The 72,089-nt window shown below is 43.8% G+C and overlaps 1 protein-coding gene across 1 annotated transcript; it reads left to right on the top strand.

Moving 5' to 3' along the window:
• The first annotated feature begins 43,199 nt into the window (after nucleotides 1-43,199).
• On the top strand, nucleotides 43,200-50,362 carry LOC126187639 (cuticle protein 76-like). Its single transcript, XM_049929240.1, has 2 exons — nucleotides 43,200-43,211; nucleotides 50,000-50,362. Exons 1-2 carry the CDS (start codon nucleotides 43,200-43,202, stop codon nucleotides 50,360-50,362), a joined length of 375 nt encoding a protein of 124 aa, XP_049785197.1.
• The last annotated feature ends 21,727 nt before the right edge of the window (nucleotides 50,363-72,089 follow it).

Raw genomic sequence — 72,089 nt, 5'->3', positions numbered from 1 at the left:
TGCGGGCGAAGATGGCACCAAGCATCTATCATGTCTAGTCCGTTAGTTAACATCAACAGCTCCTCACAAAAGTTGAAGTTCGGGACTTGATCTTCTGGACGCAATACGCAGTTAAAATCTCCACCCAAAATTATGTGCAGTCGAGGATACGTTATTAATGGGACAATTTCGTCCCGGAACAGGTTTCCCCTTGCTCGTTTTCCGCTGGATCCAGAGGGAGCATATATATTAACAAGAAGCAGATCATATATTTGTGCAGTGATGCCTCGTCCAGATTCAAGAATTGCTTTTGCTGTACATGGTATGCCGTGTTTGAACAATATTCCCGTTCCACATTCATTGCCTATGTTTAAGATCGCCTCATATCCGTACACATCCGCTATTTTGGTCGTAACTACCTCTTGTAACATCGCTATGTCAATGTCGGCGGCATATAAGTAGTCCTTCACAGATTGTAACTTTACTTCCGAAACTATTCTGTTTACATTAAGCGTAGCGATTTGACACGCCTGCTTCATTCGGTAGTCCAACTAAGCGCATTCAGTGTCGTCAGACCATGCTGTCCCCGTATCAGGTCCACAGCGGTCAACAGTGTCCATTGGTTCTTCAATTGGAGGGGCGATGTTCATCTGTACGTCCTCATTCGGGTTGGGGATGTCTGGTTTTCCGATGTCTGCCACGCCTTGCTTTCCGCTTCGATCTGTTTTGAGAATTTTTTTGGTACGGGAGAGTTTTTTTTCCAGTTCTTGAATCTCTTCAGGGCTCTGTTTGCGTGTTTGCCGTTTAGGTTTCACCGGCTGCTGTCTGATGTTGTCTTCCTCAGCATGCTTCACATCTTCTAAGCGGGTGGTGTTTCGAGCCAAATTGTCGACCGTGCTCTTGGTGGATGATGGTGTCAATAGAGAAACCGGTTCACTATGAGATTGCTCTTTCCGGGACGGTTTTTGCATGTCATTCTCAACGGCGGAGGATTCGGAGAATTTGCTGTGGCTCCCAATATCTTTCGGTGTCGGTTGTGTTGAAACCGTTACAGCTGTCACGATTTCCGTAGGTTCGGGTGGTCTAGCTTCTGTTGTGTCAGTAGTGGCAGTCGGGGCTTCTTCTCGGGGTGGATGGTTCTCCGTGTTCACATCAGGGCTTGGGGTCAGGAATTGGCCGCGGGCAGCCGTGGCGTAAGTAGCTGGCAACGCAGTCATAGCAGGCGGTCGCGGCGCCTCTCCAGCCGGCAGCTGCGCCACTCGCCGCTGTAAACACTCCGCGCGGACGTGGCCGGGAGAGTTGCACGCCGCGCACGTCCTCGGCTGGCCGTCGTATATAACGATACCTCGGTATCCACATACGCTGATGTATGACGGTACATGCTTGTGCAAATCGACCTTTAATTGTCTCACTCCGTTGAGAACTTGGAATTTGCGTGCGTTGGACCACCGTTCGGCAACATTGCTGAGAACTTTACCGTACGGCGCTATCGCTGCGTTTATTTGATCCGCCGGTACTTCGAATGGTAGTTCGAATATCCTGATAGTTCGGATTCCAAACCCTGCATGTGTTACGGTGACTTCGCCTACGTTCCCATCGCAATGATTAAACTTCATAATTCCTCCGCAAGACTCAACTATTTTGTCACATAAGTTAGCATTCCTCAATTTCACAAATACAACGCTGCTCACTACCGAAAGATGTATTCCAATGACATCCTCTGAATCAACTTTCACTTCGTATTCCAGCCAATCTTCGAATTCGTGTAGTTTAGGTCGGGCGTAATTACGATCAAACGAGAATTTCAAAGTATCTTGTTTGTTCAAGTGGGCCATCACGAATTCATATTTCAAATTTCAATAGGCGTAGACTTTCTGCAACGATGCAAGGACACTGCGACTTACCACGCCGAAGCACAGCAGACCGCGGCGCACGAAACTCAGCACACGTCCGCACAGCACGGCTGACGCGGCGAGACTGCCTCAAGACTACGGTCGTAGTCAAGCAAAGTGTACTAAGACTGAAGTCAAGACTTCCTCTGGCAAGTGCCGCAGTCTACAATGTTGCCAGATCGAGCATATTGCCGGTCATAGGATTCTGAGAGGAGCACGACTGTATTATCCACCTTACGTGAACGACTCGGAGGTCACTTTTTTGCTCTAAGACTGTATCTACAACGCATGTTGCACGCCGAAGACCCAGAAGAATTAAAAAAGCAAAAGTAGTTTATGAGAGCTACGTTAACTATAGCGTTCGAAGTATTCATAGTATTGTATACGTGTGTGTAAACGCCTTCCAGTGACCACTCAAGAAGACAGGGATACACAGTATAGCTTCAATATTATAAATACGCCTCAGTTTGCGGATGAACTCAGGTTAATAATCATTTTGAATTTTCAGCAGTACAGTACCAATTGATGTTAAACTTGTTTTCAACCAATGATTCACACAGTGACAGGAACACTACTTGTGATACTTCTTAGACAAAATACTTACACAGTGCTATCAGACGAAAAGATCAACCTGATACAAGCTGTGGGAAGTTTGTTTTACAACCTTCGCACCTGGATAATTAGCTTTTTCCTATTTGAGATGTCTCTGAACGTTGCTGCTTAAGACGATTTAAGACGAACCGAAATTCCTTCATGGCTGTGCGGTTCTAGGCGCTTCAGTCCGGAACCGCGATATCCTTACGGTCGCCCGTTCGAATCCTACCTCGGGCATGGATGTGTGTGATGTCCTTAGGTCAGTTAGGTTTAAGTAGTTCTAAGTTCTAGGGGACAGATGACCTCAGATGTTAAGTCCCATAGTGCTCAGAGCCATTTTGAAATTCCTTCAGCTACGACAATGTTTAAATAAATCGTCTTAACGACACTAAATCGTGGTTTGTGAATCGTTTACCGGCCGTACTCTGCCGCATTTCGCGTGGATCGAAGGCAACAAGCTTCCTGACAAATTTCACAGAAGGAAAAGGGGGACGTAATGTCTCCCACAGGAAGGTCACGTTGTTTTATTTAAAAGATTACGAAATTAGGTAAAACTAACAATCAGGTTATCAGTAAAAGCACATTACTGTTGTCAGTATGATGTTGCACTGCCCAGGAACTGTAATGATAAAGGGCCCGTTTAGGTCAGGCATATTGTTTACAGAAGTGGAAGAGAGAGCACCACTAAATTCTACAATCCGTATGCATTGCATACACACAGAAATTACTGTTACAGTGTACTTACGGAGCCAAATGAGTGAACTGCGCATTTTCCAGTTAGAAAGAGCACTGGCAAACAGTCTTCGCTACATTAGGTTACTTAATCTGATGTCACTCTGAGCTAGAATTTTTGGTCAGCGACTAAGTGTAAGGTCAATGGGTCGGATGCGACTTTTGCAGCTGTGAAATACTTTCCTACATTATAGAAGCGAATATCAAATTTGAACTAATATTGCGAAAATTTTGTACTTGGATAGCTTCGAATGAAAATCTTTCTGTTTATTGCAAAGGAAAACAATTGATTTTCTAAAACATTGTCTGTCATACACAACTTGAAACAGGTCATGTCGACCAAATCATATGGAAGAACTGACAGCGACGTATATCGGAAGGCAGTAAGATCTATTGCCTTTTGGTTTGGCAGTACTCGATAGCCATTTCTAGGCGAAAGTAAATGAAGAAAGGCAGCGCGTTTTTGTTATCAAGTAACGTCTTCATCAATTACTTTAGTTTTAATGTAATCTACGAGTAATTGCTGATGTTTGATATTAACATGAAAAGGACTCCGTAGACAGGGAAAGAACCTGTTCTTGGGAAACTACTTCTATAGTGACCAAAAGGCGTCACATGATCTTCAAGTACAGTGTTCCAGCAGCGGTATGAAGAAAATGATAGTAATAATGACGGTAATAATCGAATTATCTGGTAACTTCACACTTCCCAGTGGATTTTCTCGAACTAAGAAATTTGCTGAATTTGTGACAATTTCAAAATGGCTTCACATCGAACCTACGATGCCTAGAAGAGTGTTTACATCCTGCTGACATGAGAACAGCATAATATCCGCATCAGAAGCTTGCTTCTACTTAACCATTTAATAGACTCCCATTTTTTCCACCGTGTCTAATTTTGTAAGCTAAGGACATCATCGATTACAGCACACTCCTGGGGCTGGGAAATGTGGCCACAATGGTCTGGTGGAACGAACTATCACAGGTGCAATGCGTGGGTTCAGGCATTTACTTTTAAGAGGCGAAAACAGATTTACTTTACCTCTGTAACCTCAAGAGAAAGACACTATAATCCAGAATCCACTTTAAACATCACGTTCCTTCATTAACAACTGGGTAGAGCCAATGACATAGCGAAAGTCATGGTAAATAGAAATATAGTTTTATTTTATTCGATAAACCGATAGAGATGTAAAGGAACAGGGCTCTTATTTTACTTGTACTTGATTGAACTAGAGACGTTGAAAGATTTTGTGCTGGACTGTGATTCGAATTCGTATCTCGTCTTTCGAGGATCTGAATCTCTCGGAACAGTATAGTTCAATCATTTCGTTCCTTTTCCCAAGACTGCAATCTTCTCTAGTTCTCCTCCAAAGGTAAGTATGTGGGTCCAAATCCTGATCCAGTACAAAAATATTCATAATTTCATTTCGAGCCCTATCACGTGCACACCAGCCTGCTAGTGAAAATTAACGTGCATTAGTTAACAGGGACGAAATGGTCTTGATAGGAGTCCCGGTTTATTACAAAAATTGTCTTCTCTCATTTTCAAGGTTAGATTTGGTTACTGGTATTGGCAAAAATTTCGGTAATTCATGACTCTTCATGGCTAGTCATCAATATGATATAATTAGATCAGATTAGATTAATTCTTGTTACATAGATCATGAATACGATATTTCGTAATGATGTAGATCGTGTCAATTTAATGAAAAATATCTTTACATACCATGATTCAATTTCTTTACAACAATTTTTTACTCTCTCTCACTCATCCTTTTTAATTTTTATCTCTCTCTCTCTCTCTCTCTCTCTCTCTCTCTCTCTCTCACACACACACACACACACACACACACACACATAGAGACACACATTATTTTTTAATTTTATTTGTTGGTTGTGCTCTACAATAGGCGAGGAACGAAAAGGTCGATAAGGAAATCGCAAGAAAATACTTTCGGCTCGTAGTGCAATGGTGAAAAACTTACAATGCTGCACAGCAAGTAACGCCTCTTGCCGCTGTTGACAAGCAAAGTTTGGGTTTCTAGGAATACATTTGCATACTTCTTGAGTATGCCACAACATACCAATTAAGCACAGACCCAATCAAAATCTAAGTGAGTAGTATTTTACTAATTCGTGTCGATAGAGGCACGCTTGTCTACAGATTCTCAGTTTTATTAAAACAGACTTTCGTCGTGAGGTTATCGTGGGTAGTTTTATTTCATTTCTCATGATACAGTTCACAATTTTTGGCACGATGCGCTCTCCCCACGTATAATACAAAAGTTTCGAGATGCATCTGCTGGCTGGCTGTCTATTAAACCTGAAAAGAACAATATGTCGCAGAAGTTAGCCCTTTTTTCACGTGCGATTATTTTTGGTTGAGAAGTGAGGGGAATTATGTTACAAGTTCTATTAGATTGATAACTTTAGCAGACAGAAGAATTGCGGTTTAAAAAATGTAGCCAAAAATATACTTAAACCTGCGACATCTTATCTACAGTGTGTGATACTTACCTTTATGCTACTAGCTGACACATAGCTACAACAACTCCAGATCTTAAAAACAATTCCTCCAGAAGTTCTGCATGCCACAGCGCCGCGAAATAATGCATATGGCCCGGTCTAGACTTCTGAGAGACAAACAGTTACACCTTTTCTTTTGCACTGCACGATGTTTTCAACAAACAGATAGCGCAATACAGTAGCTCAAGTGGAAAGGAACACTTCCTATATAAATTTCTGCGTCTTACACTGTTGGCAGTTCTGTGTAGGTGGCAGTTACGTCATTTTATTTCTTTGATTACAAAATAGAGTCGAATGTATGCACTGGGTAGCCGAGGCAGCTAGTTCATGGTGATTTGGTCAACCAAGTAAATGAATTTACTGAACATGCTGCAAATTACTATAGGGAGCCTGTGTGACAGATTTCTCATCCAGTGTGGCGCAACGGCGTTACGATAGAAAAACTAGCCCCAGGCGCGAGGATTTGGTGGTCTGTTCGCCTGATGATACGTTCATATTCCTATGGTCTGGGTTCAATCCCAACTTCTGTCAATGATTTTAGATAGGGAGAGACAGATTCTATTCTCTTCTGGCTACACCGAGTGAAGAAGATATAATACCATTGTGGTCTGAAATTCACATTAAAAATGATATTCATTCTCTACCAAGTAGACGTTAGGTTCGACCACAATAAAGTCTGGAGTGGCGGCATGTAGAAACACTATCACCAGTAACCTTTCTTATACTAGTTATTTATTTCTAGTGACGAAACAAATGCTATGTAGTCTCACAGGACACTTATTCCATCTTTTATCTGACCTTCTGTATGTCGATAAATATGGTTCGGAACAGGGAATGCAACTCAGACCGCCCTTAACGCTGAATTTGATCCCTTCGTGACAATACAGCTCGGCTACAATTTGTTGTTTGTTCAAAACTGCAGATTCCTCATGTGGTGTCACCGCCAGACACCACACTTGCTAGGTGGTAGCTTTTAAATCGGCCGCGGACCGCTAGTATACGACGGACCCTCGTGTCGCCACTGTCAATAATTGCAGACCGAGTGCCACCACACGGCAGGTCTAGTGGGACGTACTAGCACTCGCCCCAGTTGTACAGTCGACGTTGCTAGCTATGGTTCACTGAGAATTACGCTCTCATTTGCCGAGACGATAGTTAGCATAGCCTTCAGCTACATTAGCTACGACCTAGCAAGGCGCCGTATTCAATTGATATTGAGATTCTATTAATGTATCATCAAGAGCGATGTTCTACAAATGTGGATTAAAGTTAAGTATTCCAGAAGCTACGTACTTTTCTTTATAGCATTCATTACGTATCCTGTTTCAGACCTCACGCCAGCCTGCGTGAGTTTAAGCGCGTGCCTTTAAGCTTCCTCTCATTGTGTCTAGGCTGTCTTGTCTAGACACAACATATTTGGCGACGAGTCTAAAAAAGGATCTTGTTCTTTGTACTTGCTTTGCCCTACTTTACTTGTGTCATGGCTTCGCCACATTCTCCAGATGTACTGTCCGAATTTTATCGCTTGCAGAATCAGCAGACGCAGGCCTTATTGGATGCCCTTGGACAGCTCATCCTGGGTCAACGTGCACTGCAAAACGATGCGGCCGCCGCCGCTTCATCACTACCGCAGCCACAACACACAGTTGCACCACCGTTTCGTCCATTCGATGCGGAATTGGAAAGCTGGACGGAGTGGTCACGCCAATTTGGATTCCATCTCGCTGCCTACAGAATTCAAGGTAATGAGCGGCAGCCTCATCTCCTTTCTTGTGTCGGTGTGTCCACCTACCATGTGATAGTGAAATTGTTTCCCCGACACGACGTAGCAATTCTGTCCTACGAAGAAATTTTGTCTGCTTTAGATGCCTATTTCAAAGAATCAGTTAATGTGGTTGCAAAAAGGTATACATTCTTTCGTACAAAACGTACAGTCGGTCAGACTAATCGGGCGTGGGTTGCAACTTTGCAAGGCCTTACAAGGGATTGTGCTTTTGAGTGTGAATGTGGACTCCCTTATTCAGATACTATGGTGCGTGATGCAATTGCACAGAACGTTTCTGATCTTCGCATAAGGGAACAGATTTTGAAACTAGTCAATCCCTCCCTTCAACAAGTGATAGACATATTGGATAGGCAAGACACACTTGACATTGCTCAGGAATCATTTGAAACTTCGCCAGCCGTGTGTCACGTTAACCGGCCCACTGGGCGAGCTGCACGGACCTGTAAACAGCCCTCGCGCACGTCCGCACAGCCACGTGTGCCGTGCAAGCAAGCAAATGCAGTGCTAAAATCATGCCCGCGGTGCTACTAGACATTCGCGTGAGAATTGCCCGTCACGCCAGGCTATTTGTTTTTTCTGTAATAAGAAAGGTCATGTTCAAAGTGTTTGCCAGAAAAAGCTTAGAACGGACACTCACAACCATTCCAGGCCCTTTGTTTCGCGCTGAAATCGAACCAAGAATACTTGGGCTCGTGAACCTTCGCCCATGGACATTCATGTAGTTAATTCCACTCCGCCCAGTGCTTCTCTCTCTAACAGTGACTGTGTTCGTCCCACGAAAAGTGTGCATCGACATCGACGGAAATCCCATCAACTCGCAAGTGATTCTGTACCAGTGTCTGTTCACGTTGCTCAAAACAGTCGCTCTTGTCGTCAGCAGGACAATAAACTTTTTGTAGACTTGGAAATTAATGGCAACGTGATACCATTCCAGCTCGATACCGGAGCTGCAGTTTCATTGCTCAATAAAGACACCTACAAACAACTGGGCACACCTCCGTTGCGTGCCGCACATGTTAAGTTACATAGTTATTCCGGACAGCATATCCCTGCAGCCTTCTTGCAACATACAAGGGACAAACAAAACTTGTGTCATTTTACGTTCTTCGTTCTTCTTCTGCGGGGAACTTGTTTGGTTTAGATTTATTTCAGTTGTTTAACTTGTCTATAATCAATCAGGTCCTATCAGTGAACCAGACTGTGCCTTCAGCCAGTGTTTCTCGTCTATGTGAAGAATTTGCAGACATTTTTGCACCGGGCCTTGGTTGCACTAAGAACTATGAAGCACATTTGGAACTGAAAGTAAATGCGCAACCAAAATTTTTCAGAGCGCGCAATGTTCCCCACGCATTGCGTGATGAGGTCGCAAGAACGTTACACGATTTGGAATCACAAGGTGTAATTGAATGTGTGCAGGCTTCTCTCTGGGCATCACCCTTAGTAATTTTGCAAAAGCCTTCCGGAAAGTTGAGACTTTGTGTGGACTTCAAGGCAACAGTGACTGCTACTTTTCCTTTACCCCGCCCGGAAGATCTTTTTGACAAACTGTGCCCGGGTAAATATTTTTCAAAGTTGGACCTAGCAGATGCGTACTTGCAAATACCGGTGGACGAAGAATCCCAGCGCGTATTGGTGGTTAACACGCATCTTGGTTTGTACCGATTCAAAAGACTGCCATTCGGGTGTGCATCCACCCCTGCATTGTTTCAGCAATATTTACAAACTGTTTGTGCGTCGGTCCCTACTGCAGCAAACTATCTGGACGATATTGTGATCTCCGGAAAGACGGAAGACGACCATTTAGCCAACCTCCGAACATTATTTCAGGTCTTGCGACAAAATGGTCTTCGCTTGTGGAAGGACAAATGTGTGTTTTTTGCTCGTGCTTTGCCATATCTGGGACATGTACTCAATGCCCAAGGCATACATTCCAGTCCAGAGCACCTCCGTGCCATACAAGACTTGCCTTCGCCGGAGAATTTGAAACAGCTACAGAGGGTGCTGGGTAAAATAAATTATTACCATCGCTATATCCCCCATGCCTCTTCCATTTCAGCACCGCTTCATCGCTTACGCCGTAAAGGTGTTCCGTTCGTCTGGTCGACGGAATGCGAACGCGCCTTTCGCCAGCTGAAATCGGCGTTGCTTTCTAATACTTGCCTTACGCCATTCGATCCCCAAAGACCCCTTTTTTTGATGGTTGATGCATCAGATTTCGGGATCGGTGCTGTGCTTGCGCACAAAGATGGTTCGCACGATCGCCCTCTTGCCTTTGCGTCCAAATTGCTGTAGTCTGCGCAAAGATATTATTCACAGATCGAGAAAGAAGCGTTGGCTCTCGTATTTGGTGTTACCAAGTTTCATGATTTCTTGTATGGTCGTCACTTTACCATCATCACAGACCACAAACCTTTGACATCGCTTTTTCATCCGAACAAGCCTGTACCTCCACGTACAGCGCAGAAATTCATTCGCTGGTCTATTTTTCTCTCGCAGTACCGCTACGATATCTTGTATCGGTCCACTGCTAAGCACGGAAACGCCGATGCGTTGTCCCGTTTGCCTGTTGCTGAGGATAGAGCATTCGATTCCTCCGAAGTTGCTTGCAAGTTCATTGATTCGGAAACCGATGACGTGGTAGAATCGTTTCCGATTGATTTTCGTCGTGTAGCTACAGCTACGGCTGCCGACCCTGTCCTTGCTCCCGTTTTGCGTTTTGTTGCTACGGAATGGCCCTTATCAAAGTCACGGATCGAGGATCCGTTGGTTCGCCGATTTTTTGCTCACAAGGAGACTTTTTGTACGACGTGGTGTTTTGCTGTTGCGTTCTGATAATGATCAGTCCAGGGTCGTGGTCCCACGTTCGTTACAGTCCTCTGTCTTACGGCTTCTCCATCAAGGACATTTGGGTATAGTGAGAACGAAACAACTTGCTCGGCAGCACTGTACTTGGTTCGGAATCGATGCTGCGATTGCGAATATGTGCTCTTCTTGCATGGCGTGTGCCGAACAACAATCCGCGCCACCGCGGTCATTCTTTGCATGGCCGAAAGCCACTTCCCCTTGGCAACGCTTACACATAGATTTTGCTGGTCCATTCTGGAATGCTCTATGGTTGGTTGTGGTCGATTCATTCAGTAATTTTCCTTTTGTTGTCTGGATGTCTTCCACGACGTCTTCTGCCACCATCCAAGCGTTGTCCGCTATCTTTTGCGTTGAAGGTCTACCACAGCCTATTGTTTCCGACAATGGCCCACAATTCATGTCCGCAGAATTTCAGTCATTCTGAAACGCCAATGGTATTCAACATCTGACATCCGCGCCGTTTTCGCCTCACTCAAACGGTGCCGCAGAACGTTTGGTCCGGACTTTCAAGTCACAGATGTTGAAGTTAAAAGAGTCGCATTCTCGGAAGGACGCGTTATTGCTCTTTTTGTCCTCGTATCGCTCTCAGCTCCGCGATGGTCGCTCGCCGGCTGAGTTGCTCCACGGTCGTCATCATCGAACCTTGATGTCTTTGTTGCATCCGCCGCATCAGGTTCCTGTGCAGCGGCAGACACCTGCTTTTGCTCCCGGCGACGTTGTATACTATCGCAACTATCGCGGTTCACGGCGTTGGCTCGCAGGGCGCATTCTTCGCTGCCTCGGCCGGGCGATGTATCTGGTTTTGGGGGCCTCTGGTGAGGTGCGTCGGCATCTCAATCAGCTGCGCCTCAGGCGTCGCACGGGTTCTGCCGCTCCCCGTCTGCTTTCAGCGACGGTGCCGTCCGGTCAGCGCCCTGGGGACCCATCTACTGACTCGCCTCATCCCCAGGTGTTACCGACGCTGCCTTCCATTTTGCCCCATGGCGACGCGCCGCCGCCGCCGCCGCCTGTTCTCTCGCCGGCGCCGCCCGCAGTGGACGCGTCGCTGCAACGGCCGGGCGCCTCCCTGGGTCACGCGCCGCCGGTCGCTTCCCGTGACCAGTTGTCCTCCGCCATGGAACTCTTGCCCGCTCCGGACCATCTGTCGTCTTCGCCAGTCGGACTCGATGGAGGTCGACCCTTCGGCCCCTCCTGACTATCTACGGGCGCATACACCTCATGTTGGCGTGCACCCTGGACTAGGTCTCCAGGCGTTTCCTAGCTTCCCTCGGACCGAATAGCCGGGTGTGGGTGGCACAGCATCGCCTGTTGTTAGGCTCCCCACCTCGTCGCATACATCAACATGGGGTCCTCCCCACGGCGGGCGGAAGCCTTATAACACAACCGTTCGCCGTTTTGCGGGGTAGGAATGTGGTGTCACCGCCAGACACCACACTTGCTAGGTGGTAGCTTTTAAATCGGCCGCGGTCCGCTAGTATACGACGGACCCGCGTGTCGCCACTGTCAGTAATTGCAGACCGAGCGCCACCACACGGCAGGTCTCGTGAGACGTACTAGCACTCGCCCCAGTTGTACAGCCGACGTTGCTAGCCATGGTTCACTGAGAATTACGCTCTCATTTGCCGAGACGATAGTTAGCATAGCCTTCAGCTACATTTGCTACGACCTAGCAAGGCGCCGTATTCAATTGATATTGAGATTCTATTAATGTATCATCAAGAGCGATGTTCTACAAATGTGGATTAAAGTTAAGTATTCCAGAAGCTACGTACTTTTCTTTATAGCATTCATTACGTATCCTGTTTCAAACCCCACGCTAGCCTGCGTGAGTTTAAGCGCGTGCCTTTCGGCTTCCTCTCATTGTGTCTAGGCTGTCTTGTCTAGACACAACACCTCAACATCTCCACATATTGCGCGTGAATGGGTTCGAATCCTGGCCCGGCACTAAAGATATTTCATTACGTATTATCAAGCTCTAGCATGAAAACACCTATCTGCTGGTGGATAATAAATTTGATTTTTAATGCATTTTCATTCGTTGTCAACACTAACGATATCTGACGTTTTTGACTCCCAGTGAGACACAGAACTATTTGCGAGATCACTGTAAATTCCGAGCTGCTGGTGGAGAAAAACTCGGTAGCTGACGTCTCTTTGTGTGTAGTCAACAATGATATGTGTGGGGCTCTATTCCCAGTCAGCACTGAACTCTTTGTCATATTATTTCTAGTTCAAACATGCTCACATGTCACTGCTAGTGCAACAAACCCATATTTAACGTTCGTTTTCTCTAGAATATAACAGCGATAGGTGCTGGGTTGGAGTCCTGGGAAGGAAAAAATTATTGTTTCGGCTCGTCATTTCAGTTAAAACATCTAGCTACTGCCGAGAAAATCCGAAATGTCACAGTTGATTGTGCTTCAATATCAATCCGATTACGTTCTGGGTTCGAATCCCTGTCCAATACAAAGCTTTACCTCACGGCATTTCAAGTAAGTTACTTGTTAAGAAGGAATATTTAACATATCTCGTAGTTCGTTAACAGGGACATAAGATGCTTGGTAGGAATTCACGTCCTTAAAAAATGTTTATGTTATGTAATTTAAAGTTGATATTTGCTAACTTATACTGTCTAAAATCGAGGTATATCACTCTCTGTATGCCTAATCAGGAATGACTGTTAGTTTCCGTCAGTCACGAAATCTTTCCTTAGTCTGCATGACCTGGGTTTGAATCCATATGCAGAACGGGACGGTTCGTCGGGTCATTTGAAGTTCATACATATTCTCAACAAGCTGCTCATGAATAGCTTAAATTTTTAATGTCATTTTGTGTTAAAAAATAAGTACGGTATGTTACTTTGAAGAGGAAATCATGAATACGACGAACTTACTACTTGCATCACCTATCTGACGTAATAATGAGAGTGGCAACATTTCAGGTATGTCATTTATTGTAATAAGTGTGAGCTTACGAGCCTTAAGGACAGTCTTATCTGCGATAAGGTGTTCCCTGATATTTGTAGTGTCGTGGTATTACATAACATCTTGAGTTATTGCGATACAGAGCAGTGTTTTCTAGTGGTAACTTGTTGGAACTATTTTCAATAGTCAAACGACTGTACCAAGGAGCGATTAGAGGACCTGCTAGACAGCTGCGTTATGTAGGTTGCATGCGAATCAGGCGAAATGCAATTCAGGTCGTTCGGATACTTTTGAGTACGACTGTACATCGACACCAACTGTGACATCATCATGTCCACCAATTCTCGATAAAACTCTAGCGTAATCCCATCTGGCCCTGGTGATTTAGGGGCCTCTCCTTTTGTGAGTGCCACCTTTATATCGTCTTCTGTGAGTGACTCCGTAAGTGCTGCCTAATCCGTCTCTGTCAATGTCGTTTGCAGATGTCGCAGTATGTCTTCCCCCACTCGACGGTCCGTCGGTATACCGGCATACAGGTGGCGGAAATTTGCAATGTCCTGTTGTGTTGTCAGTTGACGGCCATCTAAACCGTGGAGCACTTTTACCAGTGCCCGACGTAACGTTTATGTTCCCGCGACACAAGGTGCATCGAGGTACGTTCCCCAGTGATGGTGTCGAGACATCTTGCCCATATTGGGATGCCACCCAGTCCTCGCCGCGTGATCGATAGGATGTGTGCTTTGACACGATGAACTTCTGCATGATGTTCTGCAGACGGCACCTGGAATGACAGCTCACGAAGCATGTTGTAATAATAATCAAGAGTGTGTCTTTGCCATCTTATCTTATCCCGACCATACTGTATTAGAGCTCTTCTTATTACCGGCTTAGTACACACGAGCCACCATTGAAGCACGGAGGCATATGTTAGTAGACGGCGTTGGCATGTGGCCCATACCTCCTCAACTCTTTGACGCCATCCGGGTTCCGCCAAAAGTGACGAATTGAGCTTCCATGTCCTGCGGCTACTCCACACACTTTGCCGATGGAGTGATATGGTACAAATGTAAGCCAGATGATCAGTAAATGCCGCAGGCCATCTTTCTGCGTCGACCACCTTATCCTGTAGGCCAACCGAAACATATATTCGATCACGTCTGCTCGCCGAGTGACTAGTAAAAAAAGGATATCCGATTCCTACGAATCCTGTCCCAGGTGTCGCATAACTCCAGGCCCGGCATAGCACATGCAATTCACGACAGGTATTGTAATGTGGAGTCTGGTCTTTTTGGGCTAAAACACAATTGAAGTCACCACCTATAATGAAATGATGAAATCTGCCGGTAAATAAGGGCACAATATCTTCCGAATAATATCTCACACGCGCCCGTCTGATGTCTGTGCCGGAAGGGGCATAAACATTGCGAATACAAATTCCAGTAACAGTTGTCGCCAGGTCGCTAATCGTAATCCCGTCCCGGACCAATATCGCCGTTCCACTGTCGTTGTTCGAGTGAGGCGAGGCGTAGGAGATGTATCCACGTACTTCCTGGAACTCAGGAATGTAAATTTCCTGCACCATCAGTATATCCACATCCGACGCGTATATCATTTTCCTAAACAACTGCTGTTTCATGGGCGATCTAATGGTATTTACGTTCACTGTCCCTATTCTGTATGCCTGCGTTCGAGTAGCTGTCATTTCCGCATGATGTTAAAATGACGGCCGGCCGGGGTGGCCGAGCGGTTTTGGGCGCTACAGTCTGGAACCGCGCGACCGCTACGGTCGCAGGTTCGAATCCTGCCTCGGGCATGTATGTGTACTATCCTTAGGATAGTTAGGTTTAAGTAGTTCTAAGTTCTAGGGGACTGATGACCTCAGAAGTTGTCCTATAGTGCTCAGAGCCATTTTTTTTTGTTAAAATGACGAAAATTCACCCTTTGCACATTCGCAGAGGGTCGCCCGACGGACGTGTCCCTGCGGCCTTAGGTTTCTTGAGATGCCGACGGATGCGAGAAGGGTCCGCATTGGTGATTTCGTCGTCCTGCTCATCCCAGCTGGTATTATTGGGGTGCTCCAAATTGCCCTCTGCGGCATTGATGTGTGGCATCCGTGGATCTTTCGCAGCTTTAGACACCGCCGCAGAAGGGGTGTCGAGCCCCTGAGCGGATGCGTCGTCTGAACGACATAATATCTTTTCACTGTCCGAATTCATATGGTCAGCGACGTCCGAAGCTTTTGGTTCAAAATCAGACAGATCCATAGTGTTAGACTCATCTGGGCTCCCAAGAAGAGAAGGGAGCGTCTCCGCAGAGTTTAGTCGGCGCTTCTTGCGGCGCTTTGGCGAGCGTTGTTTGCGGGCCCCAACCTCGGCCTCTGGTATTGGCGAATCTTGTATCTCCTGCTGTCTCGACGCCGCCACAACACCCTGGGGCCGTTCCACTTCAGCTTCCATGCCTAGCGTGATGCTGTCACCCTCTTTCTGCACCACCTGTAGTGTCTGGGATTGGAGGTTGGTCGGAGCCATTCCTTCTTCAGTGGGGCCCGAAGGCGCCTCAATCAACTGTTGCGACGGTTCGATAGTGCGCTCCGACCTCGGCGTCAGCTCCCCGCGAAGCGCCGTCACCTAAGTCAGCGACAGTGACGTTGGTGTAGCCGGATTCTGGAAGTCTCCGCTGGGGTGTTGCACGAGTCTCCCCTGCATACACGCAGATCGCAGATGTCCCGGAGCATGTCCAGGGCTGTCCATTATAGATGACAATAGCTCTACAGCCGCCGATGTTTATGTACGATGGCAATTCGCACCTGTTGGACACACCTGAGCACTGGATACGTGCTAAAACTTACCCAAAGTTCGGCAGTATGGCTAATAACTCTGCCGTATGGCTGGAGTGATTAAGTGACCAATGATTCGGGTTCCTCGAAAGGCAGCTCGAAGGCTCGAATCGTACGCACGCCCAGGCCCGAATGAGTTACTAAAACTTCGCCGATATGACCATCGGAGTGTCGGAATTGGAATCCTCCTTTGGCGGCTTCAGTGATTCTATCGCATGCTGCGTCGTCAATCATCTTCACGTAAAGAGTACTGCTCACGATTCATAAATGAATTCCAATAATCTCCGTCTAATTAAGGTGCACTTCGTCCTTCAAGAAACGTAGGATTTCGAAAGCCTTCGGTCTTGCATACTCGTTACAGAACGTGAACTGTATCGTGGTTTTTCGGAAATTGTGTGCCATTGCGCTCGATTCAAACAGTAACACACCCGAGTAACGACGGTTCCGCGAACCTTTGCAGCCGGGACGTAAACAAGTCCGAGCTGCTCCGCGGCCAAAGGCGGACTGGTGAGCTACCCAAGTACGACTCATGTCCCCTCCTCACAGCTTTAGTTCTGCCAGTACCTTGTCTCCTACCTTTCAAACTTCACAGAAGCTCTCCTGCGAACCTTGCAGAACTAGCACTCCTGGAAGAGAGGATATCTCGGAGACATGGCTTAGCCACAACCGGGCGGATGTTTCCAGAATGAAATTTTCTCTGCAGCGGAGTTTGAGGAGGGGCCGTGAGTCGTGCATGGGTAGCCCAGACGGTAGAGCACTTATCCGAAGAAGGCAAAGGTCCCGCTTTCGAATCTCGATCCGGCACAGAGTTTTAATCTTCCAGGAATTTTCATATTAGCGCACACTCCGCTGCAGAGTTAAAATCTCATTCTGGAAACATCCAGCAGGCTGTGACTAAGCCATGTGTTCGCAATATCCTTTCTTCCAGGAGTGCTATTTCTGCAAGGTTCGCAGGAGAGTTTCTGTGAGGTTTGGAAATTAGGGGACGAGGTACTAACAGAGGTAAAGCTGTGAGGAAGCGCCCTGAGTCGTGTTTGGGTAGCTCAGACGGTAGAGCACTTGCTCACGAAAGGCGAAGATCCCGTGTTCGAGTTTCGGTCCGGCACACAGTTTTAACTTGGCAGGAAGTTTCATATCAGCACACACTCCGCTGCAGAGTGAAAATCTCGTCATAGGGCTATATATCCGACGTCAGTCTGTTGAAGCGTTTTGGAAGGTCTTATGCTTGCGTATTATGACATTTCCGGAGATTTCTGAACACAACGATCATGAGAAACTCAGCTTGTTCTGTTCGTTCGCGAGACTCATAAACCAGTAGATACAGGCGCTCGTGTTGATGCCGTTTTCTTTGACTTCCGGAAAGCGTTCGATACAATTCCACACTGCCACCGAGTGAACAAAATAAGAGTGTACAGAATGTCAACCAGCTGTGTGATTGAACTGAACAATGGATAACGTAGCAACTACCACGAGACCTTTCGCGGATGATGCCGTTATTCATAGAGGTCCCGAAGCTTAAAAATTGTAGCGAAATTTAGGAGGTCCAGCAGAGGATCGACGCCTGGTTCAGGGATCGACAGTTTATCCTCAACATATGCGTCGAGTCCGTAACATATCTAGCAGTACGTGTACGACATGACTGAAGCTGAAACGATCACACGAAACTTATGAAAAGTACAGCAGAAGAATTTGCAGGTAGTGTAGTCCATCGAAAAGGAGGTAGCCTCGTACGACCAAGGCTTAAATACTCCCTGTCAGTCTGGGACCTGTGCCAGATAGGATTGAAAGAAAAAATAGAGAGATTCAAAGAAGAGCAGCGCATTTCAATACATTTTCAGTCAGTAGCCGCGAAATCGTCACAGAGATTCGCAGCCAACACCAGCGGCAGATGCAGCAAAACGTACGTTCTGCATCACTGTGTGGTTTGCTGTAAGAATCCCGCGAGCGCACCCTACTAGAAGAGTTAACCAATGTACTGGTTCCTCCTACATATATCTCGCAAAGAGACCATGACGCGAAATTTGAGAGATCAGAACACGCATGGAGGCTTACCAACGGTCATTCATCCCGCGAAGCATTCATGACTGGAACAGGAAAGAGGGGAAGCGAGAGTGGTGTACAAAGTCACAGGCGATGAAACATGGGTTCATCACTTCGAACGGAAAGAAAACGGCAATCCATGGAGTGGCACGTCACAATCTCTTCTCTGGAGAAAAAGTTCAAAGCCACAACCTCACCCGTCAAAGTTATGGTAGTCTCAAGCAGTTATTCTATTTTATTTTCTTCCTCATGATACAACCATCAACTCTGAAGTGTACTGTGCTACCCCCAGGAACAGAAGAAACGACGTCAGCGTGTTCGTCGCCACAAAAATGCAAACGAACTTCTCCTTCTCCATGACAACGAAAGGCCGCGCACAGTCCTGCGCACATGAGAGGAGCTTCTGAAATTTCATTGGACTGTTCTTCCCCATCCACGATACAGTCCGTATTTCGCACATTCCGACTTCCGTTTGGACCAATGAAGGATTCATTAGCGAGATGTAGATCTTTTCTTAGTGTGGTATCGATAGCTATGATGCCATGGCGTAGGTACAAGTTCTTAAGGGGCTCCGGAAAGGCTCAAAATCATGAAAAGTTCAATTTTTACTTTTTTGCGTTTGCTGAATCTGCAGACTATTACCTTTTATTAGATATATAATTTATTCAATTCCGAAGACTACAACTATTTTTAATTTTTTTTTAAAATGTGTTCTACATGGGCGTGACCCACTGTGGCGCTGTTAAACTGCTGTCAAATGGTGTTATTATTAACGTCCGTGTTCATCAGGTACATTTTAGTGATGTGAGATAAAGTATGTGTTGTGGCTAACCTGTGATGGTTCAATATATATCGCTGGTGTGATTGTCGATTGTTTCATGTTTATTTACTCTGTCGTTATCTCGAAAATATTCGTAATTAATTCTGTTTCTTGAGTCTCTGTTTTGTTGAAGTATAATAATGAGTAAAAGTAAAGTTATTGAAAATCCTCTGAAGGCTTTTAAGAAAAGGAGAAATGTTAGAAAGCCAAAGGTATGTGTTATTACGGTAAACAATAAAGACGATAACCAAGTGAGTGAACCTAACCTCTCAAGTACACCTGCCCATAGCAGTCAAAGTGGGAAAGAAAATACTTCACAGAAGAAGCTTGGTTCAATGAGTGAAAACTATGAATGTTTTATGGGCGAATCGGATGTGAATGAAATATTTGATATGTCGGTTCTCAAAGGAATTTTTTCAAACTGTGTAAGATGTATTCATTATAGTGAAGTTGGTCTGGAACTGTCCATAATAAAGCACGTAGGACTTGCTAGTGAAATACAACTGAAATGTGATAAGTGTTCATACATGACCACCTTTTGGAACAGTGTTGCAGTAACTGCAACTGAAGAAAATGGTAGCAAAATCTACGAACACAACATTAGATTTGTTTATTGGCTCTGAGCACTATGGGACTTAACATCTATGGTCATCAGTCCCCTAGAACTTAGAACTACTTAAACCTAACTAACCTAAGGACAGCACACAACACCCAGCCAACACGAGGCAGAGAAAATCCCTGACCCCCCCGGGAATTGAACCCGGGAACCCGGGCGTGGGAAGCGAGAACGCTACCACACGACCACGAGATGCGGGCCATTTGTTTATTCCTTGCGTTCAGTTGGTAAGAGTGCTACTGCAGGTGCAATTTTCTGTGGCATCATGAATCTTCCAAATCCCCCAACCAAGTTTACGACCTATAATAAATTAATAGGGTCTAAAGTAGAAGATGTCTGTATAGAATCTATGAAGAACGCTGTGGAAGAGGCAGTAATGGAAAGTAATGGTAACAGAGATTTGACTGCAGCGTTCGATGGTGCCTGGCATAAACTTCCTACCTCAAATACTTTGTGAGGAAAGATGTAATTTATAAGCGTTATTTTAACATTGCAAGTATAGGGCGTTCCGGAGCCCCTTAAGTTGGCACTACGAGAGCGGGCGTTCCACACCGACGACAGCGCCCTCTAGCCGGCGCTGTGCAGCTCTACGAGCGCCGCTCCAGATTCTGCCCATTTGATGCCGAGCAGACGACCAACCAACATTGTTTCAGTTTCATAGTGGGCGAGCCACTACAGATTTTGCCTGTGAAACTTCTCTTAGCTTTGATACAGCCGGCTTCGCACCTACGTTCTCCTCAGTACAAAGTTATGTATTCACATTTCTTATTGTGTTGAGATATAGTAAAACTACTTTTACTTTACTTGCAGCACCGAGAGTTCTACCTCACCTGCTTCTACTCGCTCCCTACATTCGGCCTACCCTCTAAATTACAGGAGCAGACCCACGCGCCGCATTCCAGGCGGGATACAAAACTTAGAGCGTGCCAGAAAAATGGTCTTATCCTATTCCTGTATAATATGCATCCTGTTTTGGCAAATGTAGCGACGTAGTACGAAGCACATACTCTGCTGGTATGGTGTCTTCAGCTGGATCACAAGTCGACTTTGAATTGAAAACGTCTGCAACACGGTTCTTTTACAACTGCATTCCTTGAAGAGGTGCCTCAGATGCATGTTTTATGACTCGACATGGTCGTTGTCGTTAATCTGTATGTGTTACACATAGTTTTTACAGACTGTTGAAGGGCTAGGAGAGAAAGGGCTACGGGAACAAAACCTGGCAGGAAAGAGGCAGGTCAGCCTCACCATCTGACTATCCTAGCAATGATGATGTCAAATTAGACAGCTTTCAGCCGTCAGTGTTTATCTAGCAGTCGGCGGGTGATGTTTGAAGTGGTCACGGTGGCAAGTAGATATCTACCAATACCAGTATACCAGCTTCGAACACAAGCGAGGTATGTTATACCTACACGTCGGTCAGAGGCCTGAATATGGTGTAATAAAGCGCCGAAACTGGTTGCCTAATAAAATAAGGTTGAAAATTGACGGCTGAAAAGTGTTTAATCTGACATCATCAATCGAACAGCCGAGTCCCGCTACCATCGCTAAAAGCTGGACATACAGAGATCCTAGCAATTGGCTGGTGTCCAGAGGAGAAACGTGAATATCCTTGCAAACTTCACAATAGAAAGCCGGACAGATCCCAAAAGAAATATTCAAAGAATCACAACGACAAACGATATGGAATCTCGGACATGGTAAAAACAGGAACTTGGTTTGTACGAGGACTGGAAAAAAAGAGCTAAAACTAAACAATAAGATAAAGGCCAGAATCACCAATACGGCAGTAATCACTGAAACTAAAAAGAAACTAAAGGGGTCAAAGGCTTTGGATGATTATGTAGTGGTTTGCAGTGAAGTCAGGCCATCAATTAGAGCGAAGTGTAGTGTTGCAGTCTTAACTGATGAGAACTGGAAGGACGAGATTCACTGCCATACTTTCATAAATGAAAAAAAATTCAGTAAGGCTAAAATAGAGAGGGACTATCACACATTTAAAGGTGTAAGAGGTAACGAGAGAAGAAACTGTAGTGTTCTTTGAAGATCTTCAAAAGCAAGTAGACCAAAACAAGAAAGATTGTTTGACCATAAGTGGACACCCTAAGCTGAAGATGAAGAGATAGAGAAGGTATATGAGGATATTGAAAGGATAATACAGTACGTAAAGGGAGATGAAAATGTAATACTCATGGGGGACTGGAATGCAGTTGTAGGGGAAGGAAAAGCAGAAAAGGTTACAGGAGAATGTGGGCTTGGGATAAGAAATGAGAGAGGAGAAAGACTAATTGAGCTCTGTAGTAAATTTCAGCAAGTAATAGCGAATACTTTGTTCGAGAATCACAAGAGGAGGAGGTATACTTGAAAAAGGCCAGGTGATACTGGAACATTTCAGTTAGCTTACATCATGGTCAGACAGAAATTCCGAGGTCAGATACTGAATTGTAAGGTGTACCTAGGAGCACATATAGACTCGTATCACAATGTAGTAATGATGAAGAGTAGGCTAAAATTTAAGAGATAAGCCAGGAAGAATCGATACACAAAGAAGTGGGATACGGAAGTGCTAAGGAATGACGAGATACGACTGAAGTTCCCTAAGGCTATAGATTCAGCAATAAGGAGTAGCTCAGTAGGCAGTACAGTTGAAGAGAAGTGGACATTTCTAAAAAGCGCAATCACAGAAGTTGGAAAGAAGAACATAGATACAAAGAAACCGTGGGTAACAGAAGAAATACTTCAGCTGATCGATCAAAGAAGGAAGTACAAAAATGTTCCTGGAAACTCAAGAATACGAAAATACAAGTCATTGAAGAATGAAATAAATGCGAAGTACTGGGAAGCTAAGACGAAATGGCTGCATGAACAACGTGAAGAAATCGGAAAAGAAACGGTTATTGGAAGGACAGACTCAGCATACAGGAAAGTCAAAACAACCTTCGGTGACATTAAAAGCTAGGGTAGTAACATTAAGAGTGCAACGGAAAGTCCACTGTTAAATGCAGAGGAGTGAACGAATAGGTTGAAAGAATACATTGAAAACCTCTGCGAGAGGAAAGATTTGTCTGATGTGATAGAAGAAGAAACAGGAGTCGATTTTAGAGAGGTTAGGGAATCCAGTATTAGAAGAAGAATTTAAAAGAGCTTTGGAGGACTTAAGGGCAGGTTTACTATCTTTCGCCCGAAGAAAAGCATGTTCTTTGAGAATTTTTTTCTTGGGATGTCAATGTCAAATTTAGTCAAAATGTTTATTGATATTTCCTCTACAAACTGGAATGTTTTCGACCGGAAATATCGAAGAGCAAAGGAAGAAGGGCCGTCGGAACGAAACAAACTTTCGATGTAGACCTCCACGCGCGGTATCTCACAGGTCAGCCAGCTCGTCTGAAATCAAAATTGAGTTGACGTTCGCGAAGTATATAAGATTCTTTAGGAGTTGTACCTCGCTTAAGTTATTTGCACCATAGGAAACTAAATGGCAGCAAATTGAAAAAAAATGTGGTTTCTTTCATCGATTTCTCCACTTCGTCGGCCAGGTAAAAATATTTATAGTTGCAATAACTCATCCTCCGAAAGAAAAAAACTTGGTGCGTGAAAAAGGCCGATGTCAGGTATGTGCATTTTTTTGTTCAACCGCGAATAACAAACATTTCCGTTCCGTATTCGGGAAAACCGTTTCAGGGGTGAATTCTAAACACTTTTATGGATCCAAAAATGCAATTTAAAAAAAACGAAAGACAGTAAACCTCCCCTTAAGATCAAATAAGGCAGAAGGGACAGATAACATTCCATCAGAATTTCTAAAATCATTGAGGAAAGTGGCAACAAAACGACAATTCGCGTTGGTGTGTAGAATGTAAGAGTCTGGCGACATACCATTCGACTTTCGGAAAAATATAATCCACACAATTCCAAAGACTGCAAGAGCTGACAAGCGCGAGAATTATCGCACGTTCGACTTAACAGCTCATGCATCCAAGTTGCTGACAAGCATAATACACAGAAGAATGGAAAAGAAAATTGAGAACGATCGGTTTGGCTTTAGAAAATTTAAAGGCACCAGAGATCAATGCTGACGCTGCGGTTGATAATCGAAGCAAGACTAAAGAAATATGAAGACACGTTGATAGGATTTGTCGACCTGGAAAAAGCTTGCGACATTGTAAAATGCTGGAAGATGTTCGAAATTCTTAGAAAAACAGGGATAAGCAGTAGGGAGAGATGGATAATATACAATATGTACAAGAGCCAAGACGGAATAATAAGGGTGGACGACCAAGAACGAAGTGCTGGCATTAAAAAGTGTGTAAGGCAGGGATGCAGTCTCTCGCCTCTTGTATTCAATCTGTATACCGAAGAAGCAGTGATGGAAATAAAAGAAAGGTTCAGGAGTGAATTAAAATTCAAGGTGGAAGAATATCAATGATAAGATTCACTGATGACATTGCCATCCTCAGTAAAAAGTGAAAAAGAATTACAGGATGTGTTGCATGGAATGATCAGTCTAATGAGAACAGAATACGGGTTATGAGCAAATCGAAGAAAGTCGAAAGTAATGAGGAGTGGGAGAAATGAGAACAGCGAGAAACTTAACATCCGGATTGGTGACCACAAAGTAGACGAACTTAAGGAATTCTGCTACCTGCGCAGCAAAATAACCATCGATAAAATAAGCAAAAATTCATTTCACAGTTTTCAGTTCATTCGAGTTACGTGAATCGAGTCTATATTGCAATGCAAGTCTCATTCCTTTATGCCAAATAAAAGCCAAAAATATAAAGGAAGAACGATAAACTGAACACCTTTGTATTAGGACATATGTATGAATTTCATCTATGAGGAAGTATTCGATCTTAGCAGTTCTCTTCACTATATTCCTTCAAGGTATTAATTTCAGTTTTCAAAGAACGTTGTTTTGGCGCGTAACATGTTTATGCAGTAAATAGATTTATTCCGAATTTATTACGCCCTGATAATGGGAACAACGAAATCCATAATACTCCAACGTTCTCAAATAGGATGAGATCCGGCAACCTTGCTGGCCAAGGTAGGGTTTGTCAAGCAGTAGAAACTCTCGCCGTGTGCGGATGGGCATTGTCTTGCTGAAATATGAGCCCAGAATTGCTTGCTATGAAGGGCACCAAAGGGGGCCGTAGAATATTGTCGACGTACGGCTGTGCTCTAACTGTGCCGCGGCTAACAACCAAAGGGATCCTGCTACGAAAGGAAATGGCACCCTACAATGTCCTGGTTGTCGAGCGGTATAACGAGTGACAGTCAGGGTGGTATAACACTGCTGTCTGGGGCTCAGTTCGAAGCGGAATTCATCACTGAAGACATTTCTATTCCAGTCTATACAATTCCAGGGCGAAAACGTGTCTGGAGACGCCCCGTTCAGCACTGGGATCCCAAAGTGACTATCACCCACCACAGAGCCTGACAACCAATACTAATGGTCTCGAATACCATTTATTTTCGGAACAGGACCACTTTGGTTGTCATCCGCAGCACCGTTACATCACGGCGGTACGTCAACTATATTCTACGCCCCCTGTTCTTGCCCTTCATGGCAAGCCATCCTGATCTCACTTTTCAGCAAGACAATGCACGCCCGCGCACGTTGAGAGTTTCTACTGCTTGTCTTCGTGCTTACCTAACCCTGCTCTGGCCTACAACGTCGCCGGATCTCTCTCCAAATGAGAACTTCTGGAACACAATGGACAGACCCTCAAATCATCTAGGCATTTTGACTACACAGCGCGGTCCATTGATAGTGACCGGGCCAAATATCTCACGAAATAAGCATCAAACGATAAAACTACAAAGAACCAAACTCGTCTAGCTTGTAGGGGGAAACCAGATGGCGCTATGGTTGGCCCGGTAGATGACGCTGCCATACGTCAAACGGATATCAACTGCGTTTTTTTAAATAGGAACCGCCATTTTTATTACATATTTGTGTAGCGCGTAAAGAAATATGAGTGTTTTAGTTGGACCACTTTTATCGCTTTGTGATAGATGGCGCTGTAATAGTCACAAGCGTATAAGTACGTGGTATCACGTAACATTCCGCCAGTGCGGACGGTATTTGCTTCGTGATACATCACCCGTGTTAAAATGAACCGTTTACCAATTGCGGAAAAGGTCGATATCGTGTTGATGTATGGCTATTGCGATCAAAATGCCCAACGGGCGTGTGCTATGTATGCTGCTCTATATCCTGGATGACATAATCCAAGTGTCCGGACCGTTCGCCGGATACTTACGTTATTTAAGGAAACAGGAAGTGTTCAGCCACGTGTGAAACGTCAACCATGCCCTGCAACAAATGATGTTGCCCAAGCAGGTGTTTTCGCTGTTGTGCGGACATTTTCCACGCCGGACATTTGCCACGATTTTACCTGCTCCGAAGGGTTGGGTCTCTTGTCTCCCCCCTCCCCCCTCCGCCCTCCTCCTCCTCCTCCACATCGCTTACGGAGCCTTTCCACTGGTTTACTTAACATAGAACCAGAATCTCTTCGGATTTTCCGCCACATTTCTAGAGAGAGTTTCGTTGTTGAAACTATTAAATGCATCTGGCATTGAAATACGCACCAAATTTCGAGCCTCAGTAAAACTTCGCCAATCTTGGAGATCTTGCTTTCGTCTAAATTATACTTGCCTTTTTCGGTGCTCCTGCAGCAGCTTTCTGTCGTGTTTTGTGTACCATGGGTGATCAGTTCCGTCTCTTATTCATTTATTTGGTATGAATCTCTCGAGTGCTGTTGATACTATCTCTTAGAACTTAAGCCACATATGGTCTTCACTTACATAGTTTGGAAGAATTGGAGACTGTCTCTTAGAAAGACGTCAACCGAATTTTTAGTTACTTTTATAAATAGATATATTTCGCCTATAGTTTTGGTAAATTTCTTTGTTACGGAATTGAGCCTCGCTACGACTTTGTGTTCACTAATCCCTGTATCCGTTGTGATGCTCAGGATTATTTGTGGCTAAGAGATCAAGTGTGTTTTCGTAACCATTTACAATTTGAATGGCCACGTGAACTAATTGTTCAAAATAATTTAAAAAAAGAACAATTACGGAAGTTGTTTTCTATCCATAATAGGGCTTGAAAATGTATTTTTGTCAACATAGGTAAGTTTTCTTTGAACTGTTTAGCATCTGTTTCATCTGAGACCGGGGGTTGGTAAAATGAGCCAGTTATTAGTTTATTCCGGTTGTCGAATATAGCCTCTGCGTGTACTAAGTCACAGGAACTGTAAGTAGGCTGTTTATATTTTCTTTATGTAAGTAGGCTGTTTACGTTTTCTTATTGGCAACGTTACGTAGCGCTCTATATGAAAATCACTGGCTGTGCTGTGTGCAGTCTGTGGCTAGTTTGCATTGTTGTCTGCCATTGTAGTGTTGGGCAGCGGCAGCTTCATGTGAACAGCGGGTAGCGTTGCGCAGTAGGAGGTGAGCCGCCAGCAGTGGTGGATGTGGAGGAGATTTGAAATTTGTAACACTGGATGCTATATAGATTATGATTATTGAGGTAAATACATTGTTTGTTCTCTATTAAAATCTTTCATTTGCTAACTATGCCGGTAGTAGTTAGTGCCTTCCGTAGTTTGAATCTTTTATTTAGCTGGCAGTAGTGGCGCTCGCTGTATTGCAGTAGTTCGAGTAATGAAGATTTTTGTGAGGTAAGTGATTTCTGAAAGGTATAGGTTAATGTTAGTCAGGGCCATTCCTTTGTAGGGATTTCTGAAAGTCAGATTGCGTTGCGCTAAAAAAATATTGTGTGTCAGTTTAAGCACAGTCGTGTATAAATGTTCTAAGGGGACGTTTCAGAACTATCTGCTTCAATGTCACTTGTGAGCTGGAACACACATTACATTATTTTTCCTGAAGTTGTACTTCTTTTTTCTGGTGTAGTGCAGATCGTTACGATTACGGCTTTTCCCTCCAAAACCTAGGATGCTTATCTGTGATCCTGTAAATACCAGAACTAAACAATGTAGAACAATGTACGTTACAAGCATAGCAATCTTTATTACTTCATTTCCTTATTTCTAATATTTTCAAATTGTACGTCGACTTTAGATGACATGTGAATCATAGATGTCCTTATCTCTATTTAGTGAACGTATTTTCAGTCATGTTTTGAACATTGTCCCGCTATACTTTATTAACTAATGTTTCGCCGCAGGGGATATCGCATTTTAGAGAGTAAATTAATATTGAGTATGTCGTTCTTCTTTTGACACATTCACATGCCCATTTCTTCTTTCCTTACTGTCTTTTGGCCATACAGTTGTAGTAATTAAAGGAGGCACAAATGCAGTGATCAACAAGAAATGATTAGCGTACATTCGCATACTCTCTACATCGTTCCTTTCTTGTTGCTCCCACGGCGATAGACTGTTTCTATCGCAGTCAGTAAGCGTTAAAGGAAGCTACCGTACAGGCAGAGGGATCTATATTTATACTTGGCAGAACTAATTACATACTGACATAATCGTCGGTATTGCTTTCGTTTCCCATAAGTTATAAATATTTCGATTTCGGAAAAGAAGGTCTGTATTTGGCCAAGATGTCGAAGAAGAAGGTCCCTTACGTACTGGTTGTATCGAGTAAGATGTAGAGACGGCGGTTTGAAAGCGGACAGAAGAAGTACGAGGAAGGCCGTCCCTTACCTGAGGGATTGCTACCTGCCGAAGGGGCAAGTGTGGCAAATGTCCGGCGTGGCAAATGTCCGGCGCGGCAAATGTCCGGCATTCGTTTTAGCTGCTGTCGCGGCTAATCCGCACAACAGTAGCAGACAAACTGCACGAGAATTGGGAATCTCAAAAACGTTGGTGTTGAGAACGCTACATGAACATCGATTGCACCCATACCATATTTCTATGCACCAGGAATTGCATGGCGATGACTTTGAACGTCGTGTGCAGTTCTGCCTCTGGGCACAAGAGAAATTACGGGACGATGACAGATTTTTTGCACGCGTTCTATTTAGCGACGAAGCGTCATTCACCAACAGTGGTAACGTAAACCGGCATACATGCACTATTGGGCAACGGAAAATCAACTATGGCTGCGACAAGTGGAACATCAGCGACCTTGGCGGATTAATGTATGGTGCGGCATTATGGGAGGAAGGATAATTTGCCCCCATTTTATCGATGGTAATGTAAATGGTGCAATGTATGCTGATTTCCTTCGTAATGTTCTATCGATGTTACTATAACATGTTTCACTGCATGACAGAATGGCGATGTACTTCCAACATGATGGATGTCCGGCACATAGCTCGCGTGCGGTTCAAGCGGTATTGAATAGCATATTTCATGACAGGTGGATTGGTCGTCGAAGCCCCATACCATGACCCGCAAATTCACCGGATCTGACGTCCCCGGATTTCTATCTGTGGGGAGAGTTGAAGGATATTTGCTATCGTGATCCACCTACAACGCCAGACAACATGCATCAGCGCATTGTTCAAATGGTTCAAATAGCTCTGAGCAGTATGGGACTCAACATCTTAGGTTACAAGTCCCCTAGAACTTAGAACTACTTAAACCTAACTAACCTAAGGACATCACACACACCCATGCCCGAGGCAGGATTCGAACCTGCGACCGTAGCAATCCCGCGGTTCCGGACTGCAGCGCCAGAATCGCTAGACCACCGCGGCCGGCTCAGCGCATTGTCAATGCATGTGCGAACATTATGGAAGGCGAACTACTCGCTGTTGACAGGAATGTCGTTACACGTATTGCCAAATGCATTGAGGTTGACGGACATCATTTTGAGCATTTATCGCATTAATGTGGTATTTACAGGTAATCACGCTGTGTTCAACATGCGTTCTCAGAAATGATAAGTTCACAAAGGTACATGTAACACATTGGAACAACCGAAATAAAATGTTCAAACGTACCTACGTTCTGTATTTTAATTTTAAAAAACCTACCTGTTACCAACTGTTCGTCTAAAATTGTGAGCCATATGTTTGTGACTATTACAGAACCATCTATCACAAAGCGAAAGAAGTGGTCCAACTAAAACATTCATATTTCTTTACGTACTGCACGAATATGTAATAAAAATGGGGGTTCCTATTTAAAAAACGCAGTTGATATCCGTTTGGCCTGTGGCAGCGCCATCTAGCGGGCCAACCATAGCGCCATCTGGTTTCCCCCTTCAAGTTAGACAAGTTTCGTTCTTTGTAGTTTTTTCGTTTGACGCTTATTTCGTGAGATATTTCGACTGGTCACTATCAATGGACCACCCTGTATAATGCGCCAGTTGGACAGAATTTGGTACGATATGCCTCAGGAGGACACCCAACATCTACATCCATGAATGCCAAGCCGAATAACTGCTTGCACAAGGACCAGGGGCTCTTTCTCTTGAATAAATCATCCAATTTTCCATATGATTGGTTTGTCTGTATATGTACGTGATATCTATCGATTTTTGTCCCATTCGGGTAATACCTTCGTGTTGCGTCGATTTTTGGTTTTAGAGCATATTTTGATCATTTACTAAAGAGCTCATAGATCATTCATTAAATCTTACAAGGTTAAAGAAAGTAATATCAACATGCAAAAGAGACCTTTCTTTGAAGGCAATAAAAAAAATTTAAAAATGAGAAAATTTTGTTTTATTCAGAAATTACGTCAATTAAAATCGAAACTAGTAACACAGAAATCAAAATCTAAAACATATAATCGGCATATCACGGATAGAGATGGTAGGTGTTCACCTGAGGGATATCGTGTCAAATTCTGTCCAAGTGACGCGTTATATAGTCAAAATCCCAAGATGATTGGAGGGCCTGCCCATATTGTTCCAAACCTTCTCAACTGGGGAGAGATCCGGCGGCGATGCTGGCCAAGTTAAGGACTGGAAAGTTTGAAGACAGCCATTAGAAACTCGTCGTGCGTGGGCGGGAATTGTTGTGCCGAAATATAAGCCCAGGATGTCTTACCATTAAGGGCAACGACATGAGGCGTAGTAATCGACGACGTACCGCTGTCCTGTAAGGATGCCGCCAATGTGAACCGTAGGGCTCTTGCTACGAAATGAACCATCGCTCCTGGTTGTCAGGTCGCATGGTGGGCAACAACAGTTCGTATCCAACCGCTATCCAGGGTGTCTCCAGATACGTCGTTGGCTGGTAATCTCATTGAATTTAGTAGAATTGTTTTCAGTGATGAGTCCCATTTCGAACCGAGCCCCGACGACCAGCGAAGATGTGTCTGGAGACACCTCAGATTGTTGCCCGCCACATGGCCCTACAACCAAGAGTTACGGTCTGGGCTGCCATTTCTTTTCATAGCAGGACACTTCGATTGTTATCTACTGCACCCATACAGCACAGCGGTACTTCGACGATAGTCTACGCCCTGTTTTGTTGCCCTTCATGGCGAGCCTAACTGGGCTTGCATTTCAGCAGGATAATGCCCGCCCGTACACGGCGAGAGTTTCTGCTGCTAGTCTTCGAACTTGCCAAACCCTGCCTTGGCCAGAAAGGTTGCAGGATCTCTCCCCAATTGAGAACGTGTGGATCATTATGGGCAGGGCCCTCCGATCAGTTCGGGATTTTAACGACCTAAAGCGTCGATTGGACATAGTTTGGCGCGATAATACCTCAGGAGAACATACGACAACTCTATCACTGTGAAGCAGAATAACTGCTTGCGTAAGGGAATCAACGCGTTATTGACTTACTCAATTACACAACTTGTGAAGGCCATTCACCTGAATAAATGGCTCAAATGGCTCTGAGCACTATGCGACTCAACGTCTGAGGTCATCACTCGCCTAGATCTCAGAACTAACTAAGCTAAGGACATCACACACATCCATGCCCGAGGCAGGATTCGAACCTGCGACCGTAGCGGTCGCGCGGTTCCAGACCGTAGCGCCTGTAGCGCCTATTGATTACAGTTTCGTTATTTAAATACAATTTTTTCATCACTTGTAGTAAATGTTTACGATAACCTTGTCTTTCCATTATATTTCACAGCACATAGTTGTTCACTCTCTCGAAGGCTTTTTCATGATCTAAAAATACTATACGTCTCCAGATTATGTTGTCGTCTCTTTTCACATATCTGCCGCGTTAGTGTAATATTGAAGGTAAATGCTGTTGTAGACCAGGAGAAGTTTTCCTGCACTTGTGCTGGACAAATGGGATTATTGGGCAACTTTCCAGTGCCTACCATTGGTGGGCCATCGTCATTGGATACTAAGCATAGCTTCCTCCGCTAATGCAGATGAAGTAGGGTTACTAGTAAAAATTCTTGTGGCTAACATTGGTGGACCATCTTCATTGGATAGAAACCCTACCAATTAGACTCAACCAAGACCAACGTTGAATCTGCCTAAATCCGTTCAATCCTCCATCCACCCTCTCTTTATCTTCCAGAATAACCTCGAACCTTATTGGAGAAGAGTAATTCCTTAAAATTCTTCCTTCTGCTGTTGGTAGACCACCGTCATTGGATAGAAGCGAAACGTGCAGAATAAGAGAGGGGGAATATTTATCAAGACTTTTATTGTCGGCAGAGGTGGTTTCCTAGACGTTGTTTGTTATGCGCACACACTGCCGCCGCGTATTCACTTCCTTGATAGCGAGAAGCCTATAGCCGTTCACGCGTCCACGCGTTCTTATAAATTTCAATCGCTTCTCGGACATTTCGTCGATAAATGTTGGTTTCCTTTGCAGCGCACGTATTTTATTGAAATCACAGTGAAGGTCATAATTCTTTCTCATAACGTTCCACTATTTCATATTTCACCTGTTATAGCCACATGTGACTTTCGTGTTGCTTAATACGCTCCATAACAGCCCATCCCGTTTCAACTACACAGATTTTGCCGCAGCTACAAATAATTTCATAGAGTCCCGCAGTGTGGAGGCAATAAAGAGCTTCGGTTTTGAGTCCGAAAAGTTTATTTTATTTTCGCTTAATAAAAAAATTTATACACCATTTTTCCGTATAATTCAGCGTATGCCGTCAGTGACCCCAGTAACAAATGTTAGTTTAATAGAGTGAAAGGATAGTTATTCGTCATTCCTATTAGCACAGTTAAAGCCCCGTCTATGGATGAACTGTCATGGCCATTGGCCTTCACTGCCTTCTTTAAGAAATCTAACTCCGATTCGAAGCTGTTGTCACAGGAATAACGTGAAGACAGAGCATTGCAGACTGCTTGATCCTGGGCTGGTTGGTGGTGCGAAGTGGCATCATAATACCTATTAGAGTCAGTAGGTTTTCTATACACTCACTGTCCAAGAGTGCTGTCAGATCGTTCATATATTAACTCACATAGGAACGGAAGGCCGGCATCACTGTCAGCCTTCAAGGTGAAGTTGATTTTGGGGCACATCTTACTGGAAGAACTGTGAAACACGCGAAGCTCTTCTTGGACGTGTGGGTAAGCGGAGCCAACAAAAAGGCTTTAAAAAAACATTACTTAATGCCTTAATCTTAATCTTGATTTCTCTTAAGTCTTGCTTCCATTAACAACCGCAACGTCAGCACTGCCTCTCTGGTGCCTTTACCTTTACTAAAGCCAAACTGATCCTCATCTCACATACCCTCAATTTTCTATTTTTCTGTACATTATTCTTGTCTGTAACTTGGATGCAAGAATTGTTAAGCTGATTCTGCGACAATTTCGCAATTGTCAGCTCTAGCAGTCTTCGGAATTGTGTGGATGATGTTGTTTCGATAGTCAGATGGCATATCGCCAGACTCAACATTTTACACACCAACGTGAATAGTCGTTTTGTTGCCATTTCCCCCAATGATTTTAGAAGTTCAGATGGAATGTTATCTATCTCTTTTGCCTTATTTGATTTTAAGTCTTCCAAAGATCTTTCAAATTCTAATTCTAGTACTGGATCCCCTGTCTCTTCAAAACCGACTCCTGTTTCTTCTTCTGTCACTTCCCTCACAGCCGGCCGCGGTGGTCTAGCGGTTCTAGGCGCTCAGTCCGGAACCGCGCGACTGCTACGGTCGTAGGTTCGAATCCTGCCTCAGGCATGGATGTGTGTGATGTCCTTAGGTTAGTTAGGTTTAAGTAGTTCTAAGTTCTAGGGGACTGATGACCACAGATGTTAAGTCCCATAGTGCTCAGAGCCATTTTTTGAACTTCCCTCACATAGAGACCTTTAAGGTACTCTTTCGACTCATTCACCCCTCCTCTGCATTTAACAGTAGAAATCCCATAGTATAATTAATGTTATCGCCTTTGCTTTTAATTTCACCGAAGGCTGTTTTGACTTTTCTGTATGCAGAGTCGGTCCTTCTCGGCAGTCATTTATTCTTCGATTTCTTCACATTTTTCTTTCAGCCGTATCGCCTTAATTTCCCTGCACTTCCGATTTATTTCATTCTTAAGTGACCTGTATTTCTGTATTCCTGAATTTCCCTAAACATTTTTGTACTTCGTTCATTCACCAAGTAACTGAAGTATTTCTCCTGTTACCCATGGTTTCTCCACAGTTACCTCCTTTATACCTACGTGTCTTTCAGACTTGTGCGATTACCTTTCTTAGAGTTGTCCATTCCTCTTCAACTGAACTGCGTACTGACCTATTCGTTATCCCAGTATCTTTAGCCTTACAGAACTTCAAGCGTAGCTCTTCATTCCTTAGTACTTCCGTATCCCACTTCTTTGTACACAGATTTTTTTTCTGATTAGCATCTTAAACTTCAGCCAACTCTACATCATTGCCAAATTTCGATCTGTCCGTATCCGCTCCCAGGTACTCCTTACAATACAGTATCTGATTTCGGAATCTCTGTCAACCTTGATGTAATCTAACTGAAATCTTCCTGTACCTCACTACCTGTTCCACGTATACCTCCAATTTTGTGATTCTTGAACAGAGTATTCGCTATTAATAGCTGAAATTTACTGCAGAACTCAATTAGCATTTCTCTTCTCTCATTCCTAGTGTAAGTAGGCTGTTTATGTTTTCTTTATGTAAGTAGGCTGTTTATGTTTTCTTATTGGCAACGTTACGTAGCGCTCTGTACGAAAATCACTGGCTGTGCTGTGTGCAGTCTGTGGCTAGTTTGCATTGTTGTCTGCCATTGTAGTGTTGGGCAGCGGCAGCTGGATGTGAACAGCGCGTAGCGTTGCGCAGTTGGAGGTGAGCCGCCAGCAGTGGTGGATGTGGGGAGAGAGATGGCGGAGTTTTGAAATTTGTAACACTGTATGTCATGAACTAAGGGGACGTTTCACTAGTACCAAGCCCATATTCTCCTGTAGCCCTTCCTTCTACTCTTTCCCCTGAAGCTGCATTCCAGCGATCCATGACTATTAGATTTTCAGCTCCATTTACGTACTGAATTAACCCTTCAATATTCTCATACACTTTCTCTATGTCTTCATCTTGGGATTGCCTGAACTACCGTTGTCGGTGTTCGTTTGCTTCCGCTTCTGATGAGAGCAACTCTATTACAGCACCGTTCGCAGTAACTCACTCCCTGCCCTACCTTCCTATTCATAACGAATCCCACTACCGTTACACCATTTTCTGCTGCTGTTGATATTACCCTATCCGAACAGAAATTCTTGTCTTCTCTGACCCACACCAAATTTAGATTGAGCCGTAGCATTTCCCTTTTCTGATTTTCCAGCTGACCTACCAAATTCAAATGGTTCAAATGGCTCTAAGCACTATGGGACTTAACAGCTGAGGTCATCAGTCCTATCAAATTCAAACTTTTGACATTCCACTCAAACTGATGTTATTCAATCAGTACAGTGAAGAAGCAGTGAAGGGAACGAAAGAAAAAAACTGGAGTAAGAATCAAAATCCAAGGTGAATAAATAAAAACTTTGATCTTTGCCAATGACATTGCAATTTTGTCAGAGAGAGCAAAGGACTTGCCAGTGCAGTTGAACGGAATGGACAGTGTCTTGAAAGGAACATAAAAATGTAAATAAACGGAATCAAAACGAGGATAACGGTGCGTTTCAGTTTTGAACGTGGTTGTCTTTCAGTAATTTTTCACATGCATTTTAATTTTCTTATTGATGCAATTTGGAATTTGATGAATGACGGGAGAGACAACTTTAAGAATTGTACTAGTAAAAGACACGAGAAGGAACTGGTTAAACGTAAGAGAATTTTACCTATAAAAAGTCTATTCTTAATAGTTTTCAGAGGTCTGAGCACAAATTTTTGAAAAGGATTCTGAATAAGACTGAAACAGATTTTACACTAGAAGAAACTGCCTCGTTGGAAAAAGGGCTTAAATAGAATGTAATGCCTAACCTGTTAGACAAAATGTTTTAGAAGGTATAATTGTAGATCTTAAAAAGCCTGATAGCCCCAGAATGGACGTTTCTCGACAAATGACGGTAGCTCATGGTGTGTGTAATATTTTTGAGAAATATGCAGTTAAATAACTCCTGTCGAAACGATGGCTTAAAAGTATTAATGTCAAGCAAAAAGAAATAATCTCCTTATAACGAAACCTGACAAACGTAATGCTGTAATCGTTGCTACTCAGAACGAATATGTATATGAAACTGTGGTGTCACCGCCAGACACCACGCTTGCTAGGTGGTAGCCTTTAAATCGGCCGCGGTCCGTTAGTATACGTCGGACCCGCGTGTCGCCACTACCAGTGATTGCAGACCGAGTGCCGCCACACGGCAGGTCTAGAGAGACGTCCTAGCACTCGCCCCAGTTGTACAGCCGACTTTGCTAGAGATGGTTCACTGACAAATTACGCTCTCATTTGCCGAGACGATAGTTACCATAGCCTTCAGCTACGTCATTTGCTACGACCTAGGAAGGCGCCATTATCATTTGCTATTTATCTTGTGATGCATGTACCATCAGACCGATGTTCACCAATTATGGATTAAAGTTAAGTATTCCAGAAGCTACGTACCTTGTTTACTAGACTCAACTCCTATAACTGATACAGACCTCACGCCAGCCTGCGTGAGCTTAAACGCGTGCCTTTCGGCTTCCTCAGAGTGGCTTGGTTGTCTTGCCAAGTCACAACAGAAACATTATAATTTTTTGAAGAGAACAATGTTTCGGAGCTAGATGAGGATCCGACCGTCACGGTCCATAAAAATGGTTCAAATGGCTCTGAACACTATGGGACTTAACATCTGCGGTCATCAGTCCCCTAGAACTTGGAACTACTTAAACCTAACTAACCTAAGGACATCACACACATCCGTGCCCGAGACAGGATTCGAACCTGCGACCGTAGCAGTCTCGCGTTTCTAGACTGAAACGCCTAGAACCGCTCGGCCACCGCGGCCGGCTCGGTACAAAAAGAGATTAGACTTGTGATTAATAGCGCTACACATTTACTTAAACCTTATCATAAGAAACAGATTATTAATATGAATCCACAAGCCCCAAAATTACGTTCCCAGTTTAAGGTACATGAAGTTCACTATCCGATACGTCCGACTGTGAACAGTATGAACAGTGCATATCATGAGTTACCAAGGTTTCTTCACGATTAAATAAAAAAATCCCTATATTTTTCGAAATAATTATTTTGTCGTCAATAGTCAACGCCTAGTCATTAAATTCAAAGATTTGCAGTGTGATCAGAATACTAAATCGTCTTCACTAGATATTACGTACCTATATTCTAATATATATTCTAATATAGAAGGTTGTATACATGGAAGAACCCTGGAGATACTAAAAGGTATCAGATAGATTATATAATGGTAAGACAGAGATTTAGGAACCAGGTTCTAAATTGTAAGACATTTCCAGGGGCAGATGTGGACTCTGACCACAATCTATTGGTTATGACCTGTAGATTAAAACTGAAGAAACTGCGAAAAGGTGGGAATTTAAGGAGATGGGACCTGGATAAACTGAAAGAACCAGAGGTTGTGCAGAGTTTTAGGGAGAGCATAAGGGAACAATTGACAGGAATGGGGGAAAGAAATACAGTAGAAGAAGAATGGGTAGCTTTGAGGGATGAAGTAGTGAAGGCAGCAGAGGATCAAGTAGGTAAAAAGACCAGGGCTCTTAGAAATCCTTGGGTAACAGAAGAAATATTGAATTTAATTGATTAAAAGAGAAAATATAAAAATGCAGTAAATGAAGCAGGCAAAAAGGAATACAAACGTCTCAAAAATGAGATCGTCAGGAAGTGCAAAATGGCTAAGCAGGGATGGCTAGAGGACAAATGTAAAGATGTAGAGGCTTATCTCACTAGGGGTAAGATAGATACTGCCTACAGGAAAATAAAAGAGACCTTTGGAGATAAGAGAACCACTTGTATGAACATCAAGAGCTCAGACGGAAACCCATTTCTAAGCAAAGAAGGGAAAGCAGAAAGGTGGAAGGAGTATATAGAGGGTCTATACAAGGGCGATGTACTTGAAGACAATATTATGGAAATGGAAGAGGATGTAGATGAAGATGAAATGGGAGATACGATACTGCGTGAAGAGTTTGACAGAGCACTGAAAGACCTGAGTCGAAACAAGGCCCCCGGAGTAGACAACATTCCATTGGAACTACTGACGGCCTTGGGAGAGCCAGTCGTGACAAAACTCTACCATCTGGTGAGCAAGGTGTATGAAACAGGCGAAATACCCTCAGACTTCAAGAAGAATATAATAATTCCAATCCCAAAGAAAGCAGGTGTTGACAGATGTGAAAATTACCGAACAATCAGTTTAATAAGCCACAGCTGCAAAATACTAACACGAATTCTTTACAGACGAATGGAAAAACTAGTAGAAGCCGACCTCGGGGAAGATCAGTTTGGATTCCGTAGAAATACTGGAATACGTGAGGCAATACTGACCTTACGACTTATCTTAGAAGAAAGCTTAAGGAAAGGCAAACCTACGTTTCTAGCATTTGTAGACTTAGAGAAAGCTTTTGACAATGTTGACTGGAATACTCTCTTTCAAATTCTGAAGGTGGCAGGGGTAAAATACAGGGAGCGGAAGGTTATTTACAATTTGTACAGAAACCAGATGGCAGTTATAAGAGTCGAGGGACATGAAAGGGAAGCAGTGGTTGGGAAGGGAGTGAGACAGGGTTGTAGCCTCTCCCCGATGTTATTCAATCTGTATATTGAGCAAGCAGTAAAGGAAACAAAAGAAAAATTCGGAGTAGGTATTAAAATCCATGGAGAAGAAATGAAAACCTTGAGGTTTGCCGATGACATTGTAATTCTGTCAGAGACAGCAAAGGACCTGGAAGAGCAGTTGAACGGAATGGACAGTGTCTTGAAAGGAGGATATAAGATGAACATCAACAAAAGCAAAACAAGGATAATGGAATGTAGTCGAATTAAGTCGGGTGACGCTGAGGGAATTAGATTAGGAGATGAGACACTGAAAGTAGTAAAGGAGTTTTGCTATTTGGGGAGCAAAATAACTGATGATGGTCGAAGTAGAGAGGATATAAAATGTAGACTGGCAATGGCAAGGAAAGCGTTTCTGAAGAAGAGAAATTTGTTAACATCGAGTATAGATTTAAGTGTCAGGAAGTCATTTCTGAAAGTATTTGTATGGAGTGTAGCCATGTATGGAAGTGAAACATGGACGGTAAATAGTTTGGACAAGAAGAGAATAGAAGCTTTCGAAATGTGGTGCTACAGAAGAATGCTGAAGATTAGATGGGTAGATCACATAACTAATGAGGAAGTATTGAATAGGATTGGGGAGAAGAGAAGTTTGTGGCACAACTTGACCAGAAGAAGGGATCGGTTGGTAGGACATGTTCTGAGGCATCAAGGGATCACCAATTTAATATTGGAGGGCAGCGTGGAGGGTAAAAATCGTAGGGGGAGACCAAGAGATGAATACACTAAGCGGATTCAGAAGGATGTAGGTTGTAGTAGGTACTGGGAGATGAAGAAGCTTGCACAGGATAGAGTAGCATGGAGAGCTGCATCAAACCAGTCTCAGGACTGAAGACCACAACAACAACAACATTCTAATATATCTGTTCAAACAACTATTGACATCGTTGAAAGAAACCTGTGTTCTTTTTAAAAAAGATATTTCTGATCAGCAAATCCTGGCTAATTTGTTGTCTAATAACAGTAGTAAAATACAACTATTTTGATTTCAATGGCTAACTAGGATGCCTGGCAGGCATCTCGGCCAATATTTTCATTAATTCGCTGGAAGAAAAATTCTTCAATAATTTTTCAGTTAATAATCTGGGTATTCTCGGTATGTAGAGGACATTTTGATCATATACAGTGGTTTCCGGGAAGGTACTGAGCATTCTTAAGAGTTTTTATAGTCTTCATGAAAAAAATTAGCTTCACTTGTGAATTAGAAAGCAATGATCGTCAGCTACATAGCTTTGACCTTAGGATTGCCATAAGCAACGACTCCTTCGGTATTTTTCGATAAGTCACTAATACAAATCAGATTGTGCCTGCTAGTTTAATGCATCCTTATTTCCAGAAACAGCATTTTTGCATACAACCATTCACCGTGTAGTTTCTGGACCTCTCTCACTAGACGAGCTTACCAAAGAGACGAATTTAGTAAAAACTGTTGCAGCTAATAACTGGTTCGATCCCTCGTTAGTTGAAAACATCTTCAAAGTTAAAACTAACACTAAACTATTATAGGCATCACTGCTGTTTCTGATAGTAACCATTGTAAAAAAGTTTTTTCGATTCCATTTCTAGGCCCTGTTTCTTATAAAATACGTCGTCTTCTAGTTAAAAAATACGGACGCAAAGTTGCCTTTCTACTAACAATAACTTGTAGAAAAATCTTATTCACAATCTCAAGTCCACAGTTCAGAAGTGTGATTCGTGTCCTATTTATTATGTAGAACAAACTGGAAGATCTTTCAATGTCAGGTATAAGGAACTTTTATTGGGAAACTAATGTACAAAATTCCACTTTTGCAGATCATCTGTTAATCTCCGATCATAAACCGAAAAGTGTTGAAGAAATTTACGTTTTGCCGAAGAGCTGGAGACTTTCAAGCGTATTTCTAACGATGGCGTCATCCTCAACGAACAGATACAATTACCTAATAAAAATGTTTTCAATGTTTTTCATCCACTACTCGCGGATTTTTGATTCATTTATTTTTTACTGTGTTTCCTGCCTCTAGTTTCGGCACACGTTTTTCTTCAAATCTCATATAGACGCGTACTACTAAAGTTTCCTTCATGCAGATAGTTTTGGACTCTGCAGCTGTTTGTAAATATTCATAATACTCTGTTCTTTACCCAATGGACATTTCAGTGAAGCCTAATAGATGGCTCTTGGTTGTACTTCATTTACTTGACTACTTCGTGTGTTGAAAAACACATTAAGCTCTCATCCTTTGAATTTTGTGTTTTTATAATTAACTCTTGTTTAATTCTATTACTTCCGTTATAATGTCTCAAATGGGCATATATCACTGTCCGCTAATTTGATAGGCGGTGCAACTTGTATCTTGTTTTCATAGCAGCAAAGTAAGCCACTGGGTCGCTCAGTCTGATGTTGTTCCTTGCAAGGTGTACGTACCAAAGGCTGGAACGTTTTTAATTTTTAATTTTTAGCATGAGCATGTCTGCTGTAAACTCTGACTGTTCCCTTCTAGCAGTGTAACTTGACGTAAGTAATCTTTGTATGTTACGACGTTTTCTGTCTTGATTAATGTTTCTGTCAATCTTAATACTCTATGTATTACTTTATGGAGCTTTTAAATTGTCATTCTAATGAATGAAGGCATCCTTCGCGGTGTCGAAACCTAGATAATTGTATTAAACAATTATCTGCAACCCGTTGGCTGTATTATTTCTCCGTTGATAGCTGAATGTAGTCGAATTAAATCAGGTGAGGATGAGGAAATTAGGTTAGGAAACGAGACACTGAAAGTAGTAGAGGAGTTTTACTATTTGGGCAGCAAAACAACTGATAACGACCGAAGAATAAAAAATATAAATTATAGACTGGCAATGGCAGGGAAAGCGTTTCTGAAGACGAGAAATTTATTAACGTCAAATATAGACTTAAGTGTTAGAAGTCTTGTCTGAAGGTATTTGTTTGGAGTGTAGGGATGCGCGGAAGTGAGACATGTAGTATAAAAAGTTTAGACAAGAAGCGAATAGAAGTTTTTGAAATGTGGTGCTACAGAAGAATGCTGAAGATCATATGGATGGATCACGAAACTAATGAGGAGGTACTGTTTATAATAGGAGAGAAAAGAAGGATAAAAGAAATTTGTGGAACAACTTGACAAAAGAAGGACACCTGAGACATCAATATCCAGGGATTTGGAGGTAAGTGTGTGTGTATGTGTGTGTGTGTGTGTGTATGTATGTGTGTGTGTGTGTGTGTGTGTGTGTGTGTGTGTAGGAGGGGGGCGAGGTGGGGTAATAAGCATAGACGAACACAATAAGCAGATTCAGAAGAATGAAGATATGTAGGTTGCAGCAGTTATTGGGAGATGATGAGACTTGCACAGGATTGAGTAGCATGGACAGCTCTTTGGACTGAAGACCACAACAACAGCTACAATTTTCTATTATTTATTTTTTGTTAGTGTACAAGCTACAATAAAAATACTGGTTAATGTCAGCTTCTATTAACGAAATTTTCTGCCTAATGGCGCAGTATTAACTAAGAAGTAATTTGTTGCAAGTTATTTGACATAAATCGAAAGATGAAATTGAAACCAGTGATTTGTAAGAACAGTTGATTTTATTTCTGACAAGGAAACAATGTTTGCATTATTCCTTATTCATTTCCATAAGTCTCAGAGCAGAATACGTCATTAAATTTCGGTAACATTGGTGATACGCTAGTGAGATCCATTCCATGCGAAACAAAAAATTCGCCTTTCCTTGGCAGATCAAATGTAGGTGTATATGTAAATCAAAGAAGACTACCCTTACTGTCTCGATAAAACCGAGATTATTAAAAGGACAGCAGTTAGGGAAAGAAAAATAACCGCAATGAGAGTGACCTAGTTCAAGAAATTCAGATATTTGCTTAAGAGTACCTAAATATGAATTAGTTGATTTGGTTTCAACCTGACTGATATCGAGTACTAGTTTGATATCATAGTCACTAGATGGTCTCATAAAAGGTTTTTCGTGTTCATGTCAATCAGAGAGCACCATAAGGTAATAAGATGTACTGCATTTCATAGTTGTAAATAGTGCAAATCCGAAAACTTTGCTACTTACTGTGCTTCTTGAAAAAAGAATATCAAGTTTACGGTAGATAACAGCGCGTAAAAACATACAGTTCAAAATATGATTGTTTAAATAATTCATTGGTGAACGTATATGAAGAAAGCGTCACAAATATCAGTCGTTTTTCTGTGTGTGACGGTACTTCATGCACACCGCGGTCTGTGAAGCGTCCCACACACAGAGCGCGAACCAATGGGATGGGCGATCGTGTCGTCGCGCGCTAACAATATGCGGTGGCAATTAAAGTATACGACGTGCATTTGCCTGCAAATGTGCGGAGAAAGCGCCGGGTGGCAGAGTATATAAGGGCCGTGTGGCCCCAGAGTCAGCATCAGTCAACCAACCAACCAGTGTCGGAACACACCGGAAGTAAGCGACATCGCATCTCTATCGCAAGGATGGCCGTCAAGGTAAGCTAGTCTGCACTGGTTGCAGGCAGCTCCGGCGTTAAGATTTGTCTATTGTTGTAGTAAACTTGCAAAAACACACCGAGGCAGCAGAAAAATTGTTGGTATCACAGCAGAAGGGAATGGGAGGTCAGAAGAAAAGGATGTGGTGGCGGACGCGAGGAGAAGAAGTGAAAGGGAGGGCGGTGAAGGTATCCGCTAGATAGTTCAGCTTAAAGAGTTAGTCTCAACATTGTATGATACACTGCAGAGTGAATAAACTAATGTGGGGGGAGGGGGGCGCACGGTTCTTAAACGATGTGGGCTCTATTGTTTTTAGATCAGGCAGTTCACATAACCCTATGGCAACACGAGAGAAAAGCGAAAACTTTCAGAGTTCGCTATACTCCGAACTTCAAACAACTATAGTCGAACTTGTTAGTTTTGATTCGGCCGTGAATATTAATTTGAGAACACAAATTACTGTGCAAACAAATTATTGTGTTATACGTCAAAAATGCATAGTTCTGCAAAGCAGCGTAAAAGTAGATCACAGTTATCAGTGTCTAACGAAGAAAGGAACCAAACGCATGCTATCAGACGACATTTCGTAGTGTAGGCTAAAACGCAAGCAGAAATTACCGTAAGTAAAAGCCAACTATTTGTTAACAAACTATTTTCGATCCAAAAAAACAAAGAAATTGTAAATATCTTTAATTACGCACCACTGACAAAGCTTTACTTCAATAAAGCGAAATGCGTCTGATGAGAAAAACACGTATTTTCTTGTAGTGGTAACGACGAAACAAAAATACTCTCTGGAACAAATTATTGTTATTTGTGGCAGCCATAGTGTCTGTTATTGTAAAACCGAGAAAATAAGAAATAGAAAACTTAGTAACAATACATGTCTGTTATCTTTGCAATAGCGTTTTTACTTAGCCAATTTACGTTTCTATGGCACACCTTCGTCATCAGTGCTCCAGTTCTTAAGTACCTTCATGGATATGTCAGCTCGCTAGAAATGCATATTTCGGAATTTTTTAAATTTATTTTGTGCACTACATCACAAAGAAGTATCTCCCACTCGTCGTTTACACTGTCATATAAATGGGACGCTATTTCCATAGTCAAAATTACGTAGACCTAACGTGTATACATTCGATATATTGCTCGAGATGTACCACTGTCCATAATTAAACTTAGGCAAAGCTGGCGTCTACACATTCGATAAGTTACTCGAGATGCATTAGAGTGTAGTTATAAGCAAGACTGTCACTATAGAGTCACTCCTCGCCAGTTATGAATTTTAGTTCCGTCCCAGGCGATCAATTAGATTCCAGAAACTGTGGTAATATTTGTTGGAGAAATTCCAAATCAAGCAATTACGTTAAAACCGAAGTAAAAAAACCTCATGTTTACTTCTGTAGGAACCGAAAGACTGAACCTGTTTTAATTTATCTGTAACTGTAAAAGGACTGTGTGCGTATGCTCGAGTCTATGGAACTAAATCCGATAAAACATCTTGTAATTTATTGGGTCCAACTTTTTTAACATTTGTAGTGTCACAGATTCACAGTGCAATTGGCTGTACAAAATTCAAAATAAATTTGGAAAATTTTCGATCTCTACTTAGACAGAAACGTACTTGTGTATAAGCTCTCAGTTCTCATTTGGTCTGTTACATCTTGTGAGTACTTTAGGCAGGCGATGTGCTGTGTCGAGTCACACTTATTTTAGTGACCTTATTACAACTTTTTACCTCTACGTAGTAAGTGGCGATGCTGAACGACTGAAAAGTCATCGTCTCCCTCTTTTAGTTTCTTGTTGCTGTTTACTTATCTTCACCAAATCCTCTGCTGCTCCTTCTAGACAATCCATTACTCCAGAATTTTTTCCGCTGTTTCGACTAGTCCCTTCTTTATGCCAAATAACTGTTGACAAGGGTAGAATTTAAACCGTGAAAAATCATTCGTAATATACACATTCTAAATCTTATAAAAGTTCTGCCAAGTTATAGCAACCGATCCACAAGACCAACGCTTCTCGTTCACTATTTACGTCGTTTGATAATTTTATGCTTCAAGATTTTATCATATTTTCCATTTTGCTTGCCCAATTCCTCACATGACAGTTGTGTTCTATATCTATACAGAAATCACTATAATATATTCACGCTCAATTCATTTAACGACTTCGTCACCCACAATCCTAACATCTTCATTGCTTTTACTTTGATTCCTTCTGAATTTCCGCAGATATAAGAGGGGTTTTCCCGAAGTGCTATATTCTTATGGCTACAGCTGAATATACTTTCTAGATTTTCTATGCTTCCATAACAGTATATGATGAAAAATAATTACCAAAGAAAAATTCATGGGATGTTGAAGATTGAACAATTTCTGCCATGTTCCCGGACGCAGGAGGTTCCGTTTCTAGTGATTTCCCGCCCATTACCAGCTATGATTGCTTCTCTACTGACTCAGAATGGGTAGATTTGTTGTGTGTCAGTCAGCAGTCGCGTAACATTCGTGACTCCTGTGATCTCGTGGAGTTCCTCGATGAGAAGTTCAGATGTGGTGTGGCGCTTTTATTTAACTTTCATTGCTTAATGGAAGGTCATCTAACGTAAAGGTAGGATTGTTCTAGCAAATATTAGCGAGTTTGAATTCTTATCCTAATCTAAAATAGGATGGGATGATCGAGATCCCAATCAATCGTAAAGTTCGAATTTTTTCGATATCCGAGGGTTCTCAATGTTTTTCTTAGGTTTTCATTCCTTTTTCGTGAGAATTGAGCGGAATGTTGTAGGACTCTCTTGTTTTCAAACAAAAATTCCAACAAGCCCACAATCAGGGAAATCTGAGAGCAGTTTTCCACTCCATCAGCCTGATAATCACCTGAAACTCCCCATTAAAATATGTAAACATGTAATATGTACGTCCTCTATGTCTAAAGATAGAAAGAGCAGTTCGATATATACATGAACTGAACACAAATAAGGAAACACCAAACACACGACACATGCCGAATACGATGTGGGAAAGCCGTTGGCATTCAAAATAGCTTCGACTGGTGTCGGAATGGATAAATACAAGTACTGTGCGGCTTTCAAAGGAATCATATACCATTATTCCAGCAAAATATTGACAATTTCAGGTAACGATGATGGCAGTGGTTAGCAATCATGGATAGCAATCAAGCACTCTTCTCTCCAAGAGCGACCACAAGGCTCAGTAACACTGGCATCTGGTGACTGCTGTGACCAGGGGAGATGCGACAGTTGATCCTTTTACTCACAAGACCATCCCTGGACGACGTGATCTGTGTGAATAGGGTCTCTGACGTCTTGTAACACAGGATCGCCATTGGAGAACAAACATTATAGCATGGGATGAACCTGATCAGTCAAAATGGTCACATAATCCTTGACTGTAGTGTGACATTCTAAGGTAACCATGGGGCCCAAGGAATATCAGTCTAAGGCTACCCAAAACATCACCGAATCCTTGCCATGTTTCACTCTTGAGACGTAAACTCGGCCAGAAGTTGAAAACAGTGTTAAACAAGAATGAGATTTTCACTCTGCGGCGGAGTGTGCGCCGATATGAAACTTCGTAAAACTGTGTGCCGGACCGAGACTCGAACTCGGGACCTTTGCCTTTCGCGGTAAAGTGGTAGAGCACTTGCCCGCGAAAGGCAAAGGTCCCGATTTCGAGTCTCGGTCCGGCACACAGTTTTAATCTGCCAGGAAGTTTCATATCAGCGCACACTCCGCTGCAGAGTGAAAATCTCATTCTGGAAACATTCCCCAGGCTGTGGCTAAGCCTTGTCTCCACAATGTCCTTTCTTTCAGGAGTGCTAGTTCTGCAAGGTTCGCAGGAGAGCTTCTGTAAAGTTTGGAAGGTAGGAGACGAGGTACTAGGAGAAGCAAAGGTGTGAGGACGGGGCGTGAGTCGTGCTTGGGTAGCTTAGTCGGTAGAGCACTTGCCCGCGAAAGGCAAAGGTCCTGAGTTCGAGTCTCGGTATGGCACACAGTTTTAATCTGCCAGGAAGTTTCATTCTTAAACAAGCTCATCAGGATAATTTACTCTCTTCCACTGCACCATAGTCTACGTTCAACGGCTTGGGCACCAAGTTTTCCTGTTACGGGCATTAGAATCACCGTAGAGTGCTTTTGGAATTACAGCTGGCCCTACAATTCTCTACTTATTTATTTTGGTGCTGACAGGGTTCGCGAGTGCGATATTCAGTTTTGCACTGAATTTTGCAGCTGTCTAGTTCACGTTTCTCGTCAGACTCTTCTTCAGTTACCGTGTGTCACAATCACTCAACACACATTTTCGTCAGCGTTATGATTTAGCGGATGATGTTTTTTTTCCCAGTTTCCCTGTTTGTGGCATAAACCTTTGATACGCTGACTCTGAAAGCACCAAACATTTGGTCTCCCTTGGTTTCGGATACACCCATCACACGAGCACCAACAATTTAGCCACTTGCGAACTCACTTTGCTCCAACATGCTGTATTTCCAGCTACATAAAAACATTATTCCCACCACGACTGGTACGTAGTACGTGTTGAGGGCATCGGACAGATGCCGTTCGTTGCCAAATAGAGCAGCGCATGCTACAAGCTTGACTAGCATCTTGCATTTATCCACGATAAGAGGAAGGGCAACATCGGTCGTAAATTTTTTAATCCGTTTAATGCAAGTAGATTTCAGCTACTGTGTAGTGATCTTCAGCGCTACACGAATAAAAGATTTAATGAGAATCAGGCAGTAAAATACTAATTAAAACCAGATCACAGGTACCTCCGTGTGTAAAACATAAATATACATGCCAATTATATCCAAGTCATGACGACTCATAGTAAATAAAATCGTATCTCGGATCTCATTAATACGGTGTTGCAGCATGCAGTTCCCAAATACCTGCATTTATGTTCAAGTATGCATTTCTCGACGTGTCCCCATATTTTTGCCCAAACCTTGTGTATGAAGACCTAGTGCATGTTCAAGTATCTGTGTGTGTAACAGTACCGGCCGGGGTGACCGAGCGGTTCTAGGCGCTAAAGTCTGGAACAGCCCGACCGCTACGGTCGCTGGTTCGAACCCTGCCTCTGGCATGGATGTGTGATGTCCTTAGGTTAGTTAGGTTTAAGTAGTTCTAAGTTCTAGGGGACTGATGACCTCAGAAGTTAAGCCCAAAATGGTTCAAATGGCTCTGAGCACTATGGGACTTAACATCTGTGGTCATCAGTCCCCTAGAGCTTAGAACTACTTAAAACTAACTAACCTAAAGACATCACAAACATCCATGCCCGAGGCAGGATTCGAACCTGCGACCGTAGCGGTCACGCGGTTCCAAACTGAAGCGCCTAGAACCGCACGGCCACACCGGCCAAGTTAAGTCCCATAAAGCTCAGAGTCATTTGAATCATTTTTTTTTTGTAACTTAGTACATAAATTCGATCACTTTCTCGATATGTGCGAGGTAGATATTGCCATTGGCTGTCGCAGTGTGTGCAAGGTCATCTCGGTAGAAATCCTTGGTTCCAAATTTACGAGGGCTAAGATCTTTATGCTGTTACTCCAAAAGTTGTCACTGATCCCAGTTCTAGTGGTATTTCTTGCTGATATCGAACGGGAACTGAAGGGCTTGTAGAAAATAAATACCGTAATTTTACTAACTATTTTACTGGCGCTACCAGTTTCGGTGCCTCATTGGCACCATCTGGAGGTCCCTGCACACGAAGCTAGCTAATTCATCTATTAAAGGGATCATCTATTAAAGGGATCGCTAATTTCAACTGGCTTCGGTAGATTTCTGAAACTACTCTGCAGACGTGGATTCTCCACACCTCTAATGGTAAACTGTCGGCACAAGCCTTCAAAGACGATAGGATATGAAGGAGGTGGCACAGCGGTACGCCACTGGTCTCCTATCTGGGTGCTACGGTCGCAGGTTCGAATCCTGCCTCGGGCATGGATGTGTGTGATGTCCTTAGGATAGTTAGGTTTAAGTAGTTCCAAGTACTAGGGGACTGATGACCACAGCTGTTAAGTCCCATAGTGCTGCGAGCCATTTGAACCATTTTCTCCTATCTGGGAGGACAGCACCTCGGATCCCCATCAGGCGATCCATTCATCACTTGGCCGCAGGGAAACGATTCCTTTGAGAGGGTACAAGTGATTTTCCTCTCCACGATTCCCCAGCCCCAGCTAGTGCTCCATCTCCAGTGAACACGTACCTCTCTAGGTTTAAGTATTTCTAAGTTCTAGGGGACTGATAACCACAGCTGGTAAGTCCCATAGTGCTCAGAGCCATTTGAACCATTTTCTCCTATCTGGGAGGACAGCACGTCAGATACCCATCAGGCCATCCATTCATCACTTGGCCGCAGGGAAACGATTCCTTTGAGAGGGCACAAGTGATTTTCCTCTCCACGATTCCCCAGTCCGAGCTAGTGCTCCATCTCCAGTGACCACGTACCTCTCTAGGTTTACGTAGTTCCAAGTTCTAGGGGACTGATGACCACAGCTGTTAAGTCCCATAGTGCTCAGAGCCATTTGAACCATTTTCTCCTATCTGGGAGGACAACACCTCAGATCCCCATCAGGCCATCCATTCATCACTTGGCCGCAGGGAAACGATTCCTTTGAGAGGGCACAAGTGATTTTCCTCTCCACGATTCCCCAGCCCGAGCTAGTGGTCCATCTCCAGTGACCGCGTACCTCTCTAGGCGCTGAAACGAGCCCAGTGGACGCTAGCACCTTGACAAAGTGGTTCGCCACTTGCCGTGCCGCAGGTACTGCTGGTGTTGAGCGCGGCGTTGGTGGCGGCGGCGCATGCGCAGGCGGGCGCGCTCGTGCAGCCGGGCGCCATCACGTCGCAGCAGTCCAACATCCTGCGCTCGTTCGGCAACCTGGGACAGACGGCCGCCTCGTCCAAGACGATCGAGACGCCGTACTCGAGCGTGCGCAAGGCGGACGTGCGGGTCAGCAACGACGCCATCGCGCTGCCCGGCGGCCTGCTGGCGCAGACGCGCACCGCCCCCGCCGCCGCCGTCCACGCCGGGCCGCCCACGCTGCTGGGAGTCGCCTACTCCGCCGCCCCCGCCGTCGCCCACATGACCTACACCAACGGCCTGGGCATCAGCTACGCCTACTAGGCCGGACCCTGCCGGTCCCCACACCACTCCACACCAGACCTACACCACGACGACGACGGACGATGACGTCACAGCGGCAGCGGCGGCGGCGGCGGCGGCGGCGGCGGCGGCGACGTAGCGGCGACCACGCCATCACACCCCCTAACTACTTGACTCACACGGCGCACTGTACATACCTAATATTAAGTACAAATAAAATCTATTTATCTGCCTAACCCGCTTGCCTTTTTTATTCCACTATACTTCAAGCATATGAATATTGAGAACCACTTTTTTACCATTGCTGATGCACTTTACGGACCAACAGTTTTTGTTTGCAAAGGTGAGAAAGCTACAATTCTTAATACGACATTAGTGAAATGCCTGGGCTAGCAGGCCAGAGATTAGGTTGTGGAAAGGGGCAAAATCAGTTCCTGTCAGTTGCACTCAACATAGAAAGTTTATTCATCAACAAACAATATTACAACAAGGGTGAAAAACACTCAAAACCTTAATCGACCTCCTTTGATTAACCTTACATCGGCTGAAGGCCACACTCAAAAGATACGAGGCCTAAGCAAGAATTGAAATACAAGGTTCTTCTGGAGGTTTCACCCAAGAGTATTTTCTAAAGCTTCAATTTAGACAGGCTGAAGACCTTAGCAATTTAATTTTAATGGATCTTGGTTGGAGGCCGCATATTAGGCAATAAGAAGAGTTTCAATCAAAAGGCAGAAGGCCTTCTCTTAAACCAAAAGCATAACAATCTTATGTCTTAAGGGCAAGACAAAAACATTAATTTAAGAGATATTAAAACTCGACTGAAGGTCGCACATCAGCAAATAATTTAACGGCTTAAGCCCTAAAAGAAAAGTTTGAGTTTTAAAAGGCAGAAGGTCGTACCATAAAACATTTCATATGAAATTAAGAATAACAATCTCATGCCTTAAGGGCAAGACAAGAAAATTAATTTAAGAGTTATTAATACTCGGCTGAAGGCCACATATCAACAAAATATGTTTAACGGCTAAAGACCTAGAAGGAGTTTCAATTTAAAAGGCAAAAAGCTTTATCTTAAAACATCTCGTAAAGAAATTCGGGTGAAGGTCCCATATAAAAGATAACAATCCCAAGCCTTAAGGGCAAGACAAGAACATTAATTCAGGATATATTAAAACTCAAATAGGAAAGTTACTATGTTACAGACACGGAACGGCGCTCAGAACTTTCCAAGGGTGGGCCTGGAATTGTAACTCTAACGCCCGTTTAAGTGAGACAGCCAGCTTGACCAACAATCTCTAAATCGGAAGGCAACCCAACCGACAGACAGCCGAAGAACCAACCAATTACCTGATTTCGGTCACCAGACCAAAAACACTACAACCAAAATGCCAGCGAGGCGAAGAGACCAGTAACAGTGGTCTTCAAATATTGGTGTGTTAATAAGTCAAGACACAATAATTACTGAGATACATGAACATCCCCACAGTTGTCGAACTACACGCCGTGGCGGATAGCATGAACACGGTAAGAAAACACTCACTCGCTGCTCTGTCGCAGGCGACCAACTTGATACTGCAGTACGCAGACAGCATTACAGCATTCAAAACATTGCTCAGTTGAACTGACACAGGATACACAGTATTCCACGAAACACTGCCACTAGAAACTCGAACACGTGTAAAACGAATCGCTGATGAACGACTAGAACAAATCGCAGGCGGGCACACACACAAAACCGAAAGACGGTCGGTGACGAAACACAAGTCGTCTGACCAGATCACCGACCAACGACCAGCCAAGGTCGTTGCCTCTCAAACCATGTTTGTCAGTAACGGTCGGGCGGGTCTTGACTATCTAGAGCTCACTGCAGCTCCAACCCGACTCAACTCGATGTCCATCCGGAACTGGGAGACACGGCGATCCGGACACACTGGCTCTGACCTAATCATGCAGAGGTAACTCTTGCCCATTGGCCACGATGTCTCTGCATAAGAAGGAACCGAGCCAGATGACCCAGTGACGAGGCCCACAAACGGTCAAAAGACCAAACGCACGTCGCCCAAAGAGTTGACCAACTGAATGACCGACCAACGGTCGATCCCGCTGCCATCTCCGTCCGACGGGAAGTTCGTCCCGTGTCGCAAGCGGTCGGCGAATACTGGCTGTCCGGGCCTGCCTAGCGCTCCGTCCCCGACTGCTGTTACGTTCCGACTGCGCTCCCAACTCCAACAACTCCGGGTCCGAACTCTCCCACGGCACACGACGGCCGGGCCAAAATAACAGCCGTCCAACAAAGATAATACGGCAGGGCTAACATCGATACACGCCGCTGCTGCCACTCTCGGGCAGGCAAGACAGCAATTCAGTGACACCAGTAATTGAAATTAAAATGACGAGGCGGCCGTACGCTAAAAACAAGATGTTAGATGGCACGAACATGAGCCAAGCACGGCTCAATTGGATGATTGCGAAGAGTATTATTTCCGTATACTGTGCCGGAGAAAAATAGTACACCCTTTTAGAGATTTACAATACATTCAAGATTCATTGTTACAACAGTGCATATGGAATACATGAAATGATTAGAATCAATAGCACAAGCTGTTCTGAGGTACCAGGTATCGACCCATGCTGAAACACCCATACTAGTACATGGCGCAGCCTCCACAGACGGCAATGCGGGCGCTGACCCTGGGATCCAGTAGGTTGTACGGATGACGAGGCTGTCGTGGGATGGTTCTGCCACGCCCGCGCGAGCTGTTCACGATCTGTACGAGTTGTTGGCTGATGAGTCGTACGAGTCACTTCTCGTCCCATCATATCCCACACGTGCTCGATTGGAGACAAGTCCGAAAATCGCGCTGGCCAGGAAAGTCCTGCAGAGCTTCACGGGCAGTGTGCGGGTGAGCATTATCCAGTTGGAACATCACCTTCCGGTTGCAAGAACACCAAAAGAACGGGTTCAGCAACATTCTGCACGTACCGAGCGCTGGTTAGTGTCCCCTCCAGGAACACCAAAGCTGAACGACAATTGTAGCGTATCACAACGCTGGCTGTGAGACCCAGAGTGGAGCCAGTTTGTCTCGGACGAATGCTTTCTCCTGAACAACGACACGTCGTCCCCACTTATGTCCGAAAGAGGCGGCAATAACGTCTTGCCATCATCTTTAGCAATTGTTAATGCTGTTGATATTAGAATGTCTTCCGTTGATAGCTACAAGTGACACCCTTGCAGAACGATACCTGCCGGAATTTTACCTCCTTCCTAGCTATTACAGTTCATAATTTCATCTTGTTCTACTTTTCCTCTGTCTTTTTGCGGCAATTTGGGTTCTTCGGAACTTTCCCGACGCCCTGGCTTCACACGCGTCCTTATAACTTGCATGATCTTGGCTTCCATACCGCCCCATTCTTCGAGAATGGCGGACGCCGTTCACTTTTGTCAGCTGAACTAAAACTTGAACATGTCATGGTTTGCTACGCGGATGGCATTACTGTTTGAACCATAATTATACTAATTAAATTCTCTATGCCGTCAGATACGCTTATACTGGCTCATTTCTTTCGTTCATCATTTTAATTTAAGCAACTATGGACGAAGAAAACAATGAACGTGGGCAATGGACAGACCTACCACTTTCATGTCTCAAACTGACAAAAAATTTTGTTGTAATAACACTTTTCTTGAATTAGATCACGCAATTTTTCGCGAATTTTGTTATGAAATAAATTAATCTGACCGAAAAAAAAAACACAACACCAAAAAATAGTTAATGTAGAGTGTAAGTAGGCTGTTTAGGTTTTTACGTTGGTAACGCCACGTAGCGCTCTGTATGAAAATCACTGACTGCTGTGTAAAGTCTGTGGCTGGTTGGCATTGTTGGAATATTTGCTATTGTAGTGTTGGGCAGTAGGATGTGAACAGCGCGTAGCGTTGCGCGGTTGGAGGTGAGTAGAGATGGGCAAACTGAAACACGTAACTGTTTCGAAACAAATGAAACAGTATAATGTAATGTTTCGATACGCTGTTTCGAAACAGTGAGACAGTTTTTGTTTTGTAATCTAATAAACCTAGACATTTTATCATCTTGAATGTCTACTGTATAGGTATGTCCATATAAACACAAATGAGATGCGAGAGCGCTAATCATATCGCAGAAAGTATGAAACTATCACTTAGGCGTCTTGGTAGTTTCGTATTTCATGCAGCAAATGCGCTGCTTTCGTGTCGTGTGACTTTCATACTTTTCAATTGGCTGAGGACAGCCATAGCTGAAGACAGAACCACCACGAACGGAACTGGAGGTGGGAGCGAACTGCAGAAACAACGGATATGGTATTGGGATTCCCACATTCCACTAGTATGGGAATATACCCATCCTGCTAACTCCCATGCACTTAAAGGGAATCATTGTGGATAATAGGCACAGTGACTATAGACTCACAAATAATGCCAAATAATTCGAATAAATAACAAAATATAACAGAAAAAATTTTGTCTTTCAAGGTGTTTCGAACCGTTACTATAAATTCACCATGCTTCCCAGCCCTTCCCGTTCACCATTACACTATCAGTGATATGTCAAACAGATTGCTTGCAATTATACCTACATTAAATTTATGTATTTGTATAATAACTGTCACTCTACGCCTTTTTTTTATTCAAAATGTTCTAGGCTTACTTGCGTTTCTTAATATGATTACTGTACTTGAACAGAGAACCGTATGTTATAAAAAAAAAGTGTAATTTAAATGAATGATTTTCACATATTTATTAATTTGAATGTGAATAGTGTGCGTTGTTTTATTGTTTGGTTAATGTTTATAAAGCAAATGTTACGCCATTTCGGAATAGGACAGTCATCTAGAAACGAAGCTTTATTTTCGGGTATCTTAAGCTTCATGCTATTGCTTGTCAAAACGATTTCGACACTCTTGAAAGTGTTTCACGAAGCGGTATGTTGTGTTTCAGTACCTGTGCCGAGCCCGAATCTCGTCCGACACAGAGCGGAATGAAACATCACTGTTTCGATACAATCAGTCCGTTCCAAGCACAGGTGGACTGAAACAGCCTTATTTTGAAACAACGATACAGTTTCTGTGTTTGGCTCGAGATTGAATCTGGTCCGGATATCCGAGACTGGGGCGAAATGAAACACCACTGTTTCGAAACAGTGAACCACAGCCGTTCCGAAACACCGAAACAGTTCCACGTATCGATACACTGTATCGAAACATAGAAACAGTGGCCAAGTCTAGAGGTGAGCCGCCAGCAGTGGTGGATGTGGGGAGAGAGATGGTAGAATTTTGAGAGCGGACGATCTGGACGTGTTGTTATCAGAAACAGTAAATTTGTAATACTGTATATCTACGACGTCTACGCCAGGTGCTCGGACGACCATCATTTTCGTGGAGGCAGAGTCTGCTTTCATTGCTGAAGAACACGGCTCGCCATTCCATCTTGCAAGTGATCCTCTGACGTCACCAGACTAGCCGTACACGTCCATGTTGCGGTGTGAGCGGAAGACGGACTAGAGGTGTGTATGCTCGTCGTGCCTTTGCTACAGTTCGTGTTGACACGTCTGGGCTCACAAGTCCTCTTATCTGTTCTTTGGTAGCTGATGATGATGATGTTTGGTTTGTGGGGCGCTCAACTGCGTGGTTATCAGCGCCCGTACAATTACCCAATCTTTTGCTCAGTCCAATTTCGCCACTTTCCTGGATGATGATGAAATGATGAGGACAACACAAACACCCAGTCATCTCGAGGCAGGTGAAAATCCCTGACCCCGCCGGGAATCGAACCCGGGACCCTGTGCTCGGGAAGCGAGAACGCTACCGCGAGACCACGAGCGGCGGACTCTTTGGTAGCTGTAAGGTCTGCCACTGCTGTCCTTACAATAAAATGAACCTGGTGGGCGGCTATGCAGCGTGGACGTCCAGAACGTTGTCTACGGGTATGAGGAAGTTCACGTGACATCTGATACCAGCATCGTTGCATAAATGGCGCATCACGTCCCACTTGAGTACCAATTCTCCGAAGGGACCAACCCACCACTCGGAAGGCCACAGTTTTACACCTTTCTAACTTGCTCAGTTGGCTGAAGGAAGCACGAGAGCGTCTCTTTGGCATGGTTGTCTGCTTCCTTCACACGGTTGCATCACACTGAGCTTTCTGGCTGTGAGCATTCCGTGTTAAAGGGTAGACACAGATGGCGCTCTGGTAGCTATTCCACTACGCTATCTATTCGTGGAAGACGTTGAAACCGTTGCCAATACGTCTACTGTCCCCCAGGTGGCCTATGTTGTCATCATATCAAAATCGAAGACCTCTTTCTTTTTCCAACAGTGTATTTGTAATGTAGTTTTCACAATAGGGAGATTACGTTGCGCCATAAAAATAGGCACTAACAAAAAAAATTACGCCACATTTGTCTTTCTTCAGTTTCCTAAGGACCCTGGAAGGTACAAAGCAGTACATTGCAGGACAGTATACTTACGATTTTCTTGTAACGTACTTTTATTTACTGAAGACTGTCGCTTTCTTTTTTTTTTTTTTTAAAAAAAGAAAGCTAGTAAACAGCAGCAGACGTGGCTTTTTGCAGAAACTCAGCGACGTAATGTTCTCCTCACTACACTTCCAGTCAAATTAGTGAATGCAGAACATAGAAAACTGGTATGGAATGTGATGTGTAGGTCTAAGGCAGCATGTCACAAATGCAGGATGCTTTTCGATCGGTACCCCTGGGATTTGCAGTGGGATGATAGAGGCTAGCACGATTGGAGTGGTTGTAGGAATCTGGAACATTCTATAATAATTACTACTGGAGTACATTATTAAACAACTTTCACTTTACTTTGTCCTGCTACTGCACTCCAGGAAAATAATTACTAACAACTATCTGTCTTGAATACAAATGACTCATTAACAGACATTAACTGGATTATAAAACAAGCAAGATAACACAATTATGGTATTACGTGCGTAATACATGCGCGAACTAGAGGCTGCGAACCCAGAAAGCTGAAGGCTATTCTAATGTGACTTCGCTCACGACCTGTAGCTGATTCGGCCGGCGCGATCTGCAAGTCTCTGTCCGTGCGATATGGCGGCGCTGCAAGCGCCAGAGAGTCCACAGGGGTTGCAAGTGAAGGACCGCTATCGATTATCGCAACCACTAGCGTGGTGTCTAACGTTGACACCACAGAATGCAATACGCACATTATTTAAGGTACCAAATAAGCCATTACAAATGTAACTCAAGGGAGATGCACACAAACTTAATAACTTAACGTCAAAAACAATAAAATTATCTGCCAACACAGAAAAAAACCAATTCCACTATTGTTGCTACATCTGAGCCACAAATGGCAAGAATCCTCAACACTTTCACTTTTGAAGCAAAGGTAATTACGTTTACAAAAATATTCGTGTATTAGGAAGTCGAGCGAAGTGTAAGAACGTGCGAATCTTAGATTGAATGCAGAACTTGTATTTCGTGCTGTCACGCTCAACTATTTGTAACTTAGTTTTGTACTTTGAGCCCATTCAGTGGTACACAATTACATTGAAGTTTCAATTTTTCCAGTAAGCATCCAATCCTATGTACATGACCTAGATTTTGTGCTCCCAAATTTCCTTTCTCTCTTTGTCATCTGTATGAATGAGTGAGTGAGTGTGTATGTTGAATTTGTCTTATATGTAGTAGCAGTACAGCATCTGGATGTCTGCTGTGGTAGCAACAGTGTAGCCAACGTAGCTTTCTCAGTCAAGGCAAAGAGATTTGTACCCTTTCGATAGTCATTCGACAGTGGTTGGTGGCGGAAAGGACCCTTCTGGTCTCTTCCGGCTACCTGGGGGAAGTTCGTTGCAGGAAGAGCGTGCTGTTAGCACTCTGGACCGTACCTTGGATGGGTGATGACGATAGTCTTAAGAGCGACTTGGCGTTGGTGTGTGTTAATGTGTGATGGTGTGTAGCTATTGTGATGTGCACATTTTATCTGCTAGTTCACTTTCAAGTTCGGTAATCGAATTCTTATGTTTTTCAGAGTGTAGTCACTAGTATATTTTCTGTATTTAGTAAGTTTTTCCGCTGCTTGCTTTATGCAGCCAGAACACTTGCTGTAGGAAGTTCGTTACTTCAGTACAGGGTAAAAATTCACTTGCCTGACTTTTCTTTTAATTGGAATATATGTGCGAGCTTTCATCGTGTGTGTGTGTTTTTTTTCGTGTGTGTGTGTGTTTTATTTCTTCTACTTTTCATTTCCTTTCAGTTTTAAGATTGTGTAGCTTTGTATGCCACATGACGGTAATTTCACCGTGTGTAATTTCACGACCATCTTGGATATTTTTTATTCTTAATGGTTCAAATGGCTCTGAGCACTATGGGACTTAACTTCTGAGGTCATCAGTTCCGTAGAACTTAGAACTACTTAAACGTAACTAACCTAAGGACATCACACACATCCATGCCCGAGGCAGGATGCGAACCTGCGACCATAGCGATAGCGCGGTTCCAGACTGTAGCGCCTAGAACCCCTTTTATTCTTAATTCTGCATTATATTGTATAGATGTTTGTGTGCATTCGGTTTACATTTGTGTCCTCGAAGTTTTCACGACTCTCAGTAATTTTGCTTTGTTCACGAATATTCAACGACATTTGCGGGTGTTTCACGCCAACGAATCTTAGTTTCATGTACAAGGTGATGCAGACGCATTTCTTTGCCGATAAGTGCTCCTTAGTATTCGTATTCACATTAATTCAGTCACAGCGATAGGGACGAACCTCTGAGCCTCTGACTTACTGTGATGGCCAAAATTCTTTTTATCTCTATTCTTGTGTATGAAACGTGTATGTTTTTATGAACTTCTCCCATGCACGCCGAATATTTCCTCTTCATTTATCACCGCAATGTACCACAGCACACAATATAATAAGAAGTGGGTTAGTAAATCACGTAACAAGCAACGACAGATCATATTTTAGAATAATCTTGTGAATTTTTAATATGATGTTTTACTGTAATAAACTATGTTCAATTATATGACTGTTTCTCAGACAAACCCAACCCCTTTTTTGTAAGATTATGAGTAATACGTCCCATCTGGCGTTTCTGGAGCGCAAAGGGCAGGCCTTATATTTGTAGACTTTGTCTGATTATCTTCTTTTTGTTGAGACTTAAAACTCCTGCTTGCTCTGAATTATTTGATTAAACGGTAGTACTTAGATTGTTCCCATATGTTCATTCCACATATTCACTTGGATCTTTTTATTAACATTAACACGTTAGTTATATTTACCAGTTCAGTGAAAATTCAGTTCTTACATAAAATTTTCGCAATTTTCATTAAACTAGGTGGCGATGTAGAAAAATTTTGTGACACACGAAAGTTGCAGTAGAATGCAGAGTTTCACATTGGCTAACTTCCTCCCCACCCCTTTTCTGGTAGCAAATCACTCTCCAGATCATCATTCACCCATTAATAACAATTTATCTCCTATCATAATAAGAACAGACATCAACAGAAATAAATGCTTCTCATACATGAAATACATGTTTATATTGTCTTTCTTTTAGCTGCTATTATAAACATGAATAAGTTGTAGTTTATATCACTAAATCAGTGACATTCGATCGTTTTTGTATTTATATAAAGATCATTCACGTCTCTTGATAATTTTGCAATTCTTGAAAAGCAAAAATACAATAACTATTTCGTTGATTAAGTAAACAACTAGTTAACAACAAAACACTCTAAAGACTGCTTTCTCACCGCTAGAGGCGCTAGTGTCGTTCTAACTGTCAGACGGTAACAATTATTTTCACAGTGAGTGTCGCTACTGGATATGTTAGACTGCAATATTAATGAGAAAAAAGGACATCGCAGGACGCGTCACAATTACCGCGGTATTAGTCTTTTGAACTATGGATACAACATGTAAGCGAATGAATGGTCTAAACACTATGGGACTTAACATCTGAGGTCATCAGTCCCATAGACGTAGAACTACTTAAACCTAACTAACCTAAGGGCATCACACACATCCATGCCCGAGACAGGATTCGAACCTGCGACCGTAGCAGCAGCGCGGTTCTGGACTGAAGTGCCTAGAACCGCTCTTCCACAGCGGCCGGAAAGATTTAAGCGAAACTAATGAATAAAAATAGACCACAGATACAGTCAGAAAAGTATCTTACAGAGGAAGGAAATGGGTTTTGGATGGAAATATGTTGCATAAATGGTGTTTTCCCAGCCTGTCAAATTACTTAAAAACACAGATAATACGATGATCGCATTATAGACTATCAGAAAGCCTTTCATAAACCAGACACAGGTAATAATGGAGAATTTTAGAAAACAATAGTATCCCTTAGCGTCTAATAAGTATAATTAAAAATATGTATGTTCACAACAAACTCAAAGTCAAAAAGGAAGTCCATTTGCAAAATCCATATCTCGAGGAACGAGACACAATTGTCGATGCCACACACATTATTTACTCTGTATATAGATAATGTTATAAAGACATGGAAGAATAAAGTAGTGCAACATTATAAGCTTAATAACTACATTACAAATACACTTCAGTTTCAAGATGAGCATACAATCTAACGCGACGGAAGATAAATTACAGAGATCAGTTTGATCCCAGCACAAGGTAACAAAATACACACCTGGGAATAGAGATCAACATTAACATCATTTCCACCCTTTTTATAGCCCATGAAAACCACACATCGCATGTTGCATCACCATACAGGGAGACCTTCAGATGTGGTGGTCCAGATTGCTGTACACACCGGTACGTCTAATACCCAGTAGCACGTACTCTTGCATTGATGCATGCCTGTATTCGTCGTGCATACTATCCACTAGTTCATCAAGGCCCTGTTGGTCCAGATTGTCCTACTCCTCAACGGCTATCCGACATAGATCCCTCAGAGTAATTGGTGGGTGACGTCGTTCATAAAGGCCCTTTTAAATCTCTCCCAGGCATGTTCGACAGGATTCGTGTCTGGAGAATATGCTCGACACTCTAGTCGAGCGGTGTCGTTATCCTGAAGGAATATATTCACAAGATGTGCACGATGCGGACGCGAACTGTTTTCCATGAAGACAAATGCTTCGTCAATATGCTACCAATATGGTTGCACTGTCGGTCGGAGGATGGCATTCAAGTATCATACAGCCGTTACAGCGTCTTCCATGATCACCAGCAGCATACGTCGGCCCCACATAATACCACCCCAAAACAGCAGGGAACCTCCACCTTGCTGCACTCGCTGGACAGTGTGTCTAAGGCGTTCAGCCTGACAGGGTTGCCTCCAAACACGTCTCCGACGATTGTCTGGTTGAAGGCATAAGGGACACTCAACGGTGAAGAGAACGTGATACCAATCCTGAGTGGTCCATTCGGCATGTTGTTGGACTCATCTGTACCCGGCTGCATGATATCGTGGTTGGAAAGATGGAGCACGCCATGGACGTCGGGAGTGAAATTGCGCATCATGCAGCCTATTGTGCACAGTTTGAGTTGTAACACGACGTTCTGTGGCTTCACGAAAAGCATTATTCAACATGGTGGCGTTGCTGTCAGGGTTCCTCCGAGCCATAATCCGTGGGTAGCAGTCATCCACTGTAGTAGTAGCCCTTGGGCGACTTGAGCGAGGCATGTCTTCGCCAGTTCCTGTCTCTCTGTATCTCCTCCATGTCCGAACAACATCGCTTTGGTGCACTCCGAGACGCCTGGACAGTTCCCTTGTTGAGAGCCCTTTTCTGGCACAAAGTAACAATGCGGACGCGATCGAACCGCGGTATTGACCGTCTAGGCATAGTTGAACAACAGACAACAGGAGCCGTGTACCTCCTTCCTGGTGGAATGAGTGGAACTGATCGACTGTCGAAGTCCTTCCGTCTAATAGGGGCTGCTGATGCATTGTTGTTTACATCTTTGAGTGGGTTTAGTGACATCGCTGAACAGTCAAAGGGGCTGTGTCTGTGATACAATATCCACAGTCAACATCTATCTTCAGGTTCTGGGAACTGGGGTAATGCAAAACTTTTTTGATGTGTGTAATAGCATTCTACGGTAAGAAGCGTCTACGAGCAAAAATAGTAGTTGAAAGTGAACCTCTTCTATAAATAAATGGTTTTAAATAAATCGAATGTGAGATCTTACATATTACAACCAATGAAGAAATTTCGGCAGTTAGCAGGTACTATAGACCGCACGCGTCTCAGAAAGTCAGAAGCACAGAACTAAAATTTTATAACGTGATGGCAGTACCAGGTCTAATGTACGGGACAGAGATTTGGACTCTAACCGCCAGTCAACGAGGGAGGACTGAAGTACCGGAGATGACTCTCCTAAAACCACTAGCTATTGACGTATTTATAGATCACAAAAATAATACTCAAATTATAAATGAACAGGGGGTCTAAAGCATGCGTCATAAAACGGAGGAGTAGAGAATAAACGGCATGAACACGTTCAAAGGGCGATAGATGAACGAATACCTAAAATAATACACAAATATACACCGCAAGGGAAAATAAATGTTGGGCGTCCTAAGAAGGTCTGGAAGAATCAGTTTCAGTGTACTTGAAATTTTAACAGGCAGTTATGTCTAAACCAAAACTGGATGTGATGATGCTGATTACTATAAAAGTAGCACATCTGTATTGATACACATTTATCATGTCATGACTGGTTTCATTCGAAACAGTATCATCATATTACCTGCGGCTGAAAAAAATTGTGATGCAAGCTACAGTTCTTTACTCGTATTAGTGATACGCAAACTCAGACTACCAACAGCCTTCATAAGATGTACCCACAGACTTGTGCCAATAGTATGACTTGATAATTCTAGTTATCTTACGTAACGTTAAAGGCAAATCCTGGAACATGACGATCGACCTCTTGGCAGAGGCTCGGCGATTAGTAAGTGAGTGTGGTTTATCTATTGTGGATTACATAATGCTTAAAAATAAAATCAATAGATTTAATTCCAGGAATGACATTCAAATGTAAAAGGTACCACAAAATTACAATTTCGGCACATAGTCAGCTTATGGCAAACGACTGAACTCGTTACCAAAAGAATTACGAAGCGGAGAGTCTGTGACAGAATGTTCCCTCAAATATTACACAGTTTGACCGCTGCGTTCAGTTTGCAGTCACGGCTTGTATAACGTGCACACGGATTTTGGTGATTCAGATGTCACAGTTTACGTATTACAATCGAAATTGTGGTGTCACCGCCAGACACCACACTTGCTAGGTGGTAGCCTTTAAATCGGCCGCGGTCCGCTAGTATACGACGGACCCGCGTGTCGCCACTGTCAGTGATTGCAGACCGAGCGCCGCCACACGGCAGGTCTAGAGACACTTCCTAGCACTCGCCCCAGTTGTACAGCCGACTTTGCTAGAGATGGTTCACTGACAAATTACGCTCTCATTTGCCGAGACGATAGTTAGCATAGCCTTCAGCTACGTCATTTGCTACGACCTAGCAAGGCGCCATTACCATTTGCTATTTATCTTGTGATGCATGTACCGTCAGACCGATGTTCACCAATTATGGATTAAAGTTAAGTATTCCAGAAGCTACGTACTTTTCTTCCTACTATAAACTCCTATAACTGTTCCAGACCTCACGCCAGCCTGCGTGATCTTAGACGTGTGCCTTTCGGCTACCAGTCATAGTGGCTTGGCTGTCTTGCCAACACAGAACAGAAATTTCCTGTTTTCGTTTTTCTCACACTTACACATCGATTTTATATGGCGCTCTACAGTCAAGTTTCAATCATTATTCCGCAAAATTATCACATCTATTCATAGCTCGTTATACCCGCATCTGAACACTGTGAGGTAACGGGCGAGTTGTAGCCTCCTGAAAATATTCTAAGTTGGGAGTCGGCGTGGCCGCAATGGGGCCTCTTGATGGGCAGCGGCTCGTCGGCGGCCACATGGTGCTGAACGTCAGCTGGGGTCCAGGGACCAAGTGGCTGAGAATTCCATGGTGATGCTGTGTCGATGAAGGAGACATGCCTGGCGTGTCAAAGACGGCGGACTTTGTGAAACCTTAATGGCAGACGACATTTCAGAGTTCGTATAGAAATTAATAGTAGCCAGATGAATCATGATACCTCAAAAAGAAACATGTACATTAGCATTATTTGCACGACGATTCTGATGGTGTAACCAAATTTTCAGTATCTTTATTAGAGTAAAGTTTAGTATCTGATGATAAATTGTACAAGTAACACCCAGCAACGAATTTGCAAAATCTAAACGGTTCGTCAGATTTTGTCCATCGATGTGTCTGTAGAAAGCTATTAGTGTAAACCTAAATTGGTATAAATTACAGGCACGTAACTTGAATAGTACATGATTTATTGGAAGTCAAAGTGGCCGTTTGCTATCGATCGCGCCAGACCATAAGTACTCCACAGTTACACAAAAAAAAAAAAAAAAAAAAAACGGTAGCCTATAAATATATTTATTCATCTATGTCTTTGTTTATATCCGATATACACCATTCTTGAAGAAATTGGTCAATTATTTACTCTGTTTTAGAAAGCACATTAGACTACTGGCTGTTCTTTTCCTTTGATATATGTTTATTTAATCTGTTTATGTATTTAATATTGTGTGTTAGAGCATGTTTATGGTCCAGCCGTAGGAATATTTATTTAATTTCAAGTTATTTAAATGTAAGTCCAGTATTTTATATGTGTTTCAAAATGTCTACATCTACATCTACATTTATACTCCGCAAGCCACCCAACGGTGTGTGGCGGAGGGCACTTTACGTGCCACTATCATTACCTCCCTTTCCTGTTCCAGTCGCGTATGGTTCGCGGGAAGAACGACTGTCTGAAAGCCTCTGTGCGCGCTCTAATCTCTCTAATTTTACGTTCGTGATCTTCTCGGGAGGTATAAGTAGGGGGAAGCAATATATTCGATACCTCATCCAGAAACGCACCCTCTCGAAACCTTGCGAGCAAGCTACACCGCGATGCAGAGCGCCTCTCTTGCAGAGTCTGCCACTTGAGTTTGTTAAACATCTCCGTAACGCTATCATGGTTACCAAATAACCCTGTGACGAAACGCGCCGCTCTTCTTTGGATCTTCTCTATCTCCTCCGTCAACCCGATCTGGTACGGATCCCACACTGATGAGCAATACTCAAGTATAGGTCGAACGAGTGTTTTGTAAGCCACCTCCTTTGTTGATGGACTACATTTTCTAAGGACTCTCCCAATGAATCTCAACCTGGTACCCGCCTTACCAACAATTAATTTTATATGATCATTCCACTTCAAATCGTTCCGCACGCATACTCCCAGATATTTTACAGAAGTAACTGCTACCAGTGTTTGTTCCGCTATCATATAATCATACAATAAAGGATCCTTCTTTCTATGTATTCTCAATACATTACATTTGTCTATGTTAAGGGTCAGTTGCCACTCCCTGCACCAAGTGCCTATCCGCTGCAGATCTTCCTGCATTTCGCTACAATTTTCTAATGCTGCAACTTCTCTGTATACTACAGCATCATCCGCGAAAAGCCGCATGGAACTTCCGACACTATCTACTAGGTCATTTCTATATATTGTGAAAAGCAATGGTCCCATAACACTCCCCTGTGGCACGCCAGAGGTTACTTTAACGTCTGTAGACGTCTCTCCGTTGATAACAACATGCTGTGTTCTGTTTGCTAAAAACTCTTCAATCCAGCCACACAGCTGGTCTGATATTCCGTAGACTCTTACTTTGTTTATCAGGCGACAGTGCGGAACTGTATCGAACGCCTTCCGGAAGTCAAGAAAAATAGCATATACCTGGCAGCCTGTATCTAATATTTTCTGGGTCTCATGAACAAATAGAGCGAGTTGGGTCTCACACGATCGCTGTTTCCGGAATCCATGTTGATTCCTACATAGTAGATTCTGAGTTTCCAAAAACGACATGATACTCGAGCAAAAAACATGTTCTAAAATTCTACAACAGATCGACGTCAGAGATATAGGTCTATAGTTTTGCGCATCTGCTCGACGACCCTTCTTGAAGACTGGGGCTGCCTGTGCTCTTTTCCAATCATTTGGAACCTTCCGTTCCTCTAGAGACTTGCGGTACACGGCTGTTAGAAGGGGGGCAAGTTCTTTCGCGTACTCTATGTAGAATCGAATTGGTATCCCGTCAGGTCCAGTGGACTTTCCTCTGTTGAGTGATTCCAGTTGCTTTTCTATTCCTTGGACACTTATTTCGATGTCAGCCATTTTTTCGTTTGTGCGAGGATTTAGAGAAGGAACTGCAGTGCGGTCTTCCTCTGTGAAACAGCTTTGGAAAAAGGTGTTTAGTATTTCAGCTTTACGCTTGTCATCCTCTGTATCAATGCCATCATCATCCCGGAGTGTCTGGACATGCTGTTTCGAGCCACTTACTGATTTAACGTAAGACCAGAACTTCCTAGGATTTTCTGCCAAGTCGGTACCTAGTATTTTACTTTCGAATTCACTAAACGCTTCACGTATAGCCCTCCTTACGCTAACTTTGACATCGTTTAGCTTCTGTTTGTCTGAGAGGTTTTGGCTGCGTTTAAATTTGGAGTGAAGCTCTCTTTGCTTTCGCAGTAGTTTCCTAACTTTGTTGTTGTACCACGGTGGGTTTTTCTCGTCCCTCACGGTTTTACTCGGCACGTACCTGTCTAAAACGCATTTTACGATTGCCTTGAACTTTTTCCATAAACACTCAACATTGTCAGTGTCGGAACAGAAATTTTCGTTTTGATCTGTTAGGTAGCCTGAAATCTGCCTTCTATTACTCTTGCTTTTTTATATTCCTATTAACTTCCATATTCAGGGATGCTGCAACGGCCTTATGATCACTGATTCCCTGTTCTGCGCTTACAGAGTCGAAAAGTTCGGGTCTGTTTGTTATCAGTAGGTCCAAGATGTTATCTCCACGAGTCGGTTCTCTGTTTAATTGCTCGAGGTAATTTTCGGATAGTGCACTCAGTATAATGTCACTCGATGCTCTGTCCCTACCACCCATCCTAAACATCTGAGTGTCCCAGTCTATATCTGGTAAATTGAAATCTCCACCTAAGACTATAACATGCTGAGAAAATTTATGTGAAATGTATTCCAAATTTTCTCTCAGCTGTTCTGCCACTAATGCTGCTCAGTCGGGGGGTCGGTAAAAGGAGCCAATTATTAACCTAGCTCGGTTGTTGGCTTGGAGACATGACGGGAGCACTGTAGCCAATCACAGCGCTCGATACTAAGGGAGGCGACTACCGAAGTGAATGGAGGGGGAGTTCTGAACAGGACGGTGCAAGATAGAGTAGCACAGGACACGGGAAGTACGGCACAGGACACAAGAGGAGCTGGAAGGAAAGAATTACATTGGAGAATGGAGTTTTGCGCGTGGTTGCGGGAGATAGAAATACACTCCTGGAAATGGAAAAAAGAACACATTGACACCGGTGTGTCAGACCCACCATACTTGCTCCGGACACTGCGAGAGGGCTGTACAAGCAATGATCACACGCACGGCACAGCGGACACACCAGGAACCGCGGTGTTGGCCGTCGAATGGCGCTAGCTGCGCAGCATTTGTGCACCGCCGCCGTCAGTGTCAGCCAGTTTGCCGTGGCATACGGAGCTCCATCGCAGTCTTTAACACTGGTAGCATGCCGCGACAGCGTGGACGTGAACCGTATGTGCAGTTGACGGACTTTGAGCGAGGGCGTATAGTGGGCATGCGGGAGGCCGGGTGGACGTACCGCCGAATTGCTCAACACGTGGGGCGTGAGGTCTCCACAGTACATCGATGTTGTCGCCAGTGGGCGGCGGAAGGTGCACGTGCCCGTCGACCTGGGACCGGACCGCAGCGACGCACGGATGCACGCCAAGACCGTAGGATCCTACGCAGTGCCGTAGGGGACCGCACCGCCACTTCCCAGCAAATTAGGGACACTGTTGCTCCTGGGGTATCGGCGAGGACCATTCGCAACCGTCTCCATGAAGCTGGGCTACGGTCCCGCACACCGTCTTCCGCTCACGCCCCAACATCGTGCAGCCCGCCTCCAGTGGTGTCGCGACAGGCGTGAATGGAGGGACGAATGGAGACGTGTCGTCTTCAGCGATGAGAGTCGCTTCTGCCTTGGTGCCAATGATGGTCGTACGCGTGTTTGGCGCCGTGCAGGTGAGCGCCACAATCAGGACTGCATACGACCGAGGCACACAGGGCCAACACCCGGCATCATGGTGTGGGGAGCGATCTCCTACACTGGCCGTACACCACTGGTGATCGTCGAGGGGACACTGAATAGTGCACGGTACATCCAAACCGTCATCGAACCCATCGTTCTACCATTCCTAGACCGACAAGGTAACTTGCTGTTCCAACAGGACAATGCACGTCCGCATGTATCCCGTGCCACCCAACGTGCTCTAGAAGGTGTAAGTCAACTACCCTGGCCAGCAAGATCTCCGGATCTGTCCCCCATTGAGCATGTTTGGGACTGGATGAAGCGTCGTCTCACGCGGTCTGCACGTCCAGCACGAACGCTGGTCCAACTGAGGCGCCAGGTGGAAATGGCATGGCAAGCCGTTCCACAGGACTACATCCAGCATCTCTACGATCGTCTCCATGGGAGAATAGCAGCCTGCATTGCTGTGAAAGGTGGATATACACTGTACTAGTGCCGACATTGTGCATGCTCTGTTGCCTGTGTCTATGTGCCTGTGGTTCTGTCAGTGTGATCATGTGATGTATCTGACCCCAGGAATGTGTCAATAAAGTTTCCCCTTCCTGGGACAATGAATTCACGGTGTTCTTATTTCAATTTCCAGGAGTGTATTTCGTAGTGCCGACTTGTGCACTTGTGAGATTTCCGTGGCTTCTGCAGTGAAGACATAGTATACATTTGGAAGCGAATATCTCAAGAGTTATGTTGTTGTTCCTAACTAATTACGTGAAGTAGGAATCTATTGTTTCCCTGTTATTCAACATATATTTTATTTAAATGCTGGACCATCGGCACTAATAAGTGTTTTACAGTAATAAAGGGCATTCTTAAAGGTTCTTTTGCTATCGTACTCATCATTTAAAATGAAACCTGCAGAATTTATTTCATTGCAGTCTTTCAATTATAAATGTCCATATTACATTCAAAATTCACAATTGCTGAGTGACAGGAACCTTCGACCATTCGATTCATGTGTACATTCATATTGTATACTGTAGATTCAGCAGTATTTGGCTTGTAAAGCGGCATCTACGTATCCCAGCCCTTAGACAATGAAACCAGCCAAAACTTTTAACATTTCAACTCTGACTCGGAGGGTGCGTAACTGAGGGCCACTACACCACCACCACCTCATTTATTATTGTGAAAGCCCGTAACACGTTGATGGCTGAGCTCCGAAATGAACTTCTTAGATTTCGAAAAGCAGTTCCTCAATCCACAAATTACATGCCTACGTACTGTCCTTTGACGGCCTGATACACATCATAGCCAATCCGATATTAGTATTAAAACGCGAAGTCGCTCGTCATTTACATTTGACCAGTCACAACTTAATAGATTTCCTGAACAATTTATTGAATGAACAAATTTAGAAAATCCACAAATATCAAAATAACAGAGTTACCGTAAAATGTTTCTTGTTTTCTCAGTTCCGTAAACTGGCAAGTTGTTCCCTACAAAACTTCCCAGAGAGTACAATTTACGTTCTTCGTACAATCACAGTTCTCACGCTAAAGTGAACTCAGTTAACAGACATAACAATATTCATTTAATATCTTACTTTCCATTCACACTATCAAATACATCAGTAAACAAATAGTAATAATTAATGACAGTATTAATAATCACAGTAACTACAGTTTTGTTTCTAAAACATGTTTAAACAACGTGATAATTTCATAGTCGGGAAGAATCTGATACAATTCGGCCACAGTCGTAGTAACTACACTCCTGGAAATTGAAATAAGAACACCGTGAATTCATTATGCCAGGAAGGGGAAACTTTATTGACACATTCCTGGGGTCAGATACATCACATGATCACACTGACAGAACCACAGGCACATAGACACAGGCAACAGAGCATGCACAATGTCGGCACTAGTACAGTGTATATCCACCTTTCGCAGCAATGCAGGCTGCTATTCTCCCATGGCGACGATCGTAGAGATGCTGGATGTAGTCCTGTGGAACGGCTTGCCATGCCATTTCCACCTGGCGCCTCAGTTGGACCAGCGTTCGTGCTGGGCGTGCAGACCGCGTGAGACGACGCTTCATCCAGTCCCAAACATGCTCAATGGGGGACAGATCCGGAGATCTTGCTGGCCAGGGTAGTTGACTTACACCTTCTAGAGCACGTTGGGTGGCACGGGATACATGCGGACGTGCATTGTCCTGTTGGAACAGCAAGTTCCCTTGCCGGTCTAGGAATGGTAGAACGATGGGTTCGATGACGGTTTGGATGTACCGTGCACTATTCAGTGTCCCCTCGACGATCACCAGTGGTGTACGGCCAGTGTAGGAGATCGCTCCCCACACCATGATGCCGGGTGTTGGCCCTGTGTGCCTCGGTCGTATGCAGTCCTGATTGTGGCGCTCACCTGCACGGCGCCAAACACGCATACGACCATCATTGGCACCAAGGCAGAAGCGACTCTCATCGCTGAAGACGACACGTCTCCATTCGTCCCTCCATTCACGCCTGTCGCGACACCACTGGAGGCGGGCTGCACGATGTTGGGGCGTGAGCGGAAGACGGTGTGCGGGACCGTAGCCCAGCTTCATGGAGACGGTTGCGAATGGTCCTCGCCGATACCCCAGGAGCAACATTGTCCCTAATTTGCTGGGAAGTGGCGGTGCGGTCCCCTACGGCACTGCGTAGGATCCTACGGTCTTGGCGTGCATCCGTGCGTCGCTGCGGGCCGGTCCCAGGTCGACGGGCACGTGCACCTTCCACCGACCACTGGCGACAACATCGATGTACTGTGGAGACCTCACGCCCCACGTGTTGAACAATTCGGCGGTACGTCCACCCGGCCTCCCGCATGCCCACTATACGCCCTCGCTCAAAGTCCGTCAACTGCACATACGGTTCACGTCCACGCTGTCGCGGCATGCTACCAGTGTTAAAGACTGCGATGGAGCTCCGTATGCCACGGCAAACTGGCTGACACTGACGGCGGCGGTGCACAAATGCTGCGCAGCTAGCGCCATTCGACGGCCAACACCGCGGTTCCTGGTGTGTCCGCTGTGCCGTGCGTGTGATCATTGCTTGTACAGCCCTCTCGCAGCGTCCGGAGCAAGTATGGTGGGTCTGACACACCGGTGTCAATGTGTTCTTTTTTCCATTTCCAGGAGTGTATTTGCAGCTAGCTGCTGGAGCAGAGCGCATCTGTCATGCGATAACCATGACTCATTGTCTGAAGCTGTCTGCCCGGTACCGTCATTTGCATAACACGGGTGCGATTTGAAGCGCAACGCCACAGAACGTGGCAAGTCGATGTTAGTCAAGAACGCTTTTAAGGGAACAGAGACACCATTATCAAGAGCTCACTGAGTTTGAAGCAGATCGTGTGATAGACGTTCCTTCTGCAACATTGCAGAAAGATTTGGCAGGAGTGTAGCCACTGTACCTGACTGCTGGCAGCAGTAATCACGAGAGTGTAAAGTAGCAAGAAGCAAGTGCCACATGAC

The sequence above is a fragment of the Schistocerca cancellata genome, chromosome 1 (assembly GCF_023864275.1).
Source record: "Schistocerca cancellata isolate TAMUIC-IGC-003103 chromosome 1, iqSchCanc2.1, whole genome shotgun sequence".
Taxonomy (NCBI): domain Eukaryota; kingdom Metazoa; phylum Arthropoda; class Insecta; order Orthoptera; family Acrididae; genus Schistocerca; species Schistocerca cancellata.
This window is presented reverse-complemented; position numbering and strand designations above follow the sequence as displayed.